Source organism: Sciurus vulgaris, assembly GCF_902686455.1.
Source record: "Sciurus vulgaris genome assembly, contig: HiC_scaffold_177_arrow_ctg1, whole genome shotgun sequence".
NCBI lineage: Eukaryota > Metazoa > Chordata > Mammalia > Rodentia > Sciuridae > Sciurus > Sciurus vulgaris.
This window is the reverse complement of record NW_027632876.1, coordinates 1,065,864-1,137,952: the sequence shown is the minus strand read 5'-3', so window position 1 is coordinate 1,137,952 and position 72,089 is coordinate 1,065,864. Positions and strand designations below refer to the sequence as shown.

The following is a 72,089-nucleotide window of genomic DNA, read 5'->3' as shown; positions in this document are numbered from 1 at the left end:
AGGGATGCCCTCTTTCACCACTTCTATTCAACATCGTTCTTGAGACTCTGGCCAGAGCAATTAGACAAACCAGAGAAATTAAAGGGATACGAATTGGAAAAGAAGAACTCAAACTATCCCTGTTCGCTGATGACATGATTATATATTTAGAGGAACCTGGAAATTCCACCAGAAAAACTCTTAGAACTCATAAGTGAATTCAGTAAAGTAGCAGGTTACAAGATCAATGCCCATAAATCCAACGCATTTTTATACATAAGTGATGAATCTTCAGAAAGAGAAATTAGGAAAACTACCCCATTCAAAATAGCCTCGAAAAAAATAAAATACTTGGAATCAATCTCACAAAAGAGGTGAAAGACCTCTACAATGAGAACTATACAACACTAAAGAAAGAAATTAAAGAACACCTTAGAAGATGGAAAGATCTTCCATGTTCTTGGATAGGAAGAATTAATATTGTCAAAATGGCCATACTACCTAAAGTGCTATACAAATTCAATGCAATTCCAATTAAAATCCCAATGACGTACCTTACAGAAATAGAGCAAGCAATTATGAAATTCATCTGGAAGAATAAGAAACCCAGAATAGCTAAAGCAATCCTTAGCAGGAAGAGTGAAACAGGGGATATTGCAATACCAGATCTTCAACTCTACTACAAAGCAATAGTAACAAAAACAGCATGGTATTGGTATCAAAATAGAAAGGTAGATCAATGGTACAGAATAGAGGATACGGACACAAAACCAAATAAATACAATTTTCTCATACTAGACAAAGGGTCCAAAAATATGCAATGGAGAAAAGATAGCCTCTTGAACAAATGGTGCTGGGAGAATTGGAAATCCATATGCAACAGAATGAAACTAAACCCATATCTCTCACCATGCACAAAACTAAACTCAAAATAGATTAAGGACCTTGGAATCAGACCAGAGACCCTGCAGATTATAGAAGAAAAAGTAGGTCCAAATCTTCACCTTCTTGGTCTAGGATCAGACTTCCTTAACAGGACTCCCATAGCACAAGAAATAAAAGCTAGAATCAACCACTGGGATAGATTCAAACTAAAAAGATTTCTCTCAGCAAAGGAAACTATCAGCAATGCGAAGAAAGAGCCTACAGAGTGGGAGAATATCTTTGCCAATCATACTTCAGATAGAGCACTAATCTCCAGAATCTATAAAGAACTCAAAAAACTCTACTCCAAGAATTCAAATAATCCAGTCGATAAATGGGCTAAGGAAATGAATAGACACTTCACAGAAGAAGATCTACAAGCAATCAACAAACATATGGAAAAATGCTCAACATCTCTAGTAATAAGAGAAATGCAAATCAAAACCACCCTAAGATTCCATCTCACCCCAATTAGAATGGCGATTATCAAGAATACGAGCAACAACAGGTGTTGGCGAGGATGTGGGGAGAAAGGTACACTCATAAATTGCTGGTGGGGCTGCAAATTAGTGCAGCCACTCTGGAAAGCAGTGTGGAGATTCCTTAGAAAACTTGGAATGGACCCTCCATTTTACCCAGCTATCCCACTCCTTGGCCTATACCCAAAGGACTTAAAATCAGCATACTACAGAGATACAGCCACATCAATGTTCATAGCTGCTCAATTCACTATAGCCAGACTGTGGAACCAACCTAGATGCCCTTCAATTGATGAGTGGATAAAGAAACTGTGGTATATATATACAATGGAATATTACTCAGCCATAAAGAATGATAAAATTATGGCATTTGCAGGCAAATGGATGAAACTGGAGAATATCATGCTAAGTGAGATAAGCCAATCTCAAAAAGCCAAAGGACGAATGATATCGTTAATAAGTGGAGGATGACACATAATGGGGGGTAGGGAAGGGTTTGTGTTAGGGTTAGAGTTAGGGTTAGGGAGGGGGGCAAGTATGGAGGAAGGAAGTACTGTATAGAGGGTAAAGAAGGGTGGGAGGGGTGGGGGGAAGTGAAAAAATAACAGAATGAATCAAAGAACATTACTCTATGTAAATTTATGATTACACAAATGGTATGCCTTTACTCCATGCACAAACAGAGAAACAACATGTATCCCATTTGTTTACAATTAAGAAATAAAAAAAAAATTATTATGAAAATTTGTACTCTCATAAAATAGAAAATTTTGAAGACATTGACAAATTTCTAGAGACATATGTTCTACCTAAACTAAATGAGGAGGTCATACACAATTTAAACAGAACAATTTCAAGTAATGTAATAGAAAATGCAATTAAAAGTTTACTAATTAAGAAAAGCCCAGTACTAGATGATTTCTCAGTGAAGTTCAACAGTACCTCCAAAGAAGAATTATCACCAATACTCCTCAAATTATTCCATGAAATAGAAAAGGAGGGAACTCTTCCAAACTCATACTATGAGACTAATATCACCCTGATACCAAAACCAAACAAAGATACATCAAGGAAAGAAAACTTTAGACCAATATCCCTGATGACCATAGATGCAAAAATTCTCAATAAAATTCTGGCAACTCCCATACAAAAACATATTAAAAAGATTATGTGCCAAGATCAAGTGGGGTTCATCCCAGGAGTGCAGGGATGGTTCAACACATGGAAATCAATAAATGTAATTCATCTTATCAGTAGACTTGAAATCAAGTATCATATGATTTTCTGAATAGAAGCAGAAAAATACATTTGACAAAATACAGTGCCCCTTCATGTTCAAAACACTAGAAAAACTAGAGATACCAAGAACATACCTCAAAATCATAAAAGCCATATATGCTAAACCCAAGGTCAACATATTTCTATTTAATTTTTTAACATTATTTGTTCTAATTAGTTGTACATGACAGTAGAATGCATATATATGTTTTGATAGATCATACATAAATAGAGTGCAATCTCTCATTTTTCTGATTACACATATTGCAGGTTCACATTGGTCATACAGTCGTACATGTACATGAGGTAATAATGTCTCTTTCACTCTACTATCATTTATGTCCCCATCCCCCTTCTCTTCCCTTCAGTTCCCTCTACCTAATATAAATTAACTCTATTCTTCCCTATCCCCACTATTACTGTGAATTACCTTCCACATATCAGAGAAAAGTTTCAGCCTTTGGGTTTTTGGGTTTGGATTATTTCACTTAGCATGATATTCTCAACATAATTATAAATGGAGAAAATTTGAAAGCATTCCCTCTAAAAACTGGAACAGGACAAGGATGCCCTCTTTCACTACTTGTATTCAACATTATCCTTGAAATTCTAGCCAGAGCAATTAGAATAAAGAAATTAAAAGTATACATTTAGATAAAGAAGGACTCAAACAATCACTATTTGCCAATGACATGATTCTATCTTTGTAAGTTCCAGGAAATTCCACCCAAATCTTCTAGAACTAATAAATAAATTTGGCAATATAGCAGGATATAAAATTAATACCCATAAATCAAACATATTCCTATACATCAGTAATAAATTCACTGAAAGAAAAAGAAAGAATACTACTCCATTCACAATAATCTCAAGAAAATAAAATCCTTGGGAATCAATTAACAAAAGAGGTGAAGGACCTCCATAATGAAAACTACAGAACACTAAAAAAGTAATTGAAGAAGACCTTAGAAGATGGAAAGCTTTCCTAAGCTCCTGGAAAGGTAGAATTAATATTGTCAAAATGGCCATACTACCAAAAGTGTTATATGAGTTTAATGCATTTCCTATTAAAATTCCAATGATGTTCCTCATAGAACTGGAAAAAGCAATCATGAAATTCACTTGGAAAACTAAGAGACCTAGAATAGCCAAAGCAATCCTTAGCAAGAAATGTGAAGCAGGAGACATCACAATATCAAACTTCACACTCTACTACAGAGTTACAGTGATTAAAACAGCAAGGAATTGGCACCAAAACAGATGTGTAGACCAATGGCACAGAATAGAAGACACAAAGACAAACCCTCATATATACAGGTATCTCATACTAGACAAAGATGCCAAAAACATTCACTGGAGAAATAACTTATTCAACAAATGGCGTGGAAAACTGGAAAGCCACATGTAATAAAACAAAATTAAACCCTTATTTCTCACCCTGCACTAAACTCATTTCACTATGGATCAAAGACTTAGGCACTAGAACAGTGGCCCTGCAACTTCTAGAAGAAAAAGTAGGCCCAAATCTTCACCATGTTGGCCTAGGACATGACTTTTTTAAATAGACCCCCCTAAAGTACAAGAAATCAAATCAAGAATAAATAAATGTGATGGACTCAAACTAAAAAGCTTCTTCTCAGCAAAAGAAATGATCAGTAATGTGAAGAGAGAGCCTATAGATTGGGAGAAAATCTTTACCACATACATCTCAGATAAAGCATTAATCTCTAGGATATATAAAGAATTCAAAATCTTAATCACAAAAAAATCAGATAACCCAATCAATAAATGGGCTAAGGAACTGAACAGACAATTCACAGAAGAATATATACAATTGAAATACAAATCAAAACTACTCTAAAATTTCATCTCACCCCATTCAGAATGACAATTATGAAGAATATGGGCAACAACAAATGTTGGTGAGGATGTGGGCAAAAAGGTACACTTGTACATTGCTGGTGGGAATGCAGATTTGTGAAACCATTATGGAAAGCAGTTCTAGTCCCCTCTCTCAGTCTTTCTCCAAGAAGTCTAACTAATCATGGGTCCCTACATTTTGAATTGTAAATAACTGCCCTAAGTGTCTCACTACTCCCTCTTGAAATGTTACAGATGCCTGTGAAAAGAGCTGTATTTTCTTGTCTGTTTCCATGAGCATGCCTTATATTAGAAACCATGAGAAATTCCTTCAGCTGCATATATTAGGAATTATTTTTAAAAGAGGGGAAAGCCCCACTGATAGGATGGGTGTAATGTGACATCAAACAACCTGTAAACATTGTGATAAATTGTGGGTCTGGGCTCAGAATTTGGAGTTTTTTTCCCTCTGGGCCCACCAGCATGAAATGAAGTTTGGAGTTCTCTCTGAGTGCTGCTTACTGCCTTGCAACCAGTCTATTTCTCACAAAACTGAACTGACTCTGAAGCTTGGTGTCCTCTGTGCTCACAGTGGGTGGATGCAGTGGTGATGTGGCCTTTCCCTACTCACATCTGGACAAGGTATAGGGCACGGGTCCTCCTGCCAAGTGCAAGGCACTGCCCGTGCTGGGAGACTCGTGGTGTGTACACTGAGTGGGCTTCCCAGAGGCTTGAAGGACTTGGGGAGTGAGGGAGTGACTTGTGACATGGGCACAGAAGGGGCAGTGTGGACAGGTGCTGTGCAGAGCTGCCCTCAGCTCCCTCCAACAGCCTGCATCTGTGAGCCATGGCGGTCACTAGCCTCAACATGCCCAAGCCCCTCCTCTCTGGGCCAGGGCCACAGAGTGCAGACCTAGCCCAGGGCCTGTCCCCATCAGGCACATTGTGATTCTCTGGCCTATAGACCTCCGGGGAATCTTGGTGTCAAGCAGAATGTTCAGTGGTAGAGGACCAGCAGAAATCCTATTTTCAAGTATTTTCATTTCATTGCTTTAATAGCAAAAGCTGGGCCTCTATGTACACATCTAAAAGTCAGAAACAAAATGGCTTTCCCCTTACTTTACCTCTTAACAAATATCCAGTTGGCATGATCTGTGATGGCCAGCGTCACTTTCCAAAGGTGGGCCAGCCCCAAAGGAAAGTTACCACATTTCCAGGCACAGCCAGCAACGAATGACTTTGATTGTGTTGGACACTTCTTGTGTCCTACCTGGGAACGTGGACTGTGCTGCCCATGGCCAGGTGCTAGTGTCAGAACAGGCCATGTTGTGGAGAAGTGGAAGCACTTTTACTTCACAAACAGCAAATCTGTAGCAGTTTTTCAAAAACAAAACAAAACACCACAAAATTGCCCATGTCTTCATATGACTGAGGCTGGTCTAGAGGCACATCTGCCTGCTTCTGGCTTTCATCCCACCTGTGCATAGAGGGTCATGGTGCTGAACTGCTGCCCCCAGAAGATGCAAGAAGCACATGACCCAGTGATTCCCTCCCTATTCTCAAGTCCTGTCTTATCTGTGCTCCTGGCAGGTGTAAGAGCCTTGCAGAGTTCCAAAAAATATCCTGCAGGCTTTGTGGGAGCCTAGACACTGTGCTTGGTCATTCTGGAAAGGGTTCCCTGACCCTGTTAGTCCTGACTTGCATACAGATGTGAATTTTTAGAAAAGGGTCTCCCTTTAGCTTTATTGGTAGAAGTTGCAACTTTGTTTTAAGGAAAATGGCTGTAGAGGTTCAGGCCATGAGAAAATACAGTGTAAGTCCTTGAGTGAGCACACTCCTCAGGACAATGAAGACCTTCTGTTTTTCTGGCTTAGAAACACTCTGCAACTCCTCTCTTCTTGAGGCTGTTATCTTTTTATAAAACCATTTAGTACTAGTGGACTCTGAAAAGCAAGCAAGTTTATGATCTGCACATGTGCAAAGCTAACTGAACTAATGTAACCTGGTATAACCCTGGAGTAGAAAATAAAACTGAACTGGCTTTCCATGGGAGCAACTTCTTGCTGTACACTATACTCTGTGCTTGCTTCTTTATTTGCTCTCCTTAACTTTTATAGCTGCACTGTTAACATTTGCAAATGATTTTTAATGATGCTGCCTTGTAAACTCTAAAAATGCTCCTTCTTTGGAAAACCCATTCCCTGTATGACTTGGGGTAGGCCACTCCTAAAGTTGCTTAGGGGCTCAGGACACTGCTTCTCTGGGACCTGTTCACAGATGGGGTGCTGAGGAGTCTGGGGCTCAAGGGGAGAGGTGTGACTTCGTGTTCTCCTTGGACAGGATTTGGTGCTTCCTGGACAGGCTGATGGTTCACTCTTAGAAATGGAGGGATGCCTCCTCCCTCCCTGGGTGTCCCCCCCCCCCACAATCCTGGGGAGAGAAGATGCAAAAGTACCTCAGGGAAAGCAAGGCTGGTCATTCCTCAGGAACTGCCTGCCCAGCTCCACTCAGTACAGATTGGCAGACCCCACTTACCTAAATGACTGGACAGCATTTGGTACTGAAAGAAAGGAGAAAGTGTACCGCAGCACCCCTGTGAGTTGGATGTCCTGCCCGGGTCAGCTCTCTGTTGGGCTAACTAGGAGGCTGGGCAGGTCTCCAGCAGACCTGCTGAGTTTCCCCCTGTGCCCTCCACAGGTTTCATGCTCATTGGGAGTGAGGTTAAGCTAAATAGTCCCTCCTCACTCATTGGCCAGGCCCTCACAGAGATCCTGCAGCATCTGGAGCATGTACGGTTTTCCCTGTGAGTGTTGCTTCACCTGGTAAGGGGCAAAGGAACATCTGAGTGAGTCCCAAGTCATAAATCACTGGGAATGTAGGAGAGAGTCTGGAGTTTCCCTAGCACTGGGAGTGGACAGGCAGCACCATGCATAGGGTTCTACAGGTAGCTGAAGCATTTCATGCCAAGACCCTGGAAGATGGACAGTTGAGGAGAGTGTCTCACACCCTACAATTTTCCTGTGGCTTCAAGCAAGTCACTTTGGTCCTCTGAGTTCATGTTCCCCATCTAGAAGGTGGTGGTGAAGTTAACATTTCAAGGTCATTACAAAGATTTGAGAAAATGTGAGCACCTGACACATAATAGGGCTGCAGTAGCTCACAGACACAATCAGATGTCAGTGGTCTTTCCCCACCCTTACATGGATGGTACCTGATCACGTCTCTGGCTGCCCCAGTATCTGCAGGGCCCCATTGTGAACAGAAGTCAAGAAAGAGTGACATGAAACTTGTCCTATCCTACCAATCATTTAGCATTCTTAACTTAGAGTACTGCTTTCTGGCACAATACTCCCTTAGAGTACTGTGCCAGAAAGAGTAGCTCTGGCCAACCCAGGGGGCTTGAGTGCCATGGGTACACAGCTGTGCTATATCCACACTTCCTGCACCTGAAACAAACCATGGCCCTGTGGTCACCATGCAGGCCAGGAGCTGCATGGTCCATGACTCCATCCAGGCTTAAAAGGGAGGATCCCCTGGGGTCCCATTCAGGGCCTGCATTCCAGGTACATGGGTTCATGCAAACTCCTTGTCCATAAGGGAGGGTCTGGGCAGGAATTCTACACCCCATGTGCTGGGCCTGTGCACTCTTGGTGCCTTTGTCCATCTGACGGATGAGTCATGCACATTTCTCAAGTTTAGGGTCTGCCTGAAGGTTTTCTGAGGCCTGGAAGGAATGTGGTGTGACTAAGTGTGCTGTGGCCCATGGCACCCAGGGGCACCTGCTGTAGGCAGATGTGTTCACACTCCTTGAGAGTTTCAGGAAATGATATTCACTGGCACCAGCTGTGTCTGGAAGCTGTGCCGAAGCTTTCAGTTGCTCAGCCCAGGTCACTTCTCAGGTCCCTGTCACCCACCAATTTCTTCCTTCCTGGTTCCCTCTCCCTGTTTGCTTTTCCTAGGTGGGGAATTGCCCTTCACACTCAGGAACACTCTCCTCAGGCTTGGTCTCAGCTGCCCATGTGCCTTGGGCCCCCAGGCACAACTCAGCCTTCCTCCTCTTCCTCAGCTTTGTCTCCTGAGGGTATCGTGGCCATGGTCAAGTCCACTAACCCCTACCTTCTTCCAATTACCCCAATGCTCCTTCCAGCCCATGCAAGCAGGGCACAGCTACCCAGAATTGCCTTCTTCCTTCTGCCTGATGTGAGCATGCTGCATCCTGCCTGAGAATCTGAGTCTGGGCATCTCAGTATTTCACTCTCAGAAAGACCTCAGGGGGCATTTTGGGCAACTTGTTGCTCCACTCCCAGGGGTGGCACTCATGCCTCAGGGTAGACAGAAGTGTCCCCTGAAGAGAGCCTGCCAGGGATAGTGCAGGGGAGGTGTGTTTGCCATGCTTGTGTGCAGAGGATGAGGAAGGCAGCTGCTGGGGAATCCTGAGGGCCAGACTTTGTTGAGGCCTGGAGATAGGAGGGCAATTACAGGGGTGGGTTACAGTCAGTGGGACAGCGGTTGGTGCTAAGGGGGGTGCCAAGTTGCAAATTGGGGAAGAAGGGAGATGCCAGTCACAGCCATGATGGATGCTGTCTGGTGGGGTGGGGTAGGCTGTGGGCTGTGGACAGCAAAGTGATCTTGGAGGGTCTTAGTTCTTAACCTATGGGGGGTGCAATTACGTGGTATGGGAATCCCCTAGCCTGAGACCTGTTTTCAGGCAAATTGCTCTAGTGTCTATGGAGGAGAACCAGGGATAGGAAGGGCAGGACCGGGCCTAGGAAAGGGACAGAAGCCTTCAGTGGTATTCAGTTCAGCTGCTCTCATGAGCAGACACTTCCAGTCTTACCCCCTTGCAAAATGACTGTCCAACACCTGGCAGCATGTCCTCAGGTCTGGCCCCATGTTCCACCCAGGTTGCAGCAAGTTAGCTCTGCACTGGCTTCACCCTGGGTGCTCAATGTTCCCTCAAAGTCAGTCACACAGAGAGAAACCAGGGCTGACCAGGGTCTCTGACTTCCCCCCTTGTCCTGCCAGGTGGAGAAGTCCCTGCAGTGTGTCCAACATGGGAAGAGCAACATCATGTATACCTCACAGCAGAGTGTGGAGAACAAAGAAGACAGCATCCCCAGCTGGCAGGCCTTCCTCACCATCGTGGGTTTCTGACTGGACTCCCTCAGCTAGTGGTCTCCAGGCAGCTGTCTTCTTCCCAACCTCTGGCCAGGATAACCAGCTTCAGAAGTGCAGCCACACCCTCCAGTCCCTGCTGGGTGAGCCAGGGGTGTAGGACTGTCAGGTCTTGAGCAAACAGAGGGGAAGAAGAAGAGGCGGTAGCCATGGTCTCAGTGTTCTCAAAGATGCTGAGACTCACAGCTAGGAGGTGAAACACATTCTGAGAAATAGCAGGAGTTCCAGACCCAGCTCCTGCTGCTGATCCGGGCCAGACATGGGCTGTTCACCCATGGATCCTATCTGTATGAAGCATAGTCCATGCTGAGCAGTCCCAACCCAGCTCAGCTTTTTCTGGGGTGACATGAAGTGGCACTGGGCAGGCATTAGTTCCAGTTGATACTGTCACAGGCAGTATCAATTCTGACAAAGCTGCAGGCAGCCAGAGTGAAGCAGGCTGCTGGGACTGTGACTATCCCTGGAGGGCTGTGGCAGGGTCAGGCTTCCTCAGAGACCACATTCTTCAAGACATGTGGACACGTCTTTCAGGTTCAAGCTTGAAAAATGCTACCAATACTGAGTGTTTTGGACTCTCTCCCCTGGAAGGTGGCAGGACGGTGCTTGCAGAGGCCCCACTGGATAACTCCTGCCCCCTTGTCTTGGTGTAGGTCTGCCCAACCCTGCCCTCTAGACCCTCCACAAACTCATCACAGCCTCAGAGACAGGTGAACAGCTCATCAGCAGGGTAAGTGGACCCCAAATGGCTGAGTGGTTGAGCCAGAAACTGTGATTTGACCCCAGACAGGACCTACAAGTCATGCAGTCTCATTGCTCTTTTCTGTCTGAAAGTTCAGAAGGGAAAGGCACAGGCTGGCCCTGCAAGGGCAGGTCCTCATAGTGTCATAGCACAGAGCACTTCCAGATGACACTCTCAGAGCCTGTCATTGTAGTCTAGGGCAGTTCCTGAACTAGCCATTCAGTGCTCTCCTGCCCTGTCACCCCAACTCTTTCATTTGATTGACAAGTGTCACAGCCACCATCTCCAAGCCACCAGGCCTTGTGCCACCCTCCTTGACAGACACAGGGGCTCTGATTAAAGTATGTTTCATGCCTGAAACAAAATAGCCACTGAGGCAGTGCAATGAGAGAATCAAATCTGCTTAGCAGTTTTTACTTTAGTATTTGCTCTGAGCATGATGCAAATCTAACTCAGGGATTTGGATGATTCCAATTCTTAACATCATATAGGTCCTTCCCAACTTGGCCTTGAGCATCTCTGTGCTCATTCACTCTCCTTCTGGCCAGTGATGTCTAGAATTAACCCAGAGTGACAGCATGTGTGGGCTTCTGGATGGGGGAGCAGACTTTGAACAGCACAGAACAGTTTTTCTGGTCCATTTGAAGTGTAATCATTTGAGAGAACAGTCAGCACTGTACTGGAGATCCTGCCAGCAGCTCACTTTCAGCAGAAAACTTCTATGTGGAAATGAAGCTGCCCTGTATGGAGCAAGCTCTGGGGTTCTCAGCAGGGCTGGAGCCTCCTCTGACCTGGGGCTGTTCCAGGCCAGGATTTGAAACATGAAACCCGCACATGGGCCACTCCCTTCAGTCCCCACTCATTTTGTAGGAAGCTGTTCCATCTGTTTGTGAATAGCACCAGGAAGGCACTTCCAAAACACTTCATGTCACAACACCCAGAATTCCAGAGGCCTAACAGCCTGTGCACCACAGAAAGGGAGAGCTAGACACACTGAGGGCAGGCAGGTCCATACAAGCCAGTCATCACATTCTGTGATTTCAGGGTAAGCCCAGAAGCCACAGGGAGGCCTCCTGAGCCCTAGGGAACCCTCTGGAAACCTTCAATGCAGCATGCTCTGCCCCAGTGCCCTGGCCTGGGCATGCTTGTCTTCACTGCTCTTGCTCCTCTCCAGCGGGGGCCTCCTGCGGCAGCATGTGCTCCTGGTGCAAACAGCCTGTGCTTGAATCTCTCTCTTTCTCTCTCTCTCTCTCTCTCTCTGTCTCTCTCTCTCTCTCCGTCTCTCTCTCTCTCTCTCTCTCTCTCTCTCTCTCTCTCTCTCTCTCTCTCTCTCTCTCTCTCTCTCTCTCTCTCTCTCTCTCTTTACAATGTGCTGGTTGAAGTTTGTTTAAAATATGGTAGGAATGATGAGTACAATTTTAAGTAGCAGCTATCTTCAGGGGAGCCTCTGCCTACCCACCCCACACTGGTGCTCCAACTGCTGCACTGCTGCCTGCCTCGTGGGGACTCAGCTGAGGCCAGTAATGGTGCCCCTGGCTCCCCTCCTCTGCTGTGCCCACTCTTTCCTGCTTCACCCCTCTATGCCCTTGATTTAACCTTTTAAGATCCACTAAAGCAGCAGGGGTAGAACGAAATTTGACACTGGGGACACACAGGAAGTAGAGATCACAGACAGATGAGAGCCTGGACCACAGGACTCTCGAGTGGGCCAGGTTCTCTTCCCTGAGTGCTGGGGCACCAAGATACTCCTTTCACCATGAACTTCAATTTCCTGAAGATGGCTTAAATGAAATGCATAAGTAAATAAAGGAGGTCACCAATTCCCTCATCTGCCCTTCTCCTGGAGCCTCTTCTGTGTGTGACTTCTGCATGTGATGCGGGATGTGAGACTGGAGTACAGCCAGGTCCCTGGAAGTTGTGTGATCTTTGTGCCCCATGGTCTCAGGACTGGCTGCCCTTCAGCTCCCCAGAGGACAGCAGACACTTCGCAGGAAGGCACCTTACCAAGAACATCAAACACTGTACACACACAAGGTGAGAATATCAAGAGGATTGCAGTTATGACATGACAGCAGACAAGGACAACTCAGGGACTCAAGGGGAAGAGGTTGGGCAGGGCAGGACTCATGTCCATCTCCCTCACTCAGCTCCAACAGGTGCTGGTACAGCTTCAGGCTGGTGAGAAGGGGCAGACATTTGCATCAGTTCCCATTCATGTCACCCTCAGCATCCAGCTGTGGCAGCTCCCAAGATGCCACAAATTCCTGGCAGCTCTTAGTAGGACAAAGCACCCTTGACTAACTTGCTTCTCCTCCATGTTCTGCTGAGGAGGACCTTAGGGGTCTTACTTCAGTGCTTTCTTAGATGCTGTTTTATACTTTAGAGACTCTGCTGCTTCTGCATGATTCCCAGGTCATCCTCCAGCTTCATCCCCTTTCCCTGCATTATGACATCACCTATCTCCTCTGTCCACATGACCTTACTAGGAATCTGCTGGGTTCCAGTAATGATAGAGCCAGCCAGGATTAGCAGCTAAAGGAAACTTACAATCACATTGCCAGACCAGTGGCTACAGTGTTGCCTATCACTGGCTGCTGGATAGGAGGAAGCAAGACTTGCTGAGACACGTTACTGGGACCTACTAGTGCTGTGCCTGCAGGCCCTTGTTCAGTACAGGAGGCTGTGGCTCTTCTCCCATTCCTAACATTGCTGGCAAGTTCCTGACTCAATGGTAGCTTATTTATAGTAGGTACATCTGCTGATGAAGTCCCCAAGAAGCCCCCGGGTCTCCCTCCCCACCCTATTTGCAAGTGTGTGGTGACTTGCCTGGGAGCATGCCACTTCAGAACTTTCTCTTGAACACTTGATGTGTGCAGGGCAGTGTTCCAGCTCTTGAGATGTGGCTGTGAGCAAAAGAGCAGCTGCCCTGCCCTCTTGGAACCATCCCTCTGCAGAAGGGGACAATCAGACCCAATCAGAACTGTGCCCTGGAGCACCCAAGGGTGAAGGGGCACATCAGCATTTGTGACTGGCTGGAGGTTGGCAGGGGCCAGGGTAGGCCTCAGAGAGATCAGGGGTGTTGACAGAAAGATCCAGGCCGAGGGAATAGCCAGGTGGCAAAGCAGGGGCATGCATGGGGTAGCAGAGAGCAGGCAGGCCATAGTGGAGGAGGCAGTGAAAGGCTGACCTCACTGCCACAGAAACCAGCTATCAGGACACTGAGGCCCTGAAGCGGAATTTTTCTTCCTGCCTGGGAACCTGGGCACTTGGTACACTTCTTTTCTATTTTCTAACCTGTTTTCTAGACAACCCTGGTAGCTCCCCTCAACATGGGGTTGGCTCAGTGTGTTTTCAGACACATGGTTTCTTTCAAGGATGGAGAGGACCCAGGGCTTCCAGTCCCCTTTATGACACCAACAGCCTTCACAAGTTGTGTTACTTGCTTTTTTTCTGTGGATTTAAAACATAGTCTCCTGGCTAGGCATGGTGGAGCACACCTGCAATCCCAGTGGCTCAGAAGGCTGAGGTAGGAGGATTGTGAGTTCAAAGTCAGACTCAGCAATAGCAAGGCACCAAGCAACTGAGACCCTGTCTCTAATAAAATATAGGACTGGGGATGTGGCTCAGTGGTTGAGTGTCCCTGAGTTCAATGCCCAGTTCTAGAAAAAAAAAAAAAAGTCTCCTGAAGTAAATAAGGTAAATCTGGTGAAGTTAGATCTACAAAGTTGTAGTCAGCAGCTATCACAGGCAAAACAGAAAAGCCAGGCCCAGGCCTGGAGAGTTCTCTTCACCTCTGTGACTGGCCATGGATTGTGATGTAGGTCTGTGGGCCAGGAGAGGTGACCACGCCTTTCTAGTAAAGGAGGAGCTCATGGCCTCACAGGGCCAGGTGGCCTGAGCCCCCAGCCTCCTCTGCTCCATTCTTTACCTGTAACACCAGATGCCAGCTGTATCACAGGGCACAGTCCAGGGAAGCACAGAGTTCCCACACTGGCTCTGGGACTGAAACTAGGGCTGTGTTTGAGATTCAGGGTATCCAGGCTCACACAGGATCCTCAAGGCCTGCTGACTGAGCACTGGGTAGAGAGCACCCTGCTGGTCCTAACAGGGCTTTCAGTGTGTGGAGGACACTGTTCTATGGGAGCAACAAATTCAGATGCTTGTGTAATAGTAGAGGTCTTAGAAACAGAAATGTTACATTTATATAACTGATTACTCATTTTAAAATGTTGATTGAATTTCCTGAGTCCTTCCTGTTGCTTTCAGGGTTTATTTGTTCTCCAGTTCAGGAAGGACAATATCCCTTGGTGACCAGAATACCCAGTGACTCTTCCAGTGAACCTTGTTCCAAAGGCAACAGTAGTGTCAGACCAGTGTAAGGATCCTTGAGGAAGAACAAAACAGGAAGAGACATTCCCTCTGGGGGCTGTGCAGTCCTGAACCACACAGACTTCTGACAGTGGCCATGCTGAGTGCCACAGAACACTGTCACTTTAACATTGTCAGATCAGGGGACAGGACATGGGATCCTAGGTGCACTGTCCCCTGGGGGCTCAGCACAAATCCTTCTGAGGGTTTTAGGTGGAGTTAAGTGATCTTCCAGGGAAGGCTGGTCATGATATGCAATGCACAAGTCCTGCAGGCCCTTCATCCCATGTGGTGGTTCCTGTCTGTGGATAGTAATAGGCCACACGTCTGAGTTTGGCATCTTCCTAGGGACAGGAGAGGTCCTTGTTGAATGCTGAAGAGAAGGGTCTTGCTGTGTTGCTAAGGATGGCCTTAAACTGGTGGACTCAAGTGTTCCTCCTGCCTCCCAAGTACCTGGGACTTCAGGTATGTGCCACCACACCTGCTGTAATGGCTCTTGAAATTGTCTCTCTGCAGTGTCAACAGCTCAGTAGTCAGCCTCATGCTCAGGAAGCTCCATGCTGTGGTTGTGCTGCTTTGTCTCCTTAGGCTTGTGGGAGTTGGGGAGCATTGCCCTGGACTTTGGCATGAGACTGAACTCTGTGTGGGGTGTCTCAGCCAGGAAGGCCCAAGCCAGCAGACACCCAGTCCCTGTGATGACCCTGTCCTTGCCCAGGAGAAATCTCTACCTTCCGTAGCACCAGCTTTAAATATAGTCCCCAATGCTGAGTGGAGTATTGCATGTTTGTCCTGGACTGTCTGAGTATACTGTTTTTCTGTGAAAGAACAGAAAAGATCAAAATGTTAATAAGCCTCATTAAGCCCTGGCCTCAGTGCCCAAGATCCTGGCTCAGAGTAGGAGGTGACCAGAGCTTTGTGTGGGGCAGCAGAGGGCCTGGCAGCAGTTCCACACTCAGCAGCAGGACTCTTCACAGAGACCAGGGCGGGGAGGCCTCAGTCACCTGTGGACACACCCTGCTGGTGCTAAGCAGTACAAAGGCATCAGCTCTATCTTGTCCAGCATATGAAACTCCCTGAGGACATAGTTCTGTGCATCTGTTTCTGCAGGTTTCTATCTCTGTGAGGTTGGGCACGAGGAAGTCATCCAGAAGACTGGGAAGCAGACCGACTGGTGTACCATGCAATTCACCCTGCAGTCACTGCTGTCTCTCTTTGGTAAGACCCTTCTGAGGCCCTGCCACACTCCTCTGAGCTGCATTTTGGGAAATGTGAGAGAAGTGAAGAGACTTTTTTTGTGTTTCTGTTAGGGATGTTTTAAGAGCAGTGAGCAGAGCTGCATTCAGTGGCAGAACAGTCCATCCCAGCCCTGTGAAAAAAAGGGGCAATAAACAAAATCCTCTTCTCTCACGGAACTCAAACCTGTGGGAGCCAGACAACTGAAATATAGGTAGCAGGCCTGAGGGGCTAACACATGCTGTAAGGAACAGCGGGGTCAGGGGAGAGGGTGCCATGGAGCCCAGAGAACATTGTGACAGGACAGGCCTGTACCTCCATGGGGTGAGGAAGGGCACAAGCCTGGCAGGAGCTGGTGCCCAGACCTGGAGGGTGCACCTGGCTGGAGTGTGCTCTCCAGGACTGCAGAGCCAGTGCTGACTGCTATGTAGGCATGCTGTGTGAGTGCTGGAACTCACAGCCTCTGCTGGAGAACGTGCCTCACTGCAGGAAGAGGGCCAGGGCTTCCCTGTTGTTGCTGTGGCAGGAGGAATTGATGACTATAGCTTGGACCCACTCTGTACTGCAGCATGTGACAAGGGTGGAGTGCAGGGAGAAGTGTGGAGATGCCACGATGCATGGAAGTACCCAGGTGCATGCAGGTTAGAAGGAGGAGGACCCCATCCCATGGGCACCCCATGTTCAAAGCTCACATGGACAAGATGAAGCAGTGACAGCAGGGGTGTCCCACCCTAGGACTGAGAGAGAATGCTGGGCCTGAAAGTGCAGGCCTCCTTGTGGCCCTGCAAGTGCAGGGAAGAAGCAGCTGAGGATCAGTGAGGGTGGGTGACTCCTGGGATCTGCTGAGACCACCAGGACCTGTTGCAGCAAATGGAAGGCGTGGGGATAAGATCAGAGGACCCTGCTGACTTTCAGTCCCAGGTCAGAGCAGGATGGCAGATGTGGGTACTTCTGCTGGTGACAAGGAGAGGTGTGGAGACAGTCTCAAGGGTGTGACTGTGGCTTCCCTAGGGTAATTTTGTCCCTACCTAAGATTTACTTCATTTTTCAGCTGAAATTTTGCTTTTCAGGATTGTAACATAAATTTTAATGGCACAAAAGTAGTATTTGCATAATTCCTTGCTAGCTTTCTAAGTATGTTTGTAATTTTGAAAGAAAAATAGAAACCATGTAACATTTTAATGATCCATGGAGCACCTGTGCCTTGTGCTCAGCCTGAGTTCCATCCCCTCCTCTATGAGTGTAGTCTCCAGGTCCAGGTGTGGCTCAGAGGGTTATGGCTCAGAAGGCTGAGTCCCCAGGGGGACAGGACAACAAGAGGCCCAACCATGCTTATCCCAGGTGATCCACCCTGTCAAGGAGCCAGCTGTCCCCCCAGGTCTGCCCCATGGGCAGCAAGGATGAGGAGGAATAGAGCTTCTCCATTGTCAGCACCTAGCCCCTGGCACTATACCCAGAGGGCAGGGAGGTGTGCTTCTCCTCTTACCCCAAGCAGTGTTTCGGGTCACAGCTGTAGGGGTGAAGGACTTGGTCAGCTCCAAGGGGAGAATTAGCACTCTGAACTCTCCAGTGAAGATGACCCTGATTCCCAGCCCCAACTCACCCTTCCAAAAAGTCAGGAAGCTGGCAAGCTCAGACATGGGTGAGGCAGACCAATCCAACAATGAAGCAGACAACACCATAAAGTCCCAGGAGAATGGCAACCCCAAGCTGGATGCCCAGGAGCTGGCCCAGGAAATACTGGAAGAGATGCAGAGTCACCTCACTGTGGCAGAGTACCTCCAGAGAAGTGCACCCAGGGGTCCCAGGCAAGCCCCAGGAAGATGGTATGCTGGCACGCCCAAGCACACTGGTCTCCAGAACCTCAGAAACCAGCACCTTCAGCAGGCCTGTCGTCTCCCATCAGAAGAGCCAGCTATTGCCTGTCAGCACAGCCAGGCTAGGATCTCGTCCCTGCCCAAGGTGAGCTCTGGGTACAGCAGCCCCACCTCCCTGAGCCAGCACAGTGGCCACCCTTCCCCCTGCAACTCCTAGGTCTCCCTCTTTAAATCTCTAGGTCAGCCACTCTTTAAACTGAAGTACCCCAACTCTCCTTATAGCACCCACATTTCTTATCTGTTCCAGAGAAGCCTAAAAATTGACACAGTGGACCACAAATAATCTTGCTTTATACTTAGACCCCAGATCCTCTTCTCCATCCCACCTATCCAGGCAGCTGTCCCTCTCTCACCCTGCCAGGATTGTAGAGTATTACTATTCTCCATTTGCAGATTGCCAGGCTCAGAGGTAGAGGAGGTTCATGGAAGGACAAATCTTTATGTTGAAAAGTAGCATTCCTGTTTCTCTCCAATTGCTTATCCCTAAACTTTTGGGTTTACAATCCTGTTGTTATCACCTAGGTTTTTACATTGTATACTTTTGTTTCCGAAATAAAAACAGTACACATGAAAATAATCTTGCTTTTACTCAATAAAACAAAACATAAATTTTATTTATTTATTTTTATTTTGCATATATATGGCTGTAGGTGGACACAATACCTTTATTTTATTTTTATGTGGTGCTGAGGATTGAACCTAGGGCTTCACACCTGCTAGGCAAGCACTCTACCACTGAGCCACAACCCTACCCCCATACATTTATTTTAATTCCTGTTTACATGCTACTTTCAGGAAACAAATTACAGTTATCCCTCTGTTTTCATGGGGATTGTTTCTAAACTCTTCAACTGCTTTATAGCCCTTCCATAAACTGGTAAAGTGCTTGGATCTAACCCACACACATCTTCCTTTATACTTAAATTATCTTCAGGTTGCTACATGATACCTACTCTAATGTAAGTGTTATGTGAACAGTTGTCATTAGTATTGCTAGGAAATAATGAACTTAGTACAGACAAAAACTTTTTCCCAAATACTTTGGATTCATGTTTGGTTGAATCCATGAATGCAAAATCCACACATTCAGAACTGTATATAACAGTTCAAAATTAATACAAAATTTCAATGCCCCCAAAATAGAATATAGCATTTTATAGAAAAATTGTTAAGCACTAATTGTTCATATTCAATGGCAATACTCAAAACACATAACTGAAGAACCCCAAGGAGGGGAAGGCCAGTCCTACTGCCAGCATGATATCTGCCAAGGAAATGAGCCAGGTGACCAATTCCAGAAGTTGAAAGGAGAGAAAATGAAAGTCCAGACAATACAGACTAGGAAGAGCAAAGTTTGCCAAAATGACAGATAAGGCAGACTAAGTGCAGAGGTGGCTACTTGTGTAGGGTGGGAAGAGATAGAAAGGAAAGGGAGAGAGAAGAAGGGAAGGAAAGAGGTGTGTGAAGATGTAGCAGAGATCAAAAAGAAGAAAATTTTTACTTTGATAGAATTTATATTTACAGAAAAGTTGTGAGACTAATACAAGGAATTCTCAAATATCCTTTAATCAGATTCACCCAGTGTTTCTCTTTCTCTGTGTGTGTAGTTTTTTTTTTTTTTTTCTTCTGTTCTGAACCATCTGAAAGCAAGTTGAAGACATCATGTCATATCCTCATATGTCACATTCTGTTCCTTAGAAGCTAATCATTGAAGCTGACCCACATTTTAAAGGTAAAGAGAGTAGGCTCTACCTTTTGAAGGGAGAAGTGTCAAGGAATTGGTAGACATATTTTAAAACCACTATAACTGAAAAGCATAAAGAAGAAAATAATCATTGGTAACAGAAACAATTTCTGCTGGAATTATCTTATATATCTACCTAGAGATATTTTCTGTACATATAGAACCTTATAGTCTATTTGCTATTATTTTATAATCAAACTTTTATAGGAAACTTCTTTTCATGATATTAAACATTGTTTTGTATATATTGCTTCTTAATATTTCCAGCAATTGTCAAAAGTGGTATTTCATTTGCATTTATTTTGCATTTCTTTAAATAGTGGTAGTTTTTTTCATATCTTTACAAATAGTAGTTTTTGTAAATAGCCTTTTCATATATTAGCATGTTATTTTTTTTCAGGTCAGGAGATTAAACCCAGGGACACTATTACTGAGTAATATTCCCCAGCCATTTTTATGTTTTTTTTGTTTTTTTTTTTTTTAATTTTGAGACAGGAGCTCATTAAGTCACTAAATTTGACTTCAAATTTAAGATCCTTCTGCTTCAGCCTCCTGAGTAGCTGGTATTACATGTGTTCAAAATCTCAACCAGCTCTTTGCCTTTGTTAAACATTCATTATGAGTTAAGGATACAAAAATATTACTATGTAGTCAAGTACTTCTTTATTCTTCACTTTTGTTATTGACATAGAAAATATATTGGAGAATTTTAGAGTTTGAAAGAATAACAGGGAATCTAGTCCAAAACTGATTCACAGATGATGCTGCTGTATTTTTTCCCTCCTCCAGACTTCTTTTCCACTTTTCTCCTATCCAATCTGAACCTGTTGTTATTATTTGCCCAAATATTTTGTGCTGTGCACATGGTAAAGAAATAAAGGACATGACTGATGCATTTCCATTGGTATTTAATAAGGAGTCATTCATTAATAGCCAAGGACAATTAACTCTACTGTTGATGTTTTCATTATGTGCTACCAGGTAGTAGGAGAGACCTTAAATTTTGAAGAATTAAGCAGCTTCCTGGTTTTCTTCAATGGTACTTTACTAGGTGGGTGCTTCTCCTGTCTTTTTATAAGACCATATCTTGACCATGAGGTTGTTACCAGGTAAATCTAAACAGAAGGGTTTCAATAATGCACTGTTGTTTATAGTACATCTCTTTTCAAAATTGATTTAAAATTGCTAATTTTTTAAAAAAATTAGTCCTGAAAATTGTATCTTGCTAGTAAATGTTGATTCAATTAAATTCACTACTTATTTTTTAAATTTTTAAAAACTTTATTTGTTATACATGGCAGTAGAATGCATTTGAACATTTTGATAGATCATACATATATAGAGTATAATGTCCCATTCTTCTGATTATACATATTACAAAATCATATTGGTCATGCAGTCACACATGCACATGAGGTAATAATATGTTTCAATCTACTATCATTTCTTCCCCCATACCCCTTCACCTCCCTTTAGTCCCCTCTACCTAATATAAAGTAACTCTATCCTTCCCTCTACCCCTGCTTATAGTGAATTGACTTCCACATCCAGAGAAAACATAAAACAGACATATAGACCAATGGTACAGAATAGAAGACACAGAGACAAACCTGCATAAATACAGGTATCTCATACTGTGTATCTCATACAGGTATCTCATACTGTGTATCTCATAAAGCTGCCAAAAACTGGAGAAATTATAGTTTATTCAATAAATAGTTCTGGGAAAAATGGAAAGTCACATGTAACAAATGAAATTAAACCCTTATCTCTCACCCTTCATGGAACTCAACTCACTGTAGATCAAGGATTTACACACTAGAACAGAGACCCTGAGATTAACAGAAGAGAAAATAGGCCCAAATCTTCACCATATCAGCCTAGGACCTGACTTCTTTAACAAGACCCCTAAAATGCAAGAAGTTAAATTAAGAATCAGTAAATGGGATGGATTCAAATTAAATTCACTACTTCTAAAGCTATAAAAGTGAAGTACTTATTAAGCAAGAAGAGAAATTTAAATATTCCACTTGTGTTTATACCTCTTTTGATTTAAGATACAATTAAAATATGTAATAATTAGATAATTTAATCTTATTAAGAAGCTTGGCTATTTCTGATGGGAAAATGTGATATGACTTAATACTAGAATATTCATCAAAAGGAATAAATTATTTACTGAAAAGGACCAACATCCAAATCTTTCACATTCTTTCTCCTTAGTTGTATGTAATTACTGATGTGTATCTATCACAAGTGATAAGGAACTTGAGTTCCAAAGATGTAGGAATTTGATTGTATAAACTAAAGTAAATACTGTGTAGCAAGAGTAATATTGAACTTCTGTGGTTCTTATCTTGAGGTCCTTTAGGATTTTTCCTGTTAATATAGTAAAATCTCTTTGATACATAAACATTTATGCACTTTTGGTCAACCTCTTTTTTCTACTTCTTTACCACTTTTTCCTGCCTCTAGGATTATTGAGGCAAATTATTGTAGATGAACTATATTACCTTTGTAACTTTTACAAATTAAAATTCAAATGTTGCTATCATCCCCCTGTAAAAAATATAGAACACCTTGAATTACATCAGTTCCAAAATGAACAAAGGATCTAGAAAATACAAAATGGTTCAACATTAAAAAATAGACCTCCTACTGTGAATGGCAGTTCAATTGATGACACATCCAGATGACTTCAGAGAATTTTAATCTTTGTTTTTAATTTGTTATGACCATTTAAAAACAGGATTGGATGAAGCAATTTTGGCTAACATATTAAATTTTTATAGATACTTAACCATTCTCTTTCTCTGCTCTTGGTTTCTTTGAACTCTAATTTCCTAAGACAAGCACATTTCCTGACACTCAGGCTAAGTAATTTCTTTTAACCCTGAATCTTGCTACTTTAAAGAGTCTGTTAATATTAACAAGTATTACGCTTGACTCATTTAATAGTAGTGCTATATTTAATTATCTTTTTTAAAAATAAATTTTTCCTTTAATATTTCAGAGTTAGAAATGGCCTTAGAGATTACTTTAGTTATGAGGGAATTAAGTACTGATGTTAAGTGACTCGTCCAAGGTTATGTAGACTGCTTTAGTGGCAGACATGCTTCTGTAACAGAATATTTGCCTCTTATTTGAATTAAAACTTTTCATCTCTTGCCCTTACTAACTTCCTTGCCAACTCACAAAAAATGACAGTTATTGTGTATTTTGTTTAATAGAAAATAATTTTGAAACTCAGAATTTTGAAAAGGAAAATTTTCTAGAGAATTTGGTGTGACACTCTATCATATGCTTTAAGAATACTCCATCTTCCCCACAAAGTATAGTAGTTTCTTTTATCTTTTATCTTTTTTTTTAAAGCAAAATTTGGAATTTAGTTAAAATCAGAACAGGGATACATTAAACAAACAAAAAATACTTTTCTGATTATCAATTTTGAGACTCAAAGCATCCCTAAAACACTGGAGATTCAGCTTATTCCTGAGAGATATCAACCATAAAAAAAAAAGATGATTACTCTTTGAACTATTCACATTTTGTAGCAGAAAACAGAATAAAGTTCCACAGACACCCTTCTTCTCTTCTTCTCTTCTAAAAGGTCTTCACCAGTAGGGTCTTTTCATAGTTCAAAAGAAAAACAACTTTCTTTCCTAGTCAATGGAACTGTTACTTCCACCTTGCTATCTGGTCTCTTTACAAGAGAGCGCAGGGCACCCAATCCAACCACAAACTCCCAGAACACCAGTGGCTACTTCACTTGCCTTCCTCTGAGGGGATGGAGGCATCAGTCTTTGAGGGAGGTGCTTTCCTGGGATTACTGTGCCAGTCAATAATACCAGGAGAGTTGGGTGGGGAAGACAGCAGATGGAGTGGGGGTAAGGAGAAGAACACAGCTATTCTGAACAAGCCACAGCATGGTAGAATGGTCCAGTTTTATAAACCACTCAGGACAAATTCCAAACACACACACACACAAAACTTAAGGGGGAAGAAAAGCATTCAGAAGGAACTGGGGAATACAAAGGATGGTGACATGGAACAGGCAGACTCGCCTGTGGACATTTCTTACCTCCCTAACATTGGAAGATGTTTAGTTAAAAAGTTGCTGTTCACGATTGTACTGAAAACATATCTAAAAATAGGTCTGTAGTCCTCTTAAAAATAAAAGGTCACTCCTAACTTAAGAGGAGTAACAGATATTATTGGATACCAACACGAGGTATCTTTGATGAATATTTGAAAGATGGCCTGGTAGAGGAAAGGGAAGGAAAAGGAGGATGGAAGGAGGAAGAAAGCAAGGTGAAAATTCAGGGTATAATGGGAATGGTAAAAAAACTGGGTGGGTAGCTGGCCTTAAAGGTGTGACAAAGAGGGGCCTGGGAGGAGCGGGAGGCCCCGGATGAAGAACGCGGCTGACGCTTAGACCCCGGCCGGGAAGACAACGCAGCCTAGGGAGGGGAGGGGGGAGACGGGCGGGGGAACTGGGCAAGCATGAGGCGGAGTTAGGGTCTGAAATAGGGCGAAGCTGAGACTGGAGCTTACGACTGGACGGAGGGCTCCGCCAAGCTGAGGTTCGAGGTTGGACTCCGCGAGGAAGAGTCCCGTGGAAGAACCGGGCTGAGAGCGATGTGGGTTAGGACGACACTGACAATTGAAAGATGGACTGAGGAAGAGCCTGGCTGCAAGACCCACATCTGGGACAAAAGTGAGAGCAGCGGTGAATGCAAGGAGACTGACAGCTGCTGCTGGAAACACAAGCAGTGTGCTGGGCACATCATCCACCCCTTCTCTGACTATGGCCACCACAATCTACATGTACATGCTGTCAGCCACTGCGACTGTGATACTAGGTGCAAAAGCTACAGGCCTGTCTCTGTGGCAGTGATCCACCATCCCGTCCACCATGAATGTGGAGCAGATGACCTAAATGAAGAAGAGGAAGAGGAGGAGGAAGAAAGTAGGCCTCCCATCCCAACTCAGGTGGGACCCACCACAACGCCCACTGAACCAGGCACAGTCACTGGGACCCCTGACTCAGCAGCGCCCATCACCATCTGGCGCTCTGAGAGCCCCACAAGAAAGAGCCTGGACATCAAGGTGATCGAGAAGATAAAGAAGAAAAAGGAAAAAGACAGGGAGGAGGAGATGACAGATGAGAAGACAAAGCTGAAGAAAAAAGCCAAGAAGGGCAAGTTGACTAAGAAGAAGAGCCCAGTGAAATCAGAGTCTTCACCTCCAGACTTGAGCCGATCATTAAGCCCAAGAGTGTTGGCCAGGATGTCGGAGTCCAGCCCAGAAAGCCCGGAAGGCCTGGAGAGTGAGGACAGTTACAATGACCGGGGGCAGCAAGAGCCCTCCAGTGACGACATTGTGGAGTCATCATCACCCAGGAAGAGAGAGAAGTGCATTGCCCAGATCAAGAAGAACAGGGCAAAGACCTCACCAACCAGGAAAGTGACCAAGAGGAAATCTCCCCCAGTGTCCAACCCCAATCTCAGTTGAGGCAAGGGTGCCCAGGGTGAAGAATAAATGCCATCAAGCCTGTAGAAAAAAAAAAAAAAAAAAAAAACTGGGAGGAACACATTTTTAGGCCCATGCTTATTTATTGCAGCAGGCAAACAAAGCAGATACAAAACATGTAGTTCTTTTCTAAGAATATTCTGAAAGTCAACTTTAAACTCAAAATTAAAAATAACTGCAACCTAAGAGAACAAATATCATAATGTTGATTGGATTTTATAACAGTGACTACTGAAACTGGCTACTGAAATGGATCAGCTGTCTTCAAAGGTCATTCTTAGGCATTATCTGGCAGAATACTACAATTGAGCCTTATCCCCCATGTGGAGGCCACAGTGCCTCAATTCCTTAGTATGGACCTGCCCTGGCAGCAGACCAAATTCACCTGGAGATCTCACAGTACAGAGAACTCTGCCAGCAACAAGATTCAAGCAAGGTGGAATGGCAGAAGAATAGTAAAGTACACCTGGTTATCAAAGGACTCCCTTCAGTGGTGAAGATTAAAATTTTCTGCAGACATTTATTTGCACTAAGTAAAGGAATGGAAAGATGAACTATAATACCAAAGACAGAAGACACTCCTCCCAGAGGTAAGAGGGGAAGTGGACTACAAAACGATGTCACAGGGCAATGCTACCAGAATTGCACAAAGCACTACCCCTAAGGATAAACAACTCAACTCAAAAGGGAAAGCACCTCTCTTTTTATTATTTCCCCTTTCTGGTTTTAATGACCCCAAACCCAGTACTGAACCACAAGTGGGATTCAAGGAATAGAGACAAAAAAGAACACAAATAAGATAAACTCGCCAAACCTCTGTATCCCAGATGGTAGAATGATCCCCCATATCCCAGATGGAAGAATGAGACTAGCTTTGGGATCAATTTAAGGGAAGAGTGGTTTCAATAGAAAAATGACCAGTGAAGCCACAGTTAGTTTTCCTCTATCGACTGCTTAGTGCTAAGGCAATACCCCAAGGGCCTTCAGGCTAATCTTACTGGGCAGGGGACAGGAAACAGGGAGGAGAAATGGTCGGATGAATCTCATCTTCCCATCATTTGGCACCAGAGGAGGAGTGGGAGGGGGATACTGCATTAGGGATGCTGGTACTGCCTCTGTGTCTTTTCACCGTTGATCCTACAGGCCAAATCAGGTACACATAGGTTTTGATGTTGCTGCTTTTCTCCTCCTCCTTGCAGGAAAGTCAGATGTCCATCTTAAACTGAGCATCATCCCCAACTGCATGCTTCCTGTCATGATCATTCAAGTTGTTCAAATTGTTTACTTCTACTTTGGAGTCCTCAATTAAGGTACCAGGGTTAGTGACTCCCGGAATATTGGGCAGATGGCTGGGTGGGGTCTGAGCCAGGGAGAATTGCAACAGAAACTTCCTATCCTAAATGATTCGGGTTCCTCCTGGCCTGGTGGAGAAGAGCGTCCCCACCTCCCCACCCCCGCGGCATGGTGCAACAGTCCTGAGGTAGCTGCGGGGCGTCGCTGATGGGCACTGTGCTGGTGGGGATGGCGCGGCTCTGGCTGGGCTGGTGGCCGCTGCCGCTGCCAGCGGACGAGGACATGGCTCTGGGCGCGGGATCTCTGCTTTGTCCCGCGGGCGTGCAGGCAGGCAGTGGCGGGCCCAGAGAGCTCCGGCCGCTCAGGGAGCTGAAAGGCGCGCTCCACTCGCTCCTCCTTCACTTCCTCTCGCTCCCTCCTCCCGCTCCGCTCCCGTCGACGCCTTCTAGGCCGCCGCCAAAGCCGCGGGATCCTCTGGCCTCCGCAGGCAGCAGCAGCCGCCACAGCACCGGCGACGATGATGACGACCAGAAGCTGGCAGGTTTCTTTTTATCTTGATCCTGAGGTGTAAGGATAGTCCACTCAACACTTTTGATTTCGGATTCTAGGTCACAGGATTAAGGAAAGAGACCCCTGGAGGATTCCTGAAACTCTTTCTCATCTTGGAAAATTTGCAGTTTAATTTCTGGTCAACCTGGTTTAGTTAAGGAATGTCGGTGATTATGGTTTCGACCATTTCACATGCAGAAGTTCAAAGTCAGGTAAAAAGTAAGCCTGTAAGACCTTATAAGGTTATCCTAGAATCAGCATGTAGGGAAAGAAGTTCAGTATTTCAGAAATAAGTTCCTAATGTCTAGCAAATACTAGTCTGAAATAGCCTAATTTCCTTTAGGAAAGAATTGGTTTCTTAAAAAGGAACAATTATGGAGAAAATTTCCTAAAAGGTTTATTATATTCTTTTTTCATGAAATTATTTCTGTAATATATAGGTTAATATCTAACCTTAATAATTTTATGTAGGCGTTTCACCATAATAATTTTGAAATATGAAAAGTTCTTTCAAACATTCTTAGATTGCCTTTTGTCTGCCTTGTAAAAAATCCTTTTATTTAAATCTACCATCCTCCTTAAAAGATGTCATTAGCTTAGATTGAAAAGACATTGCCTGCAGGAAATCATTTAACTCAGCTAAAGTGCCTTATTTTGTTAGATGTTGGAGTAGTTCACTCACTCTTATCTTCAGATTAGGTAGTTTATATCAGATATTTTTTCAACTCTACAAGTGATATAATGTTAAGAAAAGTAATCTCCCTTTTAAGTACTTTTGTGTTATGTAGTTTTCCATTTTTATCAGTTAGAGTTGATTGTTCTTAAAATGTAGGATACCATCTTATTTTTCAGAAAGAACATATTTTAGTTTATTAGGACTAACTTATAAATGCATTTGTGTTATACCAGTCAGTGACTCCAATATAAATGTTTGCGACTCATTTAGAAATGAGCCCACTACACTTGAGATCTTTTCCTATTGCCTTTATTTTTTTTTTAAATTAGGCTTATTGATGTAAAATTACATAGAGTAAAGTTTTTCTTTTTGTGTACAGTTTCATTAGTTTTGATAGATGTGTGTGTCTGGTTAACCTCTATCACAATCATAAAATCTAGAACATTTCCATCACTGGAAAACGTCCCTGCATTCACCTTTGCAATCAGTCCCCTGCTTTTCTTTCTTAGCCTCTCATAACCACCAATTTTATTTCTGTGCCTATAGTTTTACCTTTCCCAGAAATAATATTAGTGTAATATAGAACATAGCTAGAAATTCTTCCTTCTTACACTTAGTATAACATTTTTATGATTTATTCACATTGTTACTTTGTCTGCAGTTAGTTCCCTTTAGTTGTTGGGTCAATGTACCACAACTTGTTTTTCTGTTTACTAATGATGAATACTTGTATTATTTACAGTTTCTTTTCTTTCTTTCTTTCTTTCTTTCTTTCTTTCTTTTTTTTTTTTTTTTTTTTTTTTTTTTTTTTTTTTTTGTTAACCAGGATTAAACTCTTAAACTCAGGGGCATTTCTCTACTGAGCCACATATCATTTCACTTCTGAGCCATTTATTGTATTATATTGTATTTATTTTAGTTGTCAATGAACCAGTATTTTTTAAAAATTTATTTATATGTGGTGTTGAGAATTGAACCCAGTGCCTCACGGAAGCGAGAAAAGCACTCTACCACTGAGTTACAACCCCAGTTCCTTTTTTTTGTATTTTATTTATAGATGAGATCTTATTGTTTATTAGGACTTTGCTAAGTTACTGAGGCTGGTTTTGAAATTGTGATCCTCCTGCCTCAGCCTCCCGAGCTGCTGGGATTATAGTTGTGCACTACTGTGCATGGCCTCTTTTCAGTTTTAAGTAATATGAATGAAACTATTGTAAAAATTTGTGTGAAGATCTTTTTGAGGACTTACATTTTCATTTCTCTCAGAACTGGTACTGCCATTTAATATACTATTTGTATGTTTAACTTTGTGAGAAACTCCCAAACTGTTTTCAACAGTGGCTGTACCAGTTTGTATCCCTTCAATAGTTGTGCATTCTCACTAGCATTTAGTATTGTACATCTTTTCATTTTAATCGTCTAGTAGGCATGTTAATAATGGTATTTCTTTTAATTCTACTATGTGTGTACCTGTACCTTAATCCTAAGAATTTAAAAACAAAAACTTAAAATATAACACCCAAATCAACTAGTAGTTGTGTCTGTTTTAAGTAAGTGGATTGGTTTGGGTCATGGTTCTAAATTGATTATACTCATACAAATTTTTTAAACTTTTGTATTGAACTCAGTGCTTCTACTCACTTTGGTATTACAGGAAAAATCAGGAAGCCATTATCAAATACTTTAGTTGTATTCATAAACATGCTGCATGATAGTATTGGTGGAAGCAACATATAGCTCCTCACCTCTGAGTTTTCCCTAAGAAATACTTAGTTGAATTTTCACGGCAGCTATACATATGCTGAACTAATATAAAAAAATAAAGATGGCCAAGCATGGTGGTGAACACGTGTAATCCAAGCAACTCAGGAGGCTGAGGCCAGAGGACCACAAGTACAAAGCAAGACTCAGAAATTTAGAAAATCCCTGAGCAACTTGTGAGGCCCTATCTCTAAATATAATATGAAAAGGAGCTGAGGATGTAGCTCAGTGTTTAAGTGCCTCTGAGTTTAATCCCTAGTACCTAAAAAAAAAAAGAAAAGATAGTACTTTTTAAATTCTCAATGTGATGTTTAAGAGTTACACCATGGTACTAGTTCCATATACATTTCTTTAGGGAAGACATTTCACCATCCTTTTTATTGGTTCTTTTTAGTTATACATGACACTAGATTCCATTTTGATAAGATTATACATGCATGGAATATATCTTGACTCTTAAAATTTTGACATTACTCTGAAGTACTCTGGTATCTTAGTATAATAGAGTGTTGCTGTGTTGAAGGCTTTTTATTTAATATGACCATTTAGTAATAATTTCAGGCCTGAATAATATGTTTCTTTCTCTTCTGATTAGATTTGCACTGTTTTAAAAGGGATATTATTTTACATCAGAATTTAAGGCAGAGTGAATGCTATCCAAAGATATTTTGAACAGTTTCTAAAACTTAAATTAATTATTTTATCCTTGATACTTAAAAAATTTAGAAGTACAAGGATTTTAGTTTCAAAAGCATATATGAAATATAAAGGGCTGGGGATATAGCTCAGTTGGTAGAGTGCTTCCCTTGCAAGCACAAGGCCCTGGGTTCAATCGCCAGCACCACAAAAAAAAAAAAAAAAGAAATATAAAATATCTTATTAAAATTGACCAATGTGTGAATACTTTCATTGAAGTAGGAAGTGGTGGCAAGTATAAAAGTATATTAAATCACATCAGTAATTGAATTAGAACTTGTAAAATCTTTTCTTAGTATTTCTTCTGAAAACTGGTTTACTCTTAAATAACGATACCACATAGTTTCTGTACAAATGTTTCATGACTTATATTGTGAAATTCACTTATAAGATTTCTAAAACCTCAACTTATTAAATTTAGATAACTTTATGTTATGTAGCTCTTCTATCATTCTATGATAACTTCTATCATTTGATTTGAACCTCACCAAAATCAATAATAACAACATCTAATTTTCTCCTAGTCTCTAGTTAATTGCTAGGTCAGCAAACTTTTGTGGAGAAGAGGATGAAAGGACAGATAGGTCTGATATAGAAAATAGGCTGCTTTTTGTATCCAAGTGAGAAGGTTCTTTGCTTCCAGACCTAAGTAATTAGAAGGGTAACAGTCCTCCAACGATTCAGCCAATAAATGTGTATAATGGTAGAACAAACAGTTAGAGGTGATGATTAATTATCCTGGACTCTTTGGAATGGCCAGTGTGCATGGTAGTATATACTGGCCTTCAGCTGCTAGGCATGCAGTCTTTTAAAGGGCTTTCTGCTCTGGCACTGGATATATGTCATTGCCATTGTGTCCTTTGATTACTGGGAAGACTTGCAGAGTGGTTAATAGCCAGGATCAGTGTTTCTGCCCAACACATGATATTTGGTCACAGAGCAACCATATGCTGATTCTGCTTTGGAATTATACTTAGGAGGAATGAAGGATGAGACCTGACAATTTATAGCTGAGGAGCTTCCAGTCCATAAAAACAAGTCAACTTTGTACAAAATTATTTTCCACTGAAATAATTAGAGCAGCATTAAACACAATTAGAACAAAAACTACAGGTGCAAGCTTGCTAAATTCGAGCTAGTTGACAGATGATTAAGCCCTGATATTTACCTGCCTGTGATGACTAGGAGTTATTATTTTGCTGAAAAGATGGAAATGCTTGGAAGTGAATAGTGGCTACTTAAAAATTAGGTTACTTGAGGTAAAATGCATATTTAAAATACATCAGAATTTTTGAATATTCAGTGTGACAGCTTTATAAGTATAACAAAATTGAATCTCTCTGTGTGAATGATGCCTGTTATTGATACAAAATGCATCCATTTAAAGCAGGCACTATTTCAATCAAAATTGGTTCCATGAGGGTCACTTTACTATGATTTGGTCTTATTTAATGACATATTTTGGGCCTCAACTTACTTTTAATGGCACTTACAAACCCTGCTAGAATAAAATACTTGTAGCTATTAGGTATCAAAAGTTCAACTACATAATAAAAATATTTGGATTAAAGAGTGTAAAATTTCTATAACCTTTATCTTGAAATCCTTAGATATGTAAATTAAGCTTACTTATAGACTTTTATACCAGCATATATTGATATAATGGAAAAAAGATTTTTTTATCATTCCAAATTAAAGTTTCATAAATTAAAATCTGTATATTTTAATAGAGTTGATCATATGTGCTGTGAAGTTGGTTTTGATAAAAATATTTAACTCGTAATAATAATAGCTCATATTGAATATGTAGCACTGGCTGTCTTTTTGTGGCATTTAATTCACAGAGTACTTTACTGTTTCGAAACCAATCCTAGATGTGCTTCCTAGTGCTGAGTCATTTTACATTCTGTTCATAATTACTCTATAGAGACTATGTAGAAAAAGTTGTCAACATCTATTGAGTATACCATATAATTGTAAAATATTTTCCAAAATTTGTGTGTGTGTGTGTGTGTGTGTGTGTGTGTGTGTGTGTGATTAAGCAAATACTTTGAGGGAAGTGAAAGTTTAGGATTTCAAAGAAGCTGTAAGAAATTTATGAATGAGGCATCACTTTTCTTAAACACATGATTATAATTAGATTTTATCTTATGTTCATGGTTATAAGAAGTCAATTTTCTTGTGCAATTCTTCTTCTAAATCATTAAAAAAGCAATATTAATATATTGTTTCGTATTTATATTACCTGTTTATTTGTAGTTAGAAATTGGGCCCATTTAAATTCTGCCAATTTGGGGTTGATCACTTAATTGATGACATATTTACATGTCTTAATTTGTAATGTAAGAAAATATACTAATTACCTAGATTTATATAATTACTTTTAAAAAAGAATTCTAGGTGATTTATGATTTCTCCTACAACATTTTTTTTTTCTGTTTTCTCTTTCCATTGGGAATAGGAGGGATATAATGTTCTTTGCCTATTCAGGATATTGTCCAGTGACATACCTGTTAGGAGAAACAAGGACTTCTAAATATTTACTGACTCTGCTGGTACTATATCATTGAAACAATAAAAGCCAATCACAGTCAGTTTTCATGATATCTAATAAAACATTTTAAATAGTATTTTACAAATATTCCACCTGTTTTATTTATTGTTCCTAGAGGCTATGGTGATTCTGTTCTTATATACCCATATATTTCTTCATATCCTCTCTTGACCAATAGTATACATTTGTGAGTTGGCAGGGGCTTGAAAAGAAGAGCATTATTCATTTTTGGTTGTGAATTTAAGCAAAATTCTGAGATCAAGCTAAGGAAAGAACTTAGCTTCTTTCTTACCTGTGCGCCAACAGAAGATAACTGAACATTTTGTACATGAAAGCTAAAAATAAGCTTAATTGATTACGTCTAGGTCTTGTATGCCTATACTTACTTCATTTCCTGTTGTATGTGGATATGTGTCTTCATATTAGTTATGGGGAACAGATGCAATGTGTCATGTTATTCACATATTATATAATTTCTTTCTAAAAAGGAATGATCTGTAGAAGGAGGGATGGTAAGATTTTCTTAACCTTAAAAAAATGAACTGAACAATTCTATAGGTAGAACAGATTTGAAGAATTAAGTTCAGAGAAACAGAATATTTTAGAACTTTCATTTTGTGGAGAAGGTATTAAGTTAGAGACTGAGATAAATTGTGTCCCACAGAGGCTGTGATGGTGTGGTAGTAAGGTCACATTAAAATTAAGAGTCTTTTCCTTCACATGTGCACATGCACTCCCTACTGAAGGTTCTAAGCTTCCCTCTACAGTGGGTCTCCTGCCATGCCTATTACTCTTCCACACTCCCTCTCACCTGTCCACACCTTGACTTGACCCAGTCTTTCTGTCTTTTTCAGTTCAGCTCACTGATCACCTCTTTAGAAAGGTCTTTTCAGATCACACTTTCTAAAGTAGTTGCCCAATCTCTATCATCATTCTGTGTCTCTCTAGCCCACTTTACATTCTCTATTTTTAGAAATTATCTTATATTATATTTAAATTTGCTTCTCCTCCCTAGCATGTAATTTCTGTGAGGCTAGAAATCTTATTTGTCTTGTTCAACACTATGTCCCCAGTTCTAGGATAGTCAGATATTAATGAGCATTAGTTGAATGAATGAATTTAAATGTTCTGCAATACATTTTAAACTTAATGAAAAATAAAAAAAAAATCCCCTGAATCCTGATCCTTTCTATCATTATTGCCAAATAATTTTTGTAGTATGGCCAGAATAGCCCTTAGACCAGGCCCAAAGAGGCCCCTGTGTTGGGTCCTCGTTGGGCCCTTCTCCAGTTGTACTGACTCCACAGATCTATGCTCAGAACCAAGGGGAGTGCCAAGTTGATATGAACAGCACCACTTCACCTCACTTTCTAGACATTGGTCTGATTTCCTAAGACAACCCTAAGTTTGCTCGCAGGATCTATTGGGCTCCTTTCATGGTTCTGTAACCTAGAAGGTGAACAAGACCACTGGTGTATACACCTCTTGGCATAGGAGGCAACTTGGGTTCTGTTCAGGGCAGTGTGGACAGATAATGTACAAAAGGTTCCTCAGGGTTTGGAATGGAGCCAGGAGTGGACAGAAAAGAGATGTGCAACTCTTAGGAGTATAAGATTCTACACTTGAGGTTAATCTTTCCTATTATTATTATGATAGTATGTATTTGTCAAATTTGGAGGATAGACAATGTTTTATTTTAAAATTTTGATATTTATATATATGCTGTATGTCCTTCATTTGTATTCTTGTTTCAGGCCCACAGATGCAAAGGTACATTTGGGTATTGTAATTTAAACTTAGCCTCCTCAGAATTGGCATTTTGAAAGGAGTTTAGAAAGTTTTTATTGAAGGTGAAATATATTGCCACACCTCATAAGCAAAAAAAAAAAAAAAATGACAATTCAGTATTGCCTCAATGTTGTGTTAGAAATATTTTCAGACATACCACATAGAAATACAAGAATGTTATGGTAAATAGATTTTGTCATGAACACTTTACTGTCCTTGTTTTCCATCCTTGTCCATATCAGTTGTCCATCCTTGGTTTATCAATTTTAACTTATATTTTGATACACTTAAAAATAAATCATTGATAACAATTTACTATCCCCCACAAATGTATGTAGATTTGCTTTTAATAGGAGAGGAAAAATCTCCCTGAAGAGGCTTTATATCTTTATAATAATTTTCCCTATAATTTGATAAGCTGTATTATGTTCACTCTTCAACATGGGTTTGAATTCCCACCATGTCAATCTTTTTCACATCTTCTGCCTCTATTGATAATTACTTTTTTGACTTATGTAGCACATGATGATTTATATCCAATTTTGTTCTGGCAAAAAAGGCTTTGAAAACATAAAGATGAATATGAATGATTCTTTTCCTTTAGAAAGAAAGCCAGGTTGACAGCCCACAGACAACACCATGGAGAGTGGAGACAGAGGATGATAATCACAGGCAATCTGGGAAGTATTTAGTCACTAATTCTTACTGTGGAATAAACTCTGATTTGTTCCATTTGCTAATTTCCATTGGCAAATACTCCAACCATGGAGGAAATGGTTTTCTTCAACCAACTGAATGGGGGCCTACAAATTAATTGACAATAGACAGATGAATAGGAGAAGGGATAAGGTTTGCTCACATGTGGGATCTTTCAGTAATAAGTGACTCCCTGAACAGTTTTGGGTAGAGGTTTATTTACTGACTGAAAAGGAAGATGTTTAGGGTTTCAAAGGATGGAATGTTCTGATGGGCCTTGTTATGCAATTTGTTTTGAAATGTCGAAGTGCCTGCCTGATGGGAGCCCTGGGTTGGGGTGGGGTTGTACTTCTCGCAGATGATTCTTATGAAGTTCTGCTTATTCTGGTAACTTAAGTTCAGATAAGAATTCTTTTATGCCTCCGTGAATGGGTTTTTGGTTCCTTCAGCAACCTGCGTGGTGTCACTCTGGAGTTTAGAAGATGTTAACATTTGGTTTGTTGTCCAGCTCTAGGTGACTGTAACATACCCCTGGATTTGGTATAATAGAGGAAAGTACATAAAAGGGAAGGCACCATGGAAGAGATGACGATTAAGCCCTTTGTTTTTAAGTTAGTGCATTATATTTATACATACTACTGGGATTCATTTTGACATAATTATACAAGCATGGAATATAATTTTATCTTCTTCAGTCTCCAGTACTTCCCCTTTTACTCCATTCCCTGTCCCCCTTTCTCTACTGGTTTTCTTCTATTTATAGTTACTCAAATTAGTGCTTTATGGATATACATAATGGTTCAATTCACTGTGGTATTTTCATATATGTACATAGCATAGTTTGGTCAATTTCATTCCATAGGTCCCATTTTCCCTGTTCCTTCTCCCTCCCCTTCAGTCCTTCCTCTGCTCTACTAATCTCCCTTCTATTTTCATGGGATTTCCCCCACCTTTTCTTGCTTCCATGTATGAGAGAAAATAGTTGACCCTTAACTTTCTGAGTGTGACTTATTTCGCTTCATATGATATTCTCCAGTTCTATCCATTTGCCAGCAAATACCATAATTTCATTTTTCTTTATGTCTGAGTAAAACTCCATTGACTTTATGTACCTCATTTTCTTTATCTAATCATCTCTTGATGGACACTTTGGCTGGTTCCAATAACTTGACTATTGTGAATTGGGCTGCTATAAAGATTGATATGGCTTAATCACTAGATGATTTTAATTCTTTTGGATAAACACTGAGGAGTGGAATAGTTGGGTCGTATGATGTTTCCATTCCTAGATTTTGAGGAATATCCAAACTGCTTTCCTGAGTGGTTGTCCAAATTTACGGTTCCATCAACAGTATATGAGTTTGAAGGGTGAGTCTGAGATAAACAATAAAGGAAGGGAGAATGGCTTATTTATTTTTGGCTATGGCAGGTTTATTCAGATTCTTGTGATATAAATATTATATATATATATAATATATATATTTCTAAGGAATTCAGAGATAGAGAAATGCTGGGGCAATATATAGGGAAGTCCCATCCCCCACTCAAAGCATCAACCTAGTAACAGTGTAGATTGAGGGAAGATCAGAAGAAAGGTGAGAAAAAGGAGAAGTTGAAAAATAAGATATTTTTTAGAAACATGAGTAGACAAAAGCTGAGTGACTTAGAAAAGAAAGTGTTAATGTTAATTCCTTAGATTTCTGTCTTAAGCAAATGACTGGGGAATGGCTTATTACATGAGGGTAACATGAGAAAGATAAATTATTTGGGGAGATTTTAAAATATTAAATTGGAACTGCAATGGGGATATCCAGGTAGCAATGTTGGCAGTTAGTTATGAGTTTAGAGCTCAGGAAAGTAAACTGACTTAAACATACGTATTTCAGGAAAAGCAGAAAGAATTAATTCAGTACATTCTGGTGTTCTTTTTGTGCACCTATCTTGGTCTGTTTGGTCTGCTACAACAAAATACCTTAGACTGGGTAATTCATAAACAAAAGAAATTTATAGCTTACAGATCTGGAAACTGGGAAGTCCAAGGTCAGTGACATACCTTTCTCTTATCATACCTCAGCTACTTACAGTATTGGCCCAGTAATCCATTAAAATTATTAACTCATCAAATATATTAACCCACTAATTAGGTTGCAACTCTAATAATATAATCATTTTATTTCTGAACATTCCTTCTTTGTCTAACTGAGCTTTATAGGTGACATCTGATATCCAAACCAAATCAGTAGGTAGTTAGTGAGCCTGGAAAATTTTCTTCTTTTCTTGTGCTAATGAGAAGTAGGCAAAAGTTCTAGTTATCTTGTAAATGAAGCTTTGGTAAATAAAATTAAGATTTTGATAGAACATTTTGTTATAGTGACCTCTTAGTTTTTCAATTGTGTAAACATATCCTTAATATAAACATATCCTTAATGTAAACATACCATTAATACATTATAGTCTCAGATCCAGCTGACAGCACAATAGCCATTTGCACTGTCTTAGCTGAGATTTATATGGTTTTTGGACAGGAGCACATTTTTGAAAAAAATTGAACTATGAATAGATATTATTTCTTATGTGATAAATTACTATATAAGCATTTAGAAGTTAGGAAAGCTGAGTATATTATTTTGGTTTTATAGATAGAGAAATTATGACTGAGAGTTTGTATTTGTATTTAATTAGCAAAATACAGCCTGATATCTGTTTTTGTACAGCCTATAGAGTGGTTTGTATGATTTTTTTAATAACTGAAAAAAAAATCAAATGAATAATCATTTATGCCAAATGAATATAATGTGAAATTCAAACTTTCATGCCCATAAGTAGTGTTTTGGGGATATAACCATATGTATTCATTTATATATTGTCTATGACTGTTTTCAAGGCTACAGAGGTGGAATTTAATAGTTGTGACGAGTAAAGTAAAAAAAAAATGCATTCTATCTCTGATCTAAAGGGCCCCTATGCAAAAATAGAAATTATTTATGTCAATCAAAATGAAATTAATGATTTGAGGGAAGTATGACAACTAATAAAACAACTCTACCAAAACAATAATAGCAGCATCTAAAGTTTGTTAAGCACTTGCTATGTATTAAATTCTCTTCAAGATTCTTTAACACATATTGACTCCTTCAACTTATAGGATTCTATGGGAATCTGCTTCATCCCATTATGCAGCAATTAGCACAGAGTGGTTAAGGAACTTGTCAAATGTTAGTCAGCTCTGAAAATAGTCTAGTTGAATGGTCTTTCAAGTTATCTCACTGATTTTCTTATAAGTTCATAACATAATTACTTTTTATTGAATGTATTACATTTCTTGAACAAGAGATAGGGTACAATTTGAGCATCCATCATTTAAAAATTCAAAATCCAAAGTATTGTGAAATTTTTTCAACACAAATGGAAAATTTCACAACATGAAACTTCATTTCATGCTCCAGAGTTTTAAACTATTGTATAAAATTATCTTCAATCTTTGTGTGTAAGGTGTATGTGAAACAAATTAATTTTGTGTATTTACTTGTGTCTCAAGATATCTCCTTATGAATATACAGATTTTAAAAATACAGAATTCAAATCACGTATGGTCCCAAGCATTTTGGATAATGGATAGTCAACATGTATTTTCCTTTCCTAATTGCTTATTCCCACATATGGCACTTCTAGGTTGTATAGAATTTTAAAGAAGATATTAGGTCTATTTCTTTTTCACTACTGGGAATTGAATCCATTTTCTATTGTGACCAATCCAATAGTTTTTTCCCTCTAATTTTTTAATGTATCATGTCACTTCGTTGATCAAATTTGCAATAGTTTCCCATTGCTTTAAATCAAATTCCAGTTTATTACAAGGCTGATGTACCCTTGCAGGATCAGCCTGTGTCTGGCAGTCTAGTGACATCTGAGGTCAGGCTTCCTTTCACTGTGCTCTCACTATACTGATCTTGATCAAATTCCTTGAACAAACCAAGCTTTCTCTGTTTTTACTCAGGCTATTCTTTGTGCCAAACAGACCCTTAACTCTTGCCCTTTGTTCCTTCACATGGTGTAGGTCTCAGCCTTAATGTCTGTCATCTCTTCAGAGGTCTCCTTGGGCCTCCTTCCTAAAATAAACCTCCTTCTCTGACCCACCTTATTTCTCATCCCTGTTTCCTGTAGAGCACTTACCACAGATTTTAATATTAGTGTTTACTTGTTACTTGTTTTCACATTTCTCACCATATTGTAAGTTCTACTAAAAAAGGAACCTTGAACCTTGTTCACCAATGTAATCCTCATGCAAATGCACAGTGCCCAATATGTGACAGGCCTTCAGTAAATACCTATGAAATGAATATGTGAACGAGATTTGCTTTTAGTACCAATATGTAGTCTGAGCACTTCATGACAAAGAAACACTGTAGTTGCCTCCTAAAATAATGACCTTTCAATTTCTTTTATGCTCCTTATTCCCTCCTGCCAGATTGATTTTATGAAATAGTACATTGATAGAACATTTGCTATAAGAGATCATACAGTAGGGCAGGATGCCTACTGAATCAATTCCAATACCTTTGCTTGTTTTTAAAACTCTCTTCATCAAATCTTTCACTTCTATGTCACATAAGACTTTGCTTTATCGGCTGACCTTTGTCCCAAGCCATCAGTATTTATTCTAAATGCTTTCTGCCTTCTGTGGTAAATCCAACCCCTCACCCATGATTTCCCATTGCAATCATTCCTGACTTATCCTTAGGACTTAGATCTTGATCTTGGACTTCAGTAGATTTGACAATTGTCTTACTTGTACAATGATATGGAATATCCATTGTAAAAATTTTGCAAGAGCTAATTCTAATTAAAGTAGAATGTATTTTATAGAATGACAGAAATGGAAGAGATTTGTCCTTTAATTGTCAGTTTGGGGATTGGATAAATATGAAAATGTTATACCATTTTTGTCTTAGGTATTGAGATAATGTCACTGAACACAGTTGCATCTAATCTTTATTAAATTTTATTGAGTATGTAGGTTTCAGATTTTCTGATTTTTATGACAGGAATTACTTATGAAATTGTGAAATACATTCAATTAATTCAGAATTTTTTGGTAATATTTACAGGGCAGGAGGTTTGTAATCTTCTGTAAGAAAACTAGTTTTTTTCACTGTGTGAAAAACTAATAAAAAATATTAAAATTATTCTCTAGCTTATGATTGCCATTATAAGTAATTCCTAAGTTTTTAAAAGTAGGAAGCACCCATTAGAACTTTATTTGTGATTGTTCATATATACTTGAATTCATGTTTCTATTCAACATTCAATAAAGACACATATTATTGTGTTTTATGAAAACAAAATTTTAAAAATTCAAGTTCCACCACTGATTTAAATTTGTTGACTCTAGTTAATCTTGATTGGCAGGATAACTTCTTAAGTCTTTGAAATTCTATAATTCTGTTTATAATGACTTTGCTATAAGGCAGACATCAGAATCTGAAAATACGATTGTTTCAGTCAGCTACTTTTGATGTTACCATTGCAAGAACCCTGCTATTCATTTATTCTTTTTATTCTATCAAATATTTGAAGGAAGGGAATGAATTTTTGCTTCAAATTTATACAATGGATTATGTACGTGTTACATATCTACATGTTATAGGTGTATAATTTATTATACATATGATACTGGCCTTTTATTACCTTTGCTAACCATAAAATGGTATTCCCTTAAAACAGGTAAGACATATATTCTTTTGATATTTCTTGTTACCTACTTTCCCATATAGCAGCTTGCCTGAGATTATCCCTCTGAGTAGCAGAGCATTGACTGGGAAAGCAAGACCATGTCTTATTGCTGAGCTCATGACTGAGAAATGTGCTACTCTTCACAGATGTAAAAAGATTATTACATTACAGAATAATAAAATAATCCAGTGATAGAAACATATCCATCAATCTGAAGTACTTTACAATTGTTGATATCCTTTTAGGAATTTAAAATTATGTGTGCAACACTGATTTTTAGGTGAATCATAGAACATGGACTTGAAGTGATTAAACATCTGTCAACGTTTGCTGACTGCTGTCGGGCGATCGGGAGGTGAACATCAGGTGGTGGATGATGGATAGATGAAAGGCAGGTGATGAACAGGCAAGACGCAGGCAAATGGGGATGATAGGCAGCTGACATTGAGCAATCTGCACTCAAAAAGGCATCGATATGCTGGCTGACTGCCCTATTGGAGATTGGAACCCAGGGGTCCTTTACCACTGAGCAACATCCTTAGCCCTTTTTTAGTTTTAATTTGAGGTAGAGCCGTGCTTCTGATTCTCCTTGTGACAGCTTTCTGAGAGTACAGTACTGAGGATTGGAACCAAGGGTGCTCTACCACTGGACTACATTCTTAGTCCTTTTTTATTTTTTATTTGGGGTTTCACTAAGTTACTGAGACTGGCCTTGAATTTGGAATCATCTTTCCTTAGCCTCCTGAGTTGTTGGGATTACAGACATGAATCACCATACTGCCTAAAAAATTATCCTTATTTGAATTTTCTTGTTTTGAGCATCTTTAAAAAAAACTGTCAAATATTATTCTACGTGTTTTACATAAATTGTTTCACTTAATCTTGAAAGCAATTTTAAGAGGTTGGTGCTCCTGTTATTCACTTCTGCAGTCTGGGGAACTGAGACTCATTAGAGGTTAATATTTGATTTTCCAAGAGAGGCTAGACTAACTTCAGTCATGTTCTTTCAAGCAATATGGATTCTGCTTCTCTGCAATTTTTTTCTCTAACTCTTAAAACTAAGAAATTTCTTCTTTCCCAGTAATGATTTTGTTCTAACACACTGCTTTTAAAATCATCATTACAATTCTAGCAGCATAGCAGTGTTCCAACTTAGGCCTCAGTGGTTAGAAATTAATTCAGCATCATCAAATATTTCTGTGCTTTGGTGGTAGTAGAACTGTGATAAAAGGTAATGAATAAATGGCTTTGTATAGCTCATAAAGTTATATGTTCCAAGGATTTATTAGTCTAAATACAGACTGATTCATTTATTTATGTTGTTATAAAACAATGTGAATTTATCTTACCAAGAGCATAGACTGTTTTCCTCTGTTTCCCTGAAAATACCATTCATTCCTCATTGACATATTTATTTTTTGACACTTCATTATTTATGTTTAATTCACTGAAAGGAAGATCAGATTGATGCATATCCAAAACCATTATTGCAATGCTTTTTTTAAAGGACAGTAAAAGTATTGTCATAGTAACATTATTTTTAGATATTGCTGAACACAAGACTTTCCCTGAGGTGCAAACATCAAATAACTTGCACAGCTTTACACATCAGCCCCATTAAACAGTTTATTACAACACTACATCTATTGTAATCAAAGTGGTATTGTTTACAGACATTACCATAAGAACATTTTTAACAAGAACAAACTACTATAAAAACAATATATACTTGACTTTTTTTCCAATTGCTTGCACATTATAATATCCAAATGTATGTAACCAGCAATAAAGTTGCAAAAGCTGTTAACATTTTAAATCACACAGACCTCCTTCAAATAAAACAGCTAAGCAACATAAAAAATAAAAGTAGAGCTACTCGTTACCATTTACGCAGATTTGCTTTATTCAGATCTATTCCTGTTCGGTTTATCCATGAATCCTTACAGGTTCAATTCAATCACAAGAAGCAAATTGCTAGACAAGCGTCATTTTTTTCCCCATGATGACGGTTTTGTCTTAGAAGGTGTTCCTCTTCCTTCAGCTTCCAACGATAACGATACTCTCACTCTCGGTCATGTTCTCAGTCACGGTCTCGGTCATGATCCCGGTGTCTCTCTTGTTCCCTACTTCTCTCTCTATAATAATCATCATGGCGATCTCTACTTGGGGACACCAGCTCTTTTCTTGTGATCTACTATGGTCCCTCTCTCTTGATTATTCACATCTTGATCCAGAACCATGTGACTTAGATTCAATTCCATGAAGGCAATCTTGCAAAGAGCTAATAAGAACTTTGCAATGATCATTAGCAAGCTTTGGAATGTTTACTTAAAGAAATCGCAGTTACCAGTGTCTCAATAGCACTCCCAGAATCAGCAGCACTGGCATCAGACACAGCTCTTGAAATAGCACTGCTTGAGATTGCCCTATTTCTATTCATGATTTCTTCAAACTTGGCTTCACTCAATGGGGTTCTTTCAGTATCCATTTCCCTTCCAGGAGGGCCATAGTCACCCCTATCATATGGTGGAGGTCACCCATATGGGTCTGTTGGTGGTTGATCTCAACTATCAGATGTAGGCATGCCGCTGTTAGCTGGAGGAGGAAAGAAACCCAGATTCACATGTGAAGCTGGCAGTAGGGCACCTGGAGGTGGTCCCAGAAGATGTGGAGGAGCAGCAAGTGTAAGGGGCGGCCCAAGTGGACCAGGTGGGTGAAGTGGAAAAGGTCCTGGAGGTGAAGGTGGTCCCTGTTGTGGAGGTGGTGACCCAGGAAGGGGGTCATGACCTGGAACTGGAGGTGGAGGCCCAGGAGGAAGTGGACCCAATGGACACTGACCAGGAAAAAGAACTGGTGGTGGAGGGCAATCTCCTCAATTAGGAGGCCCAGCTAGATGAGGAGGCAGAACCTGACTAGGAGGTGGAGGACCTGGTGGGCCAGGTGGGCCTGGAGGACCTAAGGGCCCATGGGGTGGAGTCTGTCCAGCTGGAAAAGGTGGGGATGGCTCTCCTGGTCCTACTGGCCCAGGAAATCTGTCCCCACTGGGAATAGACCCTGGAAAATGGCCCTGTCCTCTACCACCTTGTGGAAATGCTGCTCATGAACTGCCTCCTGGAGGACCAGCTTTACCTTCCCCAGACATCTGTCCTGATTTTGTAGTTTTCCTGGACTGCATTTCAAATTGACTAAGGAACTGTTTATTGCAGGGAGTTACAACAGGATTCTGATCATGAAGTTCTCTCTTAGACAACATATCCATTAACTTTTTTGATGATGCCTCAGATCCAACACCAACAAGGGAAAACCCCTTTGATAGGTCTTTTGCCAGATTTTCAAAAAATTTTTATCTCCAAAATATCATTTACTCCCAAATAATGAACTGCTTCAGTTAAGTCTTCATCTGTTGTCCACCATGTTAGATTTCCAATATGTAATGCAATTCTTTTTCCAGTATAGGTACAGTCAACATTTGGTGCTGCTCCTTTACCCACATCATCACCAACAGTTGGGGGGAGAGTATCCATGTAATCCCTTTCTTCTGGGGCATCTCCATTATTTGCAGATGGAGAGATGACATCATCATAGAAATCTATCAATCATGCCCACCATATTCCGCTTCCTGGTTGAACTCTTCGCCCACACCCGCATAAATGTCTATGTGGTTCACACCATCCACCATCTTTCCCTTGGCCTCGGCCACCGCCACCTCCATCAGCCACCTCCTGCAGTTCTACCTGCCTCAGTAGCAGCAGCAGATCTAGCCTCATTGACATATTTCTTATCACTCCTCCCTACAAGTATCATGCTATTTGTCATGATGGGGATTTCTTTAGTATCCTGTCACCCTCGGAATTTAGTATTCTTATGTTTGTGGGTATGCAGAAAGGAGCAGCTAATTTCTGCAGGCTTTTGGATACTTAGTTATATTGACACAGTGATGACCTTATTTTGAAATACACTACTACCCTGTGGATCAGCAGAAAAATACACTGGTAGTATGGATTAAAGTTCTTTCATCACTGCTTGAAGACACAGCAATGAAAGTGTAAAACCAAATCATTGGGAATCTTGCACATCTGAGAAAATAGTATCAAATATTCAAAGAGCTGCTAATACGTGCTATTTAATGTTTAGAAAATTTCATTTCCTTTTTCCTGGCATATAAAGTTTCATTGGAGAGAAAAAAGATCTCTAGTTCATAAGTCAGACTTTTTTGTGTTATATTTAAATATCTAGAAAGACTGTATCAATGATTTCATTGCTTTTTCTGGTCTTTCTAGGAGAATATTTGAATTTTGTACTCCATGTTTGAAGAAACTAGAAGGCTATTATCTTTGGACAAGATAAATTTTATATTAAATTTTTAAATTATTTGTTCTTTATGTTAAATTTAGAATACTTTCAAGCATTTTCCCCTCCAAATACTAAATTGGTTAGTGATTTCAACTCTTTTGACCTTTTGGAAATCCCATCTACCATTTTGTTTCCCTCAGAAAGCTCTCCAGACTCCTTATTTGTACATTTGAATCACCAGTTTGTGAAGCAGTATGTTGGGAACTACAAGTAATTTGGTATAACGAGACCACAGAATGCAGAGGTACAAGAAGTGAGAAAAAAATGGAATATACAGGGGTAGATTTTAAAGGGTCTTATGTGGCTTGCTAAAAAAAATTGTCTTTGTGCAAGTAGGCAGTGGGGAGCCAATTGCAGCTAGGTAAATGTACCTTAGCAGAAGTTTGGAGAATAGAATGGAGATACCAGAAGAAAATCTATTGTAATGATCCAAGAGAAATAAGAAATAATGATAGCTTGAACTAAGAAGTTATTGGCAGGGAGTAAGAGGAGTGTGTAAACTAAAGAAATATTTTAAAGATAGAGTATATGGGATTGAGTGCTTGATTAGATATGGAAGGTAAAATAAAAGAAGTTGAGATGAATCTGAAGTTTTGAATTAGATATGGAAGGTAAAATAAAAGAAGTTGAGATGAATCTGAAGTTTTAGTTGTGGTGCCAGGCATAGAGTTAGTGATGATAAGAAGTGAAGGAGGTGGTTGGAACTAGGTCAGTCAATGTGAAAAGAAAGGGAGTAATGAGTTTAGTTTCACATATGCTAAAGTTAGAATGCAAACATTTATCCATTTTGTGGACCTGTAGTTTAGGAGAAAGATGTTGACTGGAGTCTTCAGCATGTAGTGAGCAGTGGAAGGCATGAATGTGGGTATTTACACTGGGAATGTGTGAAGTGTTAAGAAGTGAAAACACAAAGATGGAGTGCGGGGAGGATATCCACAGTAAGGACTGGGATGAGGAGGGTAAGAGTCTACAAAAGTAGACAAAAACAAAATTTAGAAGAGGACCAGAAGAGAAGAGTTTGATTAGAACTAAGGGAGAAGAGAATTTTAGGGGAGGGATGAGTGGTCAGTAACATCAGTTGCTTCGGAAAGGCTGAAAAAATCTAAATATTAAAATTGTCCATTGAATATGGAAATTTGGAGGTTTTAGTGATTTTATGTGATATTTGTGGAGCATTATGGGCAGAAATCAAATTGAGTGAATTGGAGAATTTTAAGTGAGAAGCAGAGAAACAAACTTCTTTTTCCAATATCTCAGCAGTAACAAGCTTTGGTACATACATACTTGGAATATTGCTCAACCGTAAACAGAAAGGGATTGTTAATACATGTGGCTAACTGGGTATATCTCCACGCAGTAATGTCAAGTGAAAGAGTCAGTCCCCTCCAGTTATATGCTGTATGTTTCCATGTACATGACACTCTTGAGGAAATTATAGAAGTGGAGGATAGAGAGTGGTTGTCAGAATGTAAGCAAGGGAAATGGGGTGGGAGGGAGGTGGGTATAAGGAGGTACATAGAGAAAAGACAACAAGAGGGATCCTTGGGGTGTTGAACTGTTCAGTATCTTGACTGTATGTGCATGTATATGCATTAAGCAACTGCTAATAAAATTGTTTAGAACTTAATACACACAGACAAATACAAGTAAATCTGGGAAATCTGAATGAGTTAGGTGGATTTTTATCAATATCAGTATCCTGGTTCTGCTATTTAAACCATAGTTTTATAAAATGTTACTAGTGGAGCAAATTGAACAAGGGGACTTTGTTCTTACAATTGCATGTGAATCTTTAATTGTCACAATAAAAATTTCACAATACAGCATAAATCTGACCTAGACTACAGTCATAATAAATGTTATTCATGAGTAAATTACTGTCATGGCTTGTTCATGTAGGATAGAGACTACGTAAAAGTATATTTTATTCTGAAATAAAGTTCTCAATAATTGAAGTTATTATTAAGTTTATATTCCAATTGCAGAATCACTTTATTAAATTTGTGTTTGTTGATTCTCCTTTGGAAATGTATTTGCCAAGAGCTGCAAAACAATTGTAACTGAAAAATCCTGTAGCATGCAGAGAAATACCTAAGGAGCATGCTAAATTATTAAAATTATCTTTAATCCTAAAAAGGGCAATAAATCTCAATTCAGATAGCCCAAAGTGAGGGCGGGAAGAAGGGTCTACAACTTTATATCCTCAGTGGGGAGACAGAAAGGGTGATATGTAAACTGGCATCTCATTCCATTCTCCTGGTGTCCTCAGCCAGTCTGTAAGTAACAGCCAGAGAGTGTGCCCAAGGTGATGTTTGTGACTGTTAGCATGTATCTACAGAATTGCATACCTAAATTGGCTCATTTGTCTTGAAGAGTTTAAAGTGTATCTAAGCTCCCACCCATTCAGAATGTTATCTTCAACCCACATGGGATGTGTTTTATAGATGACCAGCCAAATTATGAAGACCATCAGTGGATTTATCTAGTAACATTGTAAGGATGGGGAGACAAGATGGAGCAATTTCACTGAACCCAATGTTATCATAATGTAAAATTTTCCAGTAGCATTAGGAGTTTATTAATTAAATGTTCTGAATTCTATTCATGAATGAATATGTAGCATAACTACAAAGTGCTATTTTATATCTGCCACCAATTAAAATTACATTTTTATAAAATGCTCTAGCTCACGCAAAACAAACACCTACATGGATTGAGTTTCACTTGGAATTTTCTCTTGCAGGATGTTTGAAATTTTTCCAAGTGCTTTGTAAGGTGCTGCACACAAAAACTTCAGTAGGCTTTGGTTTTTCTGACACTTACCAAGTGTTTATTCACTTGAGAGTTTTATTTCCTTCTGAGGGCATATTTGACTTTAGGATGCACCATGGTTATTATAATTTAACATAAAAAGTAAAACTACCTTTTGGTATAAAGGATGATCCCTATAACATACATTTTAATCTAATAACTTTGTTTATTCCACATGCATTTTTGAATAATGATCTCCAAGGGAATGAGAAGTGAGTAAAATTGAAGTGTTGCTGCCATCGAGTAGCTTATGCCCAAATCTGCATCTCCCCAGATCCAATATGACTTTTTCCTGATAGATTTTCTGGATCATCTCTTAGCCACACACTGAAAGAATGACCTGCATTAAAATGCTTCACTTTTTCTTTGATAACGTTATTTTCTAGAAAATACTGAGTTTTTTTTTAATACTCAGTTCTTATCATTTTTTCTGTGGTACTTTTGACTGTGTATTTATTGTCAAACAGCTTGAAAATTCCTATTTTATTGGTGAACAAAGTAAATGTTAAGAAGTAAACATAAAGAAAAGATGGTTATATGATTATATGCGTTTATTCCCTGCAGTAAATATGTGTTCTATAAAGTATTTGCACTGTTTTCTGCTCATTTCACAGGCAGACATACATATTTCTCTATGTTCTATACAAGATGTATGTATGCACAACTGACTCCAATAGGTTTTCTACCTATTTGCTGGTATTACAGATTCAATATAAATTTTTGAATATCAATTACATCCCTTAATTATCATTAGATGTACAAAAGTGTTTTTTTTTTTATTCTTCAATTTTGCTTCTTAACTTCCCTTCTCTTCCCATTAAATATCAAACCTTATTAGAACAACAGTTAAAATTTGTTTTCTCTGTCCTGTCAGGGAGAAGAGGTTTAGTTATGAGTTTCTTTGATATGAGTAATCTGGTAGAACTTTTGGTTTGAGGAGTCAGTTCCCAGACTGTTTACCATCTAAAAATTCCTATTTTTATTATCTATACCTAGGGATAAGTTGGCATAAAAACAAGTTACCACAATTATCTTACAGAAAACAGCACTTTTATTTTGCTTTTGTTGGATGAAATTTATGCCATCTATATAAACATCAGAATAAGGTGACTGCTGTGTTATGATTCACAACCAGAAGTTTTCTGGGAGGACTTATAATTTTATTTCCTTTTAAATAGTAAATTTCACCTAAACAGTTATTATATTTGACCCTAATTTTAGTTTTTTTTTTCCTCAAACATGAATGAAATGTATGTAGTAAAGATTTTTAAAACCATCCTTGCATAAATCAACATATTTTAATATATTTACATAGTGGGATATTAAGGTTAGAAAGAAACTTACAAAATGTATAGTCTATGCCTCTCATTTTATAAGTGAAGTCTAGAAACAGTGAATTATTTAGGAGCCCACAATGAAATTTAGGAGACAATAAGAGTAACCTGATTCCTGGTCCATTTCTCCTTCTTTTTCTATTAAGGATAACCATAATATTGCTACTTTTATTGCACAATTTTTCTTGACATATATTATAAGACACTGTACATGGTTACTAGGTGTTTCAAAACTTGAACATACACTTATATACATGCACTGTTTACACACTTTTAATGTTTGCCTAACTGAAGTCTAGACATGAATAAAGAACTCAAAGAACTCAATACCCAAAAAACAAATAACCCAATCAATAAATGGGCTAAGGAACTGAACAGACACTTCACACAGATGATATACAATTGATCAATAAACATATGAAAAAACAAGGAAAACTCAGTTTATACCCAAATGACTTAAAATCAACATACTAGACTGTACATATTTGGCTGCTTGTATTTTCCCCTGAGTATTCTGACATCTTTCTATATCATAGTACATATATTCCCACATTATATGTGTATATATATATTATATATATATATATATATTTTTTTTTTTTTTTTGCTGTCACAAGTAGTGTTTTGGTAAATATTCCAGCACATATAGCATTATGTAACTCTGTTTTAATTTGTAGGATAGATTATTTTTAAAAATTTTAAAATTCATTTTTATTGTAAAGAAATGGGATACATCTTGTTTCTGTTTGTACATGAAATAGAGGCATACCATTTATGTAAGCATACATTTACCTAGGGTAATAGTTTTTGATTCATTCTGTTATCTTTTTCTTCCCCCCAACCCCTCCCACCCCTCTTATCCCTCTATAGAGTCCCTCCTTCCTCCATTTTTGCCCCATCCCACCACCCATTATGTTTCATTAACCGGTTATCAGCAAGATTACTCATCCTTTGGTTTTTTGAGATTGCCTTATCTCACTTAGCATGATATTCTCCAATTTCATCCATTTACCTGCAAATGCCATAATTTTATTATTTTTATGGCTAAGTCATATTCCATTGTATATATATACCACAGTTTCTTTATCCATTCATCAATTGAAGGGCATCTAGGTTGGTTCCACAATCTGGCTATTGTGAATTGAGCAGCTATGAATACTGTGGCAATAGATTCTTAAATGAATTCTCAGGGGTCTTTCAAATTCTCATCAATAAGCTATATGAAGTTACACTCCCCAAAGTAGTACAAGTACCATCTCTTCACACCCTCCACAGTGTTTGACATTATTCATCTTTTTTGTGTTTTCCAATCTTATAGGTTAAAAACTAAAATCCTGTTCTAAATTGTTTTCTTTAGTTTTTAATGAGGTTTATTCGTTCACTCCTTTTGTTCATTCAACAATGTTTTTGAGAGTACTTCCTGGGTGCTAATCTAGGGATACAGCTATGGACAAAGCAGCTGTGTCTCTGAACTCATAGAAAGAATGACGTAATGTAGTGAGAGAGACCTAGGGGGAAGACAAGAAATGAAGAAACATTCATTTTTTCTTCATGTTGGCCTTTATATATCCTTTGAGTTGCTTGATTCATGTTCTTCACCTGTTTTTCTGCTGAAATATTTATTTTTCTCTTATTGATTTGCCAGGAGTGCATTATGTAGTATGACATCCAGGCAAATATTTGTCCTGTAAACACCTCCTGAAAATGTCATCCCTTGACAAGTTAATGATTTTACCATGCTCTTATCCATAGAATATAGAATTATACTGCATTTTCTTGTGTAGTAAAAGATAATTGGACCAAGTATTAAATTTCCATAATTCAGCATCCTCTGAGAAATTTGTCAGAGGTATTTCTTTTTTCTAACATGATTTGTTTTTATATTTTCAAAAGCATATTAGAACTATGATTATTGCATGAGGCTAACTATCTAGATGAAGAAGACTTGAGCTTAATTGGTTTAAGAAATAGCTGCTATTATTTTAATATTGGGAAGATTGGTAAAGCCTAACTTAGGTAACTTTAATGTTTCATTGAGAATGTACATCTTGGTCTATTCAGACATGATTTTTACTGCCTAATTATTGGAAAAACACATAATGGAATATCTCATAATATCTTACCATTTATTGATTCAAAATAAATTTTATTATATTCATATGAAATCTAAGTAGGATGCACATCCTTTGGATTTTAAATCTTTTCAATATTTATAAGAGGTTACCATATGTTTCAAATATTCATGAGCAAACTGTGGGTTAAGAGTCAGGTCATTTTGTTTATCTGACTTCTTCCAAGGTTGCTGCTGGATGTTTACTGTGTAAATGAGAGACCCCACTGAACTGCCTTGGTGTGATTCACATGTAACTGAACCACACTGTTTACATGAAGTTCTATCAACTGTAGCAGATCATTATCAAATATTTTATTACATTTAATATTCCATGACCCTTTCAAAAGATTTAATCTTGACATTTCTAATTTGAATCCAAAAGTTAAACTTCAGTGGTGAAAGTGTTCTGGTAATGATGACTCTTAAGTGAAGAAAAGGATGATTGGGACTTGTCTGCTCCAACAACTTTTGCTGAAATGGTTCACATGGTGATCACATTGCTGCCTTTTCTTCTGATGTCTCATTCATAAAAATATCAGGTTCTGTGTTTCACAGTTGATTTTTTTCACATCACAGTTGCTTAGTTTAAAAAATATGCTAAATCCATATTTAATGGATTTAGCTAAAAGTATAGAGTATAATGTCCCATTCTTCTGATTATACATATTACAAAATCATATTGGTCATGCAGTCACACATGCACATGAGGTAATAATATGTTTCAATACTATCATTTCTTCCCCCATACCCCTTCACCTCCCTTAGTCCCCTACCTAATAAAGTAACTCTATCCTTCCCTCTACCCCTGCTTATAGTGAATTGACTTCCACATCCAGAGAAAACATAAAACAGACATATAGACCAATGGTACAGAATAGAAGACACAGAGACAAACCTGCATAAATACAGGTATCTCATACTGATCATACAGGTATACTGGTATCCAAAAGCTGCCAAAAACTGGAGAAATTATAGTTTATTCAATAAATAGTTCTGGGAAAAATGGAAAGTCACATGTAACAAATGAAATTAAACCCTTATCTCTCACCCTTCATGGAATCAACTCACTGTAGATCAAGGATTTACACACTAGAACAGAGACCCTGAGATTAACAGAAGAGAAAATAGGCCCAAATCTTCACCATATCAGCCTAGGACCTGACTTCTTTAACAAGACCCCTAAAATGCAAGAAGTTAAATTAAGAATCAGTAAATGGGATGGATTCAAATTAAATTCACTACTTCTAAAGCTATAAAAGTGAAGTACTTATTAAGCAAGAAGAGAAATTTAAATATTCCACTTGTGTTTATACCTCTTTTGATTTAAGATACAATTAAAATATGTAATAATTAGATAATTTAATCTTATTAAGAAGCTTGGCTATTTCTGATGGGAAAATGTGATATGACTTAATACTAGAATATTCATCAAAAGGAATAAATTATTTACTGAAAAGGACCAACATCCAAATCTTTCACATTCTTTCTCCTTAGGTTGTATATAATTACTGATGTGTATCTATCACAAGTGATAAGGAACTTGAGTTCCAAAGATGTAGGAATTTGATTGTATAAACTAAAGTAAATACTGTGTAGCAAGAGTAATATTGAACTTCTGTGGTTCTTATCTTGAGGTCCTTTAGGATTTTTCCTGTTAATATAGTAAAATCTCTTTGATACATAAACATTTATGCACTTTTGGTCAACCTCTTTTTTTCTACTTCTTTACCACTTTTTCCTGCCTCTAGGATTATTGAGGCAAATTATTGTAGATGAACTATATTACCTTTGTAACTTTTACAAATTAAAATTCAAATGTTGCTATCATCCCCCTGTAAAAAATATAGAACACCTTGAATTACATCAGTTCCAAAATGAACAAAGGATCTAGAAAATACAAAATGGTTCAACATTAAAAAATAGACCTCCTACTGTGAATGGCAGTTCAATTGATGACACATCCAGATGACTTCAGAGAATTTTAATCTTTGTTTTTAATTTGTTATGACCATTTAAAAACAGGATTGGATGAAGCAATTTTGGCTAACATATTAAATTTTTATAGATACTTAACCATTCTCTTTCTCTGCTCTTGGTTTCTTTGAACTCTAATTTCCTAAGACAAGCACATTTCCTGACACTCAGGCTAAGTAATTTCTTTTAACCCTGAATCTTGCTACTTTAAAGAGTCTGTTAATATTAACAAGTATTACGCTTGACTCATTTAATAGTAGTGCTATATTTAATTATCTTTTTTAAAAATAAATTTTTTCCTTTAATATTTCAGAGTTAGAAATGGCCTTAGAGATTACTTTAGTTATGAGGGAATTAAGTACTGATGTTAAGTGACTCGTCCAAGGTTATGTAGACTGCTTTAGTGGCAGACATGCTTCTGTAACAGAATATTTGCCTCTTATTTGAATTAAAACTTTTCATCTCTTGCCCTTACTAACTTCCTTGCCAACTCACAAAAAATGACAGTTATTGTGTATTTTGTTTAATAGAAAATAATTTTGAAACTCAGAATTTTGAAAAGGAAAATTTTCTAGAGAATTTGGTGTGACACTCTATCATATGCTTTAAGAATACTCCATCTTCCCCACAAACTATAGTAGTTTCTTTTATCTTTTATCTTTTTTTTAAAGCAAAATTTGGAATTTAGTTAAAATCAGAACAGGGATACATTAAACAAACAAAAAATACTTTTCTGATTATCAATTTTGAGACTCAAAGCATCCCTAAAACACTGGAGATTCAGCTTATTCCTGAGAGATATCAACCATAAAAAAAAAGATGATTACTCTTTGAACTATTCACATTTTGTAGCAGAAAACAGAATAAAGTTCCACAGACACCCTTCTTCTCTTCTTCTCTTCTAAAAGGTCTTCACCAGTAGGGTCTTTTCATAGTTCAAAAGAAAAACAACTTTCTTTCCTAGTCAATGGAACTGTTACTTCCACCTTGCTATCTGGTCTCTTTACAAGAGAGCGCAGGGCACCCAATCCAACCACAAACTCCCAGAACACCAGTGGCTACTTCACTTGCCTTCCTCTGAGGGGATGGAGGCATCAGTCTTTGAGGGAGGTGCTTTCCTGGGATTACTGTGCCAGTCAATAATACCAGGAGAGTTGGGTGGGGAAGACAGCAGATGGAGTGGGGGTAAGGAGAAGAACACAGCTATTCTGAACAAGCCACAGCATGGTAGAATGGTCCAGTTTTATAAACCACTCAGGACAAATTCCAAACACACACACACACAAAACTTAAGGGGGAAGAAAAGCATTCAGAAGGAACTGGGGAATACAAAGGATGGTGACATGGAACAGGCAGACTCGCCTGTGGACATTTCTTACCTCCCTAACATTGGAAGATGTTTAGTTAAAAAGTTGCTGTTCACGATTGTACTGAAAACATATCTAAAAATAGGTCTGTAGTCCTCTTAAAAATAAAAGGTCACTCCTAACTTAAGAGGAGTAACAGATATTATTGGATACCAACACGAGGTATCTTTGATGAATATTTGAAAGATGGCCTGGTAGAGGAAAGGGAAGGAAAAGGAGGATGGAAGGAGGAAGAAAGCAAGGTGAAAATTCAGGGTATAATGGGAATGGTAAAAAAACTGGGTGGGTAGCTGGCCTTAAAGGTGTGACAAAGAGGGGCCTGGGAGGAGCGGGAGGCCCCGGATGAAGAACGCGGCTGATGCTTAGACCCCGGCCGGGAAGACAACGCAGCCTAGGGAGGGGAGGGGGGAGACGGGCGGGGGAACTGGGCAAGCATGAGGCGGAGTTAGGGTCTGAAATAGGGCGAAGCTGAGACTGGAGCTTACGACTGGACGGAGGGCTCCGCCAAGCTGAGGTTCGAGGTTGGACTCCGCGAGGAAGAGTCCCGTGGAAGAACCGGGCTGAGAGCGATGTGGGTTAGGACGACACTGACAATTGAAAGATGGACTGAGGAAGAGCCTGGCTGCAAGACCCACATCTGGGACAAAAGTGAGAGCAGCGGTGAATGCAAGGAGACTGACAGCTGCTGCTGGAAACACAAGCAGTGTGCTGGGCACATCATCCACCCCTTCTCTGACTATGGCCACCACAATCTACATGTACATGCTGTCAGCCACTGCGACTGTGATACTAGGTGCAAAAGCTACAGGCCTGTCTCTGTGGCAGTGATCCACCATCCCGTCCACCATGAATGTGGAGCAGATGACCTAAATGAAGAAGAGGAAGAGGAGGAGGAAGAAAGTAGGCCTCCCATCCCAACTCAGGTGGGACCCACCACAACGCCCACTGAACCAGGCACAGTCACTGGGACCCCTGACTCAGCAGCGCCCATCACCATCTGGCGCTCTGAGAGCCCCACAAGAAAGAGCCTGGACATCAAGTTGATCGAGAAGATAAAGAAGAAAAAGGAAAAAGACAGGGAGGAGGAGATGACAGATGAGAAGACAAAGATGAAGAAAAAAGCCAAGAAGGGCAAGTTGACTAAGAAGAAGAGCCCAGTGAAATCAGAGTCTTCACCTCCAGACTTGAGCCGATCATTAAGCCCAAGAGTGTTGGCCAGGATGTCGGAGTCCAGCCCAGAAAGCCCGGAAGGCCTGGAGAGTGAGGACAGTTACAATGACCGGGGGCAGCAAGAGCCCTCCAGTGACGACATTGTGGAGTCATCATCACCCAGGAAGAGAGAGAAGTGCATTGCCCAGATCAAGAAGAACAGGGCAAAGACCTCACCAACCAGGAAAGTGACCAAGAGGAAATCTCCCCCAGTGTCCAACCCCAATCTCAGTTGAGGCAAGGGTGCCCAGGGTGAAGAATAAATGCCATCAAGCCTGTAGAAAAAAAAAAAAAACAAAAACTGGGAGGAACACATTTTTAGGCCCATGCTTATTTATTGCAGCAGGCAAACAAAGCAGATACAAAACATGTAGTTCTTTTCTAAGAATATTCTGAAAGTCAACTTTAAACTCAAAATTAAAAATAACTGCAACCTAAGAGAACAAATATCATAATGTTGATTGGATTTATAACAGTGACTACTGAAACTGGCTACTGAAATGGATCAGCTGTCTTCAAAGGTCATTCTTAGGCATTATCTGGCAGAATACTACAATTGAGCCTTATCCCCCATGTGGAGGCCACAGTGCCTCAATTCCTTAGTATGGACCTGCCCTGGCAGCAGACCAAATTCACCTGGAGATCTCACAGTACAGAGAACTCTGCCAGCAACAAGATTCAAGCAAGGTGGAATGGCAGAAGAATAGTAAAGTACACCTGGTTATCAAAGGACTCCCTTCAGTGGTGAAGATTAAAATTTTCTGCAGACATTTATTTGCACTAAGTAAAGGAATGGAAAGATGAACTATAATACCAAAGACAGAAGACACTCCTCCCAGAGGTAAGAGGGGAAGTGGACTACAAAACGATGTCACAGGGCAATGCTACCAGAATTGCACAAAGCACTACCCCTAAGGATAAACAACTCAACTCAAAAGGGAAAGCACCTCTCTTTTTATTATTTCCCCTTTCTGGTTTTAGTGACCCCAAACCCAGTACTGAACCACAAGTGGGATTCAAGGAATAGAGACAAAAAAGAACACAAATAAGATAAACTCGCCAAACCTCTGTATCCCAGATGGTAGAATGATCCCCCATATCCCAGATGGAAGAATGAGACTAGCTTTGGGATCAATTTAAGGGAAGAGTGGTTTCAATAGAAAAATGGACCAGTGAAGCCACAGTTAGTTTTCCTCTATCGACTGCTTAGTGCTAAGGCAATACCCCAAGGGCCTTCAGGCTAATCTTACTGGGCAGGGGACAGGAAACAGGGAGGAGAAATGGTCGGATGAATCTCATCTTCCCATCATTTGGCACCAGAGGAGGAGTGGGAGGGGGATACTGCATTAGGGATGCTGGTACTGCCTCTGTGTCTTTTCACCGTTGATCCTACAGGCCAAATCAGGTACACATAGGTTTTGATGTTGCTGCTTTTCTCCTCCTCCTTGCAGGAAAGTCAGATGTCCATCTTAAACTGAGCATCATCCCCAACTGCATGCTTCCTGTCATGATCATTCAAGTTGTTCAAATTGTTTACTTCTACTTTGGAGTCCTCAATTAAGGTACCAGGGTTAGTGACTCCCGGAATATTGGGCAGATGGCTGGGTGGGGTCTGAGCCAGGGAGAATTGCAACAGAAACTTCCTATCCTAAATGATTCGGGTTCCTCCTGGCCTGGTGGAGAAGAGCGTCCCCACCTCCCCACCCCCGCGGCATGGTGCAACAGTCCTGAGGTAGCTGCGGGGCGTCGCTGATGGGCACTGTGCTGGTGGGGATGGCGCGGCTCTGGCTGGGCTGGTGGCCGCTGCCGCTGCCAGCGGACGAGGACATGGCTCTGGGCGCGGGATCTCTGCTTTGTCCCGCGGGCGTGCAGGCAGGCAGTGGCGGGCCCAGAGAGCTCCGGCCGCTCAGGGAGCTGAAAGGCGCGCTCCACTCGCTCCTCCTTCACTTCCTCTCGCTCCCTCCTCCCGCTCCGCTCCCGTCGACGCCTTCTAGGCCGCCGCCAAAGCCGCGGGATCCTCTGGCCTCCGCAGGCAGCAGCAGCCGCCACAGCACCGGCGACGATGATGACGACCAGAAGCTGGCAGGTTTCTTTTTATCTTGATCCTGAGGTGTAAGGATAGTCCACTCAACACTTTTGATTTCGGATTCTAGGTCACAGGATTAAGGAAAGAGACCCCTGGAGGATTCCTGAAACTCTTTCTCATCTTGGAAAATTTGCAGTTTAATTTCTGGTCAACCTGGTTTAGTTAAGGAATGTCGGTGATTATGGTTTCGACCATTTCACATGCAGAAGTTCAAAGTCAGGTAAAAAGTAAGCCTGTAAGACCTTATAAGGTTATCCTAGAATCAGCATGTAGGGAAAGAAGTTCAGTATTTCAGAAATAAGTTCCTAATGTCTAGCAAATACTAGTCTGAAATAGCCTAATTTCCTTTAGGAAAGAATTGGTTTCTTAAAAAGGAACAATTATGGAGAAAATTTCCTAAAAGGTTTATTATATTCTTTTTTCATGAAATTATTTCTGTAATATATAGGTTAATATCTAACCTTAATAATTTTATGTAGGCGTTTCACCATAATAATTTTGAAATATGAAAAGTTCTTTCAAACATTCTTAGATTGCCTTTTGTCTGCCTTGTAAAAAATCCTTTTATTTAAATCTACCATCCTCCTTAAAAGATGTCATTAGCTTAGATTGAAAAGACATTGCCTGCAGGAAATCATTTAACTCAGCTAAAGTGCCTTATTTTGTTAGATGTTGGAGTAGTTCACTCACTCTTATCTTCAGATTAGGTAGTTTATATCAGATATTTTTTCAACTCTACAAGTGATATAATGTTAAGAAAAGTAATCTCCCTTTTAAGTACTTTTGTGTTATGTAGTTTTCCATTTTTATCAGTTAGAGTTGATTGTTCTTAAAATGTAGGATACCATCTTATTTTTCAGAAAGAACATATTTTAGTTTATTAGGACTAACTTATAAATGCATTTGTGTTATACCAGTCAGTGACTCCAATATAAATGTTTGCGACTCATTTAGAAATGAGCCCACTACACTTGAGATCTTTTCCTATTGCCTTTATTTTTTTTTTAAATTAGGCTTATTGATGTAAAATTACATAGAGTAAAGTTTTTCTTTTTGTGTACAGTTTCATTAGTTTTGATAGATGTGTGTGTCTGGTTAACCTCTATCACAATCATAAAATCTAGAACATTTCCATCACTGGAAAACGTCCCTGCATTCACCTTTGCAATCAGTCCCCTGCTTTTCTTTCTTAGCCTCTCATAACCACCAATTTTATTTCTGTGCCTATAGTTTTACCTTTCCCAGAAATCATATTAGTGTAATATAGAACATAGCTAGAAATTCTTCCTTCTTACACTTAGTATAACATTTTTATGATTTATTCACATTGTTACTTTGTCTGCAGTTAGTTCCCTTTAGTTGTTGGGTCAATGTACCACAACTTGTTTTTCTGTTTACTAATGATGAATACTTGTATTATTTACAGTTTCTTTTCTTTCTTTCTTTCTTTCTTTCTTTCTTTCTTTCTTTCTTTCTTTTTTTTTTTTTTTTTTTTTTTTTTTTTTTTGTTAACCAGGATTAAACTCTTAAACTCAGGGGCATTTCTCTACTGAGCCACATATCATTTCACTTCTGAGCCATTTATTGTATTATATTGTATTTATTTTAGTTGTCAATGAACCAGTATTTTTTAAAAATTTATTTATATGTGGTGTTGAGAATTGAACCCAGTGCCTCACGGAAGCGAGAAAAGCACTCTACCACTGAGTTACAACCCCAGTTCCTTTTTTTTGTATTTTATTTATAGATGAGATCTTATTGTTTATTAGGACTTTGCTAAGTTACTGAGGCTGGTTTTGAAATTGTGATCCTCCTGCCTCAGCCTCCCGAGCTGCTGGGATTATAGTTGTGCACTACTGTGCATGGCCTCTTTTCAGTTTTAAGTAATATGAATGAAACTATTGTAAAAATTTGTGTGAAGATCTTTTTGAGGACTTACATTTTCATTTCTCTCAGAACTGGTACTGCCATTTAATATACTATTTGTATGTTTAACTTTGTGAGAAACTCCCAAACTGTTTTCAACAGTGGCTGTACCAGTTTGTATCCCTTCAATAGTTGTGCATTCTCACTAGCATTTAGTATTGTACATCTTTTCATTTTAATCGTCTAGTAGGCATGTTAATAATGGTATTTCTTTTAATTCTACTATGTGTGTACCTGTACCTTAATCCTAAGAATTTAAAAACAAAAACTTAAAATATAACACCCAAATCAACTAGTAGTTGTGTCTGTTTTAAGTAAGTGGATTGGTTTGGGTCATGGTTCTAAATTGATTATACTCATACAAATTTTTTAAACTTTTGTATTGAACTCAGTGCTTCTACTCACTTTGGTATTACAGGAAAAATCAGGAAGCCATTATCAAATACTTTAGTTGTATTCATAAACATGCTGCATGATAGTATTGGTGGAAGCAACATATAGCTCCTCACCTCTGAGTTTTCCCTAAGAAATACTTAGTTGAATTTTCACGGCAGCTATACATATGCTGAACTAATATAAAAAAATAAAGATGGCCAAGCATGGTGGTGAACACGTGTAATCCAAGCAACTCAGGAGGCTGAGGCCAGAGGACCACAAGTACAAAGCAAGACTCAGAAATTTAGAAAATCCCTGAGCAACTTGTGAGGCCCTATCTCTAAATATAATATGAAAAGGAGCTGAGGATGTAGCTCAGTGTTTAAGTGCCTCTGAGTTTAATCCCTAGTACCTAAAAAAAAAAAAGAAAAGATAGTACTTTTTAAATTCTCAATGTGATGTTTAAGAGTTACACCATGGTACTAGTTCCATATACATTTCTTTAGGGAAGACATTTCACCATCCTTTTTATTGGTTCTTTTTAGTTATACATGACACTAGATTCCATTTTGATAAGATTATACATGCATGGAATATATCTTGACTCTTAAAATTTTGACATTACTCTGAAGTACTCTGGTATCTTAGTATAATAGAGTGTTGCTGTGTTGAAGGCTTTTTATTTAATATGACCATTTAGTAATAATTTCAGGCCTGAATAATATGTTTCTTTCTCTTCTGATTAGATTTGCACTGTTTTAAAAGGGATATTATTTTACATCAGAATTTAAGGCAGAGTGAATGCTATCCAAAGATATTTTGAACAGTTTCTAAAACTTAAATTAATTATTTTATCCTTGATACTTAAAAAATTTAGAAGTACAAGGATTTTAGTTTCAAAAGCATATATGAAATATAAAGGGCTGGGGATATAGCTCAGTTGGTAGAGTGCTTCCCTTGCAAGCACAAGGCCCTGGGTTCAATCGCCAGCACCACAAAAAAAAAAAAAAAAGAAATATAAAATATCTTATTAAAATTGACCAATGTGTGAATACTTTCATTGAAGTAGGAAGTGGTGGCAAGTATAAAAGTATATTAAATCACATCAGTAATTGAATTAGAACTTGTAAAATCTTTTCTTAGTATTTCTTCTGAAAACTGGTTTACTCTTAAATAACGATACCACATAGTTTCTGTACAAATGTTTCATGACTTATATTGTGAAATTCACTTATAAGATTTCTAAAACCTCAACTTATTAAATTTAGATAACTTTATGTTATGTAGCTCTTCTATCATTCTATGATAACTTCTATCATTTGATTTGAACCTCACCAAAATCAATAATAACAACATCTAATTTTCTCCTAGTCTCTAGTTAATTGCTAGGTCAGCAAACTTTTGTGGAGAAGAGGATGAAAGGACAGATAGGTCTGATATAGAAAATAGGCTGCTTTTTGTATCCAAGTGAGAAGGTTCTTTGCTTCCAGACCTAAGTAATTAGAAGGGTAACAGTCCTCCAACGATTCAGCCAATAAATGTGTATAATGGTAGAACAAACAGTTAGAGGTGATGATTAATTATCCTGGACTCTTTGGAATGGCCAGTGTGCATGGTAGTATATACTGGCCTTCAGCTGCTAGGCATGCAGTCTTTTAAAGGGCTTTCTGCTCTGGCACTGGATATATGTCATTGCCATTGTGTCCTTTGATTACTGGGAAGACTTGCAGAGTGGTTAATAGCCAGGATCAGTGTTTCTGCCCAACACATGATATTTGGTCACAGAGCAACCATATGCTGATTCTGCTTTGGAATTATACTTAGGAGGAATGAAGGATGAGACCTGACAATTTATAGCTGAGGAGCTTCCAGTCCATAAAAACAAGTCAACTTTGTACAAAATTATTTTCCACTGAAATAATTAGAGCAGCATTAAACACAATTAGAACAAAAACTACAGGTGCAAGCTTGCTAAATTCGAGCTAGTTGACAGATGATTAAGCCCTGATATTTACCTGCCTGTGATGACTAGGAGTTATTATTTTGCTGAAAAGATGGAAATGCTTGGAAGTGAATAGTGGCTACTTAAAAATTAGGTTACTTGAGGTAAAATGCATATTTAAAATACATCAGAATTTTTGAATATTCAGTGTGACAGCTTTATAAGTATAACAAAATTGAATCTCTCTGTGTGAATGATGCCTGTTATTGATACAAAATGCATCCATTTAAAGCAGGCACTATTTCAATCAAAATTGGTTCCATGAGGGTCACTTTACTATGATTTGGTCTTATTTAATGACATATTTTGGGCCTCAACTTACTTTTAATGGCACTTACAAACCCTGCTAGAATAAAATACTTGTAGCTATTAGGTATCAAAAGTTCAACTACATAATAAAAATATTTGGATTAAAGAGTGTAAAATTTCTATAACCTTTATCTTGAAATCCTTAGATATGTAAATTAAGCTTACTTATAGACTTTTATACCAGCATATATTGATATAATGGAAAAAAGATTTTTTTATCATTCCAAATTAAAGTTTCATAAATTAAAATCTGTATATTTTAATAGAGTTGATCATATGTGCTGTGAAGTTGGTTTTGATAAAAATATTTAACTCGTAATAATAATAGCTCATATTGAATATGTAGCACTGGCTGTCTTTTTGTGGCATTTAATTCACAGAGTACTTTACTGTTTCGAAACCAATCCTAGATGTGCTTCCTAGTGCTGAGTCATTTTACATTCTGTTCATAATTACTCTATAGAGACTATGTAGAAAAAGTTGTCAACATCTATTGAGTATACCATATAATTGTAAAATATTTTCCAAAATTTGTGTGTGTGTGTGTGTGTGTGTGTGTGTGTGTGTGTGTGTGATTAAGCAAATACTTTGAGGGAAGTGAAAGTTTAGGATTTCAAAGAAGCTGTAAGAAATTTATGAATGAGGCATCACTTTTCTTAAACACATGATTATAATTAGATTTTATCTTATGTTCATGGTTATAAGAAGTCAATTTTCTTGTGCAATTCTTCTTCTAAATCATTAAAAAAGCAATATTAATATATTGTTTCGTATTTATATTACCTGTTTATTTGTAGTTAGAAATTGGGCCCATTTAAATTCTGCCAATTTGGGGTTGATCACTTAATTGATGACATATTTACATGTCTTAATTTGTAATGTAAGAAAATATACTAATTACCTAGATTTATATAATTACTTTTAAAAAAGAATTCTAGGTGATTTATGATTTCTCCTACAACATTTTTTTTTTCTGTTTTCTCTTTCCATTGGGAATAGGAGGGATATAATGTTCTTTGCCTATTCAGGATATTGTCCAGTGACATACCTGTTAGGAGAAACAAGGACTTCTAAATATTTACTGACTCTGCTGGTACTATATCATTGAAACAATAAAAGCCAATCACAGTCAGTTTTCATGATATCTAATAAAACATTTTAAATAGTATTTTACAAATATTCCACCTGTTTTATTTATTGTTCCTAGAGGCTATGGTGATTCTGTTCTTATATACCCATATATTTCTTCATATCCTCTCTTGACCAATAGTATACATTTGTGAGTTGGCAGGGGCTTGAAAAGAAGAGCATTATTCATTTTTGGTTGTGAATTTAAGCAAAATTCTGAGATCAAGCTAAGGAAAGAACTTAGCTTCTTTCTTACCTGTGCGCCAACAGAAGATAACTGAACATTTTGTACATGAAAGCTAAAAATAAGCTTAATTGATTACGTCTAGGTCTTGTATGCCTATACTTACTTCATTTCCTGTTGTATGTGGATATGTGTCTTCATATTAGTTATGGGGAACAGATGCAATGTGTCATGTTATTCACATATTATATAATTTCTTTCTAAAAAGGAATGATCTGTAGAAGGAGGGATGGTAAGATTTTCTTAACCTTAAAAAAATGAACTGAACAATTCTATAGGTAGAACAGATTTGAAGAATTAAGTTCAGAGAAACAGAATATTTTAGAACTTTCATTTTGTGGAGAAGGTATTAAGTTAGAGACTGAGATAAATTGTGTCCCACAGAGGCTGTGATGGTGTGGTAGTAAGGTCACATTAAAATTAAGAGTCTTTTCCTTCACATGTGCACATGCACTCCCTACTGAAGGTTCTAAGCTTCCCTCTACAGTGGGTCTCCTGCCATGCCTATTACTCTTCCACACTCCCTCTCACCTGTCCACACCTTGACTTGACCCAGTCTTTCTGTCTTTTTCAGTTCAGCTCACTGATCACCTCTTTAGAAAGGTCTTTTCAGATCACACTTTCTAAAGTAGTTGCCCAATCTCTATCATCATTCTGTGTCTCTCTAGCCCACTTTACATTCTCTATTTTTAGAAATTATCTTATATTATATTTAAAATTTGCTTCTCCTCCCTAGCATGTAATTTCTGTGAGGCTAGAAATCTTATTTGTCTTGTTCAACACTATGTCCCCAGTTCTAGGATAGTCAGATATTAATGAGCATTAGTTGAATGAATGAATTTAAATGTTCTGCAATACATTTTAAACTTAATGAAAAATAAAAAAAAAATCCCCTGAATCCTGATCCTTTCTATCATTATTGCCAAATAATTTTTGTAGTATGGCCAGAATAGCCCTTAGACCAGGCCCAAAGAGGCCCCTGTGTTGGGTCCTCGTTGGGCCCTTCTCCAGTTGTACTGACTCCACAGATCTATGCTCAGAACCAAGGGGAGTGCCAAGTTGATATGAACAGCACCACTTCACCTCACTTTCTAGACATTGGTCTGATTTCCTAAGACAACCCTAAGTTTGCTCGCAGGATCTATTGGGCTCCTTTCATGGTTCTGTAACCTAGAAGGTGAACAAGACCACTGGTGTATACACCTCTTGGCATAGGAGGCAACTTGGGTTCTGTTCAGGGCAGTGTGGACAGATAATGTACAAAAGGTTCCTCAGGGTTTGGAATGGAGCCAGGAGTGGACAGAAAAGAGATGTGCAACTCTTAGGAGTATAAGATTCTACACTTGAGGTTAATCTTTCCTATTATTATTATGATAGTATGTATTTGTCAAATTTGGAGGATAGACAATGTTTTATTTTAAAATTTTGATATTTATATATATGCTGTATGTCCTTCATTTGTATTCTTGTTTCAGGCCCACAGATGCAAAGGTACATTTGGGTATTGTAATTTAAACTTAGCCTCCTCAGAATTGGCATTTTGAAAGGAGTTTAGAAAGTTTTTATTGAAGGTGAAATATATTGCCACACCTCATAAGCAAAAAAAAAAAAAAATGACAATTCAGTATTGCCTCAATGTTGTGTTAGAAATATTTTCAGACATACCACATAGAAATACAAGAATGTTATGGTAAATAGATTTTGTCATGAACACTTTACTGTCCTTGTTTTCCATCCTTGTCCATATCAGTTGTCCATCCTTGGTTTATCAATTTTAACTTATATTTTGATACACTTAAAAATAAATCATTGATAACAATTTACTATCCCCCACAAATGTATGTAGATTTGCTTTTAATAGGAGAGGAAAAATCTCCCTGAAGAGGCTTTATATCTTTATAATAATTTTCCCTATAATTTGATAAGCTGTATTATGTTCACTCTTCAACATGGGTTTGAATTCCCACCATGTCAATCTTTTTCACATCTTCTGCCTCTATTGATAATTACTTTTTTGACTTATGTAGCACATGATGATTTATATCCAATTTTGTTCTGGCAAAAAAGGCTTTGAAAACATAAAGATGAATATGAATGATTCTTTTCCTTTAGAAAGAAAGCCAGGTTGACAGCCCACAGACAACACCATGGAGAGTGGAGACAGAGGATGATAATCACAGGCAATCTGGGAAGTATTTAGTCACTAATTCTTACTGTGGAATAAACTCTGATTTGTTCCATTTGCTAATTTCCATTGGCAAATACTCCAACCATGGAGGAAATGGTTTTCTTCAACCAACTGAATGGGGGCCTACAAATTAATTGACAATAGACAGATGAATAGGAGAAGGGATAAGGTTTGCTCACATGTGGGATCTTTCAGTAATAAGTGACTCCCTGAACAGTTTTGGGTAGAGGTTTATTTACTGACTGAAAAGGAAGATGTTTAGGGTTTCAAAGGATGGAATGTTCTGATGGGCCTTGTTTATGCAATTTGTTTTGAAATGTCGAAGTGCCTGCCTGATGGGAGCCCTGGGTTGGGGTGGGGTTGTACTTCTCGCAGATGATTCTTATGAAGTTCTGCTTATTCTGGTAACTTAAGTTCAGATAAGAATTCTTTTATGCCTCCGTGAATGGGTTTTTGGTTCCTTCAGCAACCTGCGTGGTGTCACTCTGGAGTTTAGAAGATGTTAACATTTGGTTTGTTGTCCAGCTCTAGGTGACTGTAACATACCCCTGGATTTGGTATAATAGAGGAAAGTACATAAAAGGGAAGGCACCATGGAAGAGATGACGATTAAGCCCTTTGTTTTTAAGTTAGTGCATTATATTTATACATACTACTGGGATTCATTTTGACATAATTATACAAGCATGGAATATAATTTTATCTTCTTCAGTCTCCAGTACTTCCCCTTTTACTCCATTCCCTGTCCCCCTTTCTCTACTGGTTTTTCTTCTATTTATAGTTACTCAAATTAGTGCTTTATGGATATACATAATGGTTCAATTCACTGTGGTATTTTCATATATGTACATAGCATAGTTTGGTCAATTTCATTCCATAGGTCCCATTTTCCCTGTTCCTTCTCCCTCCCCTTCAGTCCTTCCTCTGCTCTACTAATCTCCCTTCTATTTTCATGGGATTTCCCCCACCTTTTCTTGCTTCCATGTATGAGAGAAAATAGTTGACCCTTAACTTTCTGAGTGTGACTTATTTCGCTTCATATGATATTCTCCAGTTCTATCCATTTGCCAGCAAATACCATAATTTCATTTTTCTTTATGTCTGAGTAAAACTCCATTGACTTTATGTACCTCATTTTCTTTATCTAATCATCTCTTGATGGACACTTTGGCTGGTTCCAATAACTTGACTATTGTGAATTGGGCTGCTATAAAGATTGATATGGCTTAATCACTAGATGATTTTAATTCTTTTGGATAAACACTGAGGAGTGGAATAGTTGGGTCGTATGATGTTTCCATTCCTAGATTTTGAGGAATATCCAAACTGCTTTCCTGAGTGGTTGTCCAAATTTACGGTTCCATCAACAGTATATGAGTTTGAAGGGTGAGTCTGAGATAAACAATAAAGGAAGGGAGAATGGCTTATTTATTTTTGGCTATGGCAGGTTTATTCAGATTCTTGTGATATAAATATTATATATATATATATAATATATATATTTCTAAGGAATTCAGAGATAGAGAAATGCTGGGGCAATATATAGGGAAGTCCCATCCCCCACTCAAAGCATCAACCTAGTAACAGTGTAGATTGAGGGAAGATCAGAAGAAAGGTGAGAAAAAGGAGAAGTTGAAAAATAAGATATTTTTTAGAAACATGAGTAGACAAAAGCTGAGTGACTTTAGAAAAGAAAGTGTTAATGTTAATTCCTTAGATTTCTGTCTTAAGCAAATGACTGGGGAATGGCTTATTACATGAGGGTAACATGAGAAAGATAAATTATTTGGGGAGATTTTAAAATATTAAATTGGAACTGCAATGGGGATATCCAGGTAGCAATGTTGGCAGTTAGTTATGAGTTTAGAGCTCAGGAAAGTAAACTGACTTAAACATACGTATTTCAGGAAAAGCAGAAAGAATTAATTCAGTACATTCTGGTGTTCTTTTTGTGCACCTATCTTGGTCTGTTTGGTCTGCTACAACAAAATACCTTAGACTGGGTAATTCATAAACAAAAGAAATTTATAGCTTACAGATCTGGAAACTGGGAAGTCCAAGGTCAGTGACATACTTTCTCTTATCATACCTCAGCTACTTACAGTATTGGCCCAGTAATCCATTAAAATTATTAACTCATCAAATATATTAACCCACTAATTAGGTTGCAACTCTAATAATATAATCATTTTATTTCTGAACATTCCTTCTTTGTCTAACTGAGCTTTATAGGTGACATCTGATATCCAAACCAAATCAGTAGGTAGTTAGTGAGCCTGGAAAATTTTCTTCTTTTCTTGTGCTAATGAGAAGTAGGCAAAAGTTCTAGTTATCTTGTAAATTAAGCTTTGGTAAATAAAATTAAGATTTTGATAGAACATTTTGTTATAGTGACCTCTTAGTTTTCAATTGTGTAAACATATCCTTAATATAAACATATCCTTAATGTAAACATACCATTAATACATTATAGTCTCAGATCCAGCTGACAGCACAATAGCCATTTGCACTGTCTTAGCTGAGATTTATATGGTTTTTTGGACAGGAGCACATTTTTGAAAAAAATTGAACTATGAATAGATATTATTTCTTATGTGATAAATTACTATATAAGCATTTAGAAGTTAGGAAAGCTGAGTATATTTATTTTGGTTTTATAGATAGAGAAATTATGACTGAGAGTTTGTATTTGTATTTAATTAGCAAAATACAGCCTGATATCTGTTTTTGTACAGCCTATAGAGTGGTTTGTATGATTTTTTTAATAACTGAAAAAAAAAATCAAATGAATAATCATTTATGCCAAATGAATATAATGTGAAATTCAAACTTTCATGCCCATAAGTAGTGTTTTGGGGATATAACCATATGTATTCATTTATATATTGTCTATGACTGTTTTCAAGGCTACAGACGTGGAATTTAATAGTTGTGACGAGTAAAGTAAAAAAAAAATGCATTCTATCTCTGATCTAAAGGGCCCCTATGCAAAAATAGAAATTATTTATGTCAATCAAAATGAAATTAATGATTTGAGGGAAGTATGACAACTAATAAAACAACTCTACCAAAACAATAATAGCAGCATCTAAAGTTTGTTAAGCACTTGCTATGTATTAAATTCTCTTCAAGATTCTTTAACACATATTGACTCCTTCAACTTATAGGATTCTATGGGAATCTGCTTCATCCCATTATGCAGCAATTAGCACAGAGTGGTTAAGGAACTTGTCAAATGTTAGTCAGCTCTGAAAATAGTCTAGTTGAATGGTCTTTCAAGTTTATCTCACTGATTTTCTTATAAGTTCATAACATAATTACTTTTTATTGAATGTATTACATTTCTTGAACAAGAGATAGGGTACAATTTGAGCATCCATCATTTAAAAATTCAAAATCCAAAGTATTGTGAAATTTTTTCAACACAAATGGAAAATTTCACAACATGAAACTTCATTTCATGCTCCAGAGTTTTAAAACTATTGTATAAAATTATCTTCAATCTTTGTGTGTAAGGTGTATGTGAAACAAATTAATTTTGTGTATTTACTTGTGTCTCAAGATATCTCCTTATGAATATACAGATTTTAAAAATACAGAATTCAAATCACGTATGGTCCCAAGCATTTTGGATAATGGATAGTCAACATGTATTTTCCTTTCCTAATTGCTTATTCCCACATATGGCACTTCTAGGTTGTATAGAATTTTAAAGAAGATATTAGGTCTATTTCTTTTTCACTACTGGGAATTGAATCCATTTTCTATTGTGACCAATCCAATAGTTTTTTCCCTCTAATTTTTTAATGTATCATGTCACTTCGTTGATCAAAATTTTGCAATAGTTTCCCATTGCTTTAAAATCAAATTCCAGTTTATTACAAGGCTGATGTACCCTTGCAGGATCAGCCTGTGTCTGGCAGTCTAGTGACATCTGAGGTCAGGCTTCCTTTCACTGTGCTCTCACTATACTGATCTTGATCAAATTCCTTGAACAAACCAAGCTTTCTCTGTTTTTACTCAGGCTATTCTTTGTGCCAAACAGACCCTTAACTCTTGCCCTTTGTTCCTTCACATGGTGTAGGTCTCAGCCTTAATGTCTGTCATCTCTTCAGAGGTCTCCTTGGGCCTCCTTCCTAAAATAAACCTCCTTCTCTGACCCACCTTATTTCTCATCCCTGTTTCCTGTAGAGCACTTACCACAGATTTTAATATTAGTGTTTACTTGTTACTTGTTTTCACATTTCTCACCATATTGTAAGTTCTACTAAAAAAGGAACCTTGAACCTTGTTCACCAATGTAATCCTCATGCAAATGCACAGTGCCCAATATGTGACAGGCCTTCAGTAAATACCTATGAAATGAATATGTGAACGAGATTTGCTTTTAGTACCAATATGTAGTCTGAGCACTCATGACAAAGAAACACTGTAGTTGCCTCCTAAAATAAATGACCTTTCAAATTTCTTTTATGCTCCTTATTCCCTCCTGCCAGATTGATTTTATGAAATAGTACATTGATAGAATCATTTGCTTATAAGAGATCATACAGTAGGGGCAGGATGCCTACTGAATCAATTCCAAATACCTTTGCTTGTTTTTTAAAACTCTCTTCATCAAAATCTTTCACTTCTATGTCACATAAGACTTTGCTTTTATTGGCTGACCTTTGTCCCAAGCCATCAGTATTTATTCTAAATGCTTTCTGCCTTCTGTGGTAAATCCAACCCCTCACCCATGATTTCCCATTGCAATCATTCCTGACTTATCCTTAGGACTTAGATCTTGATCTTGGACTTCAGTAGATTTGACAATTTGTCTTACTTGTACAATGATATGGAATATCCATTGTAAAAATTTTGCAAGAAGCTAATTCTAATTAAAGTAGAATGTATTTTATAGAATGACAGAAATGGAAGAGATTTGTCCTTTAATTGTCAGTTTGGGGATTGGATAAATATGAAAATGTATACCATTTTTGTCTTAGGTATTGAGATAATGTCACTGAACACAGTTGCATCTAATCTTTATTAAATTTTATTGAGTATGTAGGTTTCAGATTTTTCTGATTTTTATGACAGGAATTACTTATGAAATTGTGAAATACATTCAATTAATTCAGAATTTTTGGTAATATTTACAGGGCAGGAGGTTTGTAATCTTTCTGTAAGAAAAACTAGTTTTTTTCACTGTGTGAAAAACTAATAAAAAATATTAAAATTATTCTCTTAGCTTATGATTGCAATTATAAGTAATTCCTAAGTTTTTAAAAGTAGGAAGCACCCATTAGAACTTTATTTGTGATTGTTCATAATATACTTGAATTCATGTTTCTATTCAACATTCAATAAAGAACACATATTATTGTGTTTTATGAAAACAAAATTTTAAAAATTCAAGTTCCACCACTGATTTAAATTTGTTGACTTCTAGTTAATCTTGATTGGCAGGATAACTTCTTAAGTCCTTTGAAATTCTATAATTCTGTTTATAATGACTTTGCTATTAAGGCAGACATCAGAATCTGAAAATACGATTGTTTCAGTCAGCTACTTTTGATGTTACCATTGCAAGAACCCTGCTATTCATTTATTCTTTTTATTCTATCAAATATTTGAAGGAAGGGAAATGAATTTTTGCTTCAAATTTATACAATGGATTATGTACGTGTTACATATCTACATGTTATAGGTGTATAATTTATTATACATATGATACTGGCCTTTTATTACCTT

The 72,089-nt window shown here is 38.6% G+C and overlaps 2 protein-coding genes and 3 pseudogenes across 5 annotated transcripts; 2 read left to right on the top strand and 3 right to left on the bottom strand.

Annotated features, from left to right (window-relative positions):
* Nucleotides 1-24,141: 24,141 nt before the first annotated feature.
* On the top strand, nucleotides 24,142-25,229 carry LOC306652310 (protein PROCA1-like). Its single transcript, XM_079125276.1, has one exon. The coding sequence runs from the start codon at nucleotides 24,295-24,297 to the stop codon at nucleotides 25,168-25,170; it is 876 nt and encodes a 291-aa protein (XP_078981402.1). The 5' UTR covers nucleotides 24,142-24,294; the 3' UTR covers nucleotides 25,171-25,229.
* Nucleotides 25,230-26,032: 803 nt separating this feature from the next.
* Nucleotides 26,033-26,765, bottom strand: LOC306652314 (eukaryotic translation initiation factor 4E-binding protein 2-like; annotated as a pseudogene). The gene has a single exon. The product of its transcript is annotated as a eukaryotic translation initiation factor 4E-binding protein 2-like (transcript).
* A 16,126-nt stretch (nucleotides 26,766-42,891) lies between these two features.
* Nucleotides 42,892-44,638, bottom strand: LOC306652321 (cleavage and polyadenylation specificity factor subunit 6-like; annotated as a pseudogene). Its single transcript has one exon. The product of its transcript is annotated as a cleavage and polyadenylation specificity factor subunit 6-like (transcript).
* A 10,662-nt stretch (nucleotides 44,639-55,300) lies between these two features.
* LOC306652311 (protein PROCA1-like) lies at nucleotides 55,301-56,378 on the top strand. Its single transcript, XM_079125277.1, has one exon. It carries the CDS (start codon nucleotides 55,456-55,458, stop codon nucleotides 56,329-56,331), a length of 876 nt encoding a protein of 291 aa, XP_078981403.1. The 5' UTR covers nucleotides 55,301-55,455; the 3' UTR covers nucleotides 56,332-56,378.
* An 884-nt stretch (nucleotides 56,379-57,262) lies between these two features.
* On the bottom strand, nucleotides 57,263-57,924 carry LOC306652312 (eukaryotic translation initiation factor 4E-binding protein 2-like; annotated as a pseudogene). Its single transcript has one exon. The product of its transcript is annotated as a eukaryotic translation initiation factor 4E-binding protein 2-like (transcript).
* Nucleotides 57,925-72,089: the final 14,165 nt, after the last annotated feature.

Coding starts and splice junctions, on each gene's coding strand:
- LOC306652310 (XM_079125276.1), top strand. CDS start 24,295: ATGTGGGTTAGGACGACACTGACAATTGAAAGATGGACTGAGGAAGAG.
- LOC306652311 (XM_079125277.1), top strand. CDS start 55,456: ATGTGGGTTAGGACGACACTGACAATTGAAAGATGGACTGAGGAAGAG.